Here is a 72,089-nt window from a genome sequence, read left to right on the forward strand (position 1 = left end):
AAATTTAATAATTTTTTAATTCTGAAAAACCTAACATTTACTAGCCAGAAAGCATAGAGTACAAATTTAAAGAAGTGACAAGAATACTCTTTTTGCAAACATTTTATTTTATGTTCTAACAAATGTCCCTATCATTGCATGTAGTAAATATTTAAATTATTAGAACAAAAAGTGTTCTTTAGAATATTTTTATTTATATAATATATAGAGAGTTATTAAATTATTAGGTTTGCCATAACCTTAAAATTTTAAAATTTATAATGTTTGTACTAAATTACAATTGAAAATTGAGCTCAACTCGTGAGCTCAAGTATGGTCTACGCCCATCTAGATCTAGCTTTTTCCATTTCCTTTCTTTTGTTCTTCCCTTTCAGGATTTTGGTTTAAATCTAGCTATTTTGCATTGTCTACATCTCCCATTTCCTTCTCGCTTTTTGTCGTTTCTCTTCTTTTGCTCTTTCTTTGTCCGTCTTCATGGTAGATCAGCAATATCCTCCTTTGACTCTAGAGCAACAGTTAGTACAATTACTTGATGCTATGTGTTTGCAATTGAACAACCAAACTCAGTTGATGGTGGCGTTCATAACACATGGTACAACTCCTCTTGCTCTTGGTGCTAATCCTCGCGTTTGGCCGGAGTTCTTTCGCGAGAATCCTGGGGATGATGTGTACCATTGGTTCGATCACTTCGTGGTGATTGCCACATATCATTCTTGGGATGATGCTTGACATTTGCGTGAGTTTCTCACGTGTCTTCAAGGGATGGCGTTGCAATGGTATAATGGTCTGCGCACAGCCATTCATGAGGATTGGAGTGTTCTCCCGGATGTCTTCAAACGCACCTTCGGACATGCCGACGACTGTGATGATGCCTTCCAAAAATTGCATCGTCTTCGCTAAGGGCCATCTGAGTCGGTGATGCAATTTGGCATTCATTTCCAAAGTCTTTTGCTTCATACGGAGCCAAATATGTCGGAGCGGATCAAGCTAGGAATGTTGTGGCCAGCACTTCGTCAAGATCTTGTCGGACTTGTGCATGCCCTTACTCCTACCACCCTTGACGATGCTCTTCGCTTGGCACAACGTTATGAGACATTGCCTCTTCCACTTCTTGCTGCACGTCTTTCAACTCCACTTCCTTTGGGTGATGGTCCTATTCCAATGGAGGTTGATGCTATTGTTGCTCGAGTCCAAGGACAAGGTCAAGGACGTGGTCGTGGCCGTGATGTTCGCTGTTAGGCATGTGATGAAGTTGGTCACATTTATCGGCGTTGTCGACGGTTTCTGAATTGGCAACCTCCATTTCCTAGGTGGAGACCTTGGTGTTAGCAACATCCCGTTGGTGCTGCTGCAGTGGACAGTTTGGACACTGAGATACATCTAAGAAATGAGGAGTCACGCGAGTAACGGAGGGACCTTGCGCAAATAAGTTAGTGACCCCTCCATCTTTCTTTCGAGAGTATCATCAAGGGGTTCACTCGGCACCGGTTCATCTAGTGTTTACTTTCTAAGCTCGTTTTTATAATAAGAGGTCTCCTATTATTCTCTTCATGGTAGTTGATATAGGTTCGAGTTTATCTTCTATTGCTTGACCTGTTGCCATACGTAGCCATCTACACTTGCGTCATGCGGCAGAACCAATTTTCATTCTTTATGGCAACGGCTGTACAAATGCATGTGCACGGGATGAGATGGACCTAGTTGTGCGTGTGGGCGATCTCAAGCTTGAGTTGTAGTCATTGCGGGTGGTGCCAAGTCAAGCTTTTGACTTCATTCTTGGTATAAATTGGTTGCAGCGCAATCATGCCAAATGTGATTTTGAGGCTTCTCCCCCTTGTCTCATACTTCCTTATGTTTCATCCATTCTTCTCACTTCTATAATTCTTTGTCCTTCTACTTCTACCTTTGCTTCTATTACTTTTGTTCCCCCACTATTTCCTCCTATATTTCCATCTTGTTCTGCTTTTCCTTTTTCCGATCCCTCCGACGATTTTTGTGTTGCAGCGGTGGACCGGCTCATGAAGGAGTATTCTGATCTCTTTGAATTTGACTTATCGTCTAGGGCCAAGATTGCCACTCATCATCCAATTCCAACCAGGGATGCTCGTCCAATTAAGGTTCCTGTTTGTCGTCGAACACCCAAGGAAATCTGGATTTTATGTGCAAATGTCAAGGAGATGTTGGAGAAGGGTGTTATTTGGAAGTCGCGGAGTCCTTGGGTATGTGAACTTCATCTTGTGACGAAGCTTGATGGGAGTATTCGTTTCTGCATCGACTATCGTCCGTTAAACGAAGTGATGACCCCAGATGTGTACCCTCTTCCTCACACTGCTGATCCCTTGGATCGTTTGGGGCGAAATTGTTGGTTCACCAAGCTAGATCTTGCTTCTAGGTACTGGCAAGTACCAATGGCCAAAGAAAATATTTCTAAAATTGCTTTTCGTACACTATTTGGTTTGTACGAGTTCTTGGTGATGCTGTTTGGTTTGAACAATGCTCCAGTAACTTTCCAACGGATGATGGACGAGGTTCTTTGTGATATGCCGGAGGTGACTGTTAACTTCATTGATGATGTCTTGATCCACTCAGAGGGGACGTGGGAGGAGCATGTTTGTGATGTTTGTAAAGTGTTGAATCGGCTACGCAACGTTGGTTTAAAGCTAAAGCAGTTGAAATGCGTGTTTGGGTCCAAGGATACAACTTATCTTGGGTACCATATTTCTCATAAGGGTTTGCAAGTTGATCTTGACAAATTTGTGGCTGTTCTAAAGTTCCCTACTTCGAAGTGTGTGAATGATGTGTGGCACTTCTTGGGCAAGGTGCAGTATCTCGATCGTTTTATAAATCATCTTTTTTATCGCACTGCACCATTGTAAGTGTTGTTGAAGTCATCAACATCATCTTTCATCTGGTCTCCGGATTGTAAGCGGGTGTTCGGGGATCTCAAAGAGCTGTTGACGACTCCTCCGGTTTTGGCATATCCTGATTACACTTGACTTTTTATTTTGCGCGTGGATGCTTATGACATTGGTTTTGGAGGTGTGTTGATGCAAGAGAGCTCAAGTGTGCCTGGTTAGCGCTATCCCATTGTGTATATAAGTCGTACATTACAACTAGCGGAAATGAACTACTCTACGACAGAGGAGTGTTTAGTAGCAATTTGGGGTTTCGAGAAACTTCATGCATATCTATATGGTTTTCGGACGTTACTTGAAAGTGATCATGCTGCTATTACTTCATTATTGAAGCAAAAGAATCTGGTTGGTCGTACTGCTCAATGGGCTTTGAAGCTTTAAATATATTATTTTGATGTTGTTCATCACCCAGGGAGTTCTATGGTTGATGCTGATGCCCTTTCTTGAGCTCCTCTTCCTTCTCCATTCTCTTCTCATGTTTTTGATGAGCCTGTTGTTCCAGCCTCTGTCGATTTTCTAGACGAGGATTCTGTGCCATTGGCGGTTGCTGTACTTGACGTTCAGTGCCTTGTATGCACAGAGCAAGATCTACCTTCTCTTGATGAGGTTTGCAAGGCTCAAAAAATTGAGCCGTGGATTCGAAGGCTTCGAGATGAGTTTGAGAATCCTACATCACTTGCTGATGACTTGCCTTTCCGGCATTTACATTTTTAATATCGCCTTCTTTATTTTGTGGGGACGGATCCTAATGATCATTTACGGCTGGTAGTGCCTTCTATCTTTATTCCATGGTTTCTCCATGCCTACCATGATTCTTCTATTCTAGGTGGGCATATGGGACATCATCGTGTAACCGAGAAGCTACGTAGGTCTTTCTATTGGCCGGAGATGCGATGTGATATTATTCGGTATGTGCATAGCTGCGTTTGGTGCCAAGCTCGTAATACTCCCCCTCGGGTTGCGGAAGGACGGTTGGAGTCAATTGCAATTTCCCGTTTGTTTGAGTTGGTGGTGTTTGATCTTATGGCACCTTTTCCACGGTCAACTGCTGGCAATGAGTATGTTATTATTGTTTTTGACTACTTGATTCATTGGGTGGAAGTTGGTGCTTTTGCTAGTGCCTCTGTAATTGCTATTGGATACTTCCTCCTCAATCGAGTGGTGTTTTAGCATTCTTATCTAAAGCGGATTCTTTCGGATAATGGTCCCGCATTTATGGTTGAGGCATTTCATATTTTGACGTCTCAGTTGGGGATACACCACACTTTCACGAGTGCTTATCATCCACAATCAGACGGTCTAGTGAAATGGCTTGTTCGGACATTCAAGGGGATGATTGTGAAGTATGTGAACTTTCAACATTCGGATTGGGATGGTTATTTGCCATCTCTTCAGTATGCATATATCACAGGGGTGCAGAGTTATGTTGGTGCTTCACCATATAAACTTCTATATGGTCATGATCCAATATTACCAACAGTGCTGAGTTTACCTTCGTGATTGCCACGAACTGTGGATGCTAGGTCATGGGATCAGTATTTGACGAGCATTCTTCCACTTATCTGAGCAGAGTCTGCCAAACACTTAGGCCGCATACAAGTAGGTTAACAATGGTGGTACAACTCACCTGTAGAGTACAAAGTGGATGATTTGGTATTAGTCCGTTTTCCCCATCTTACTGTATGTGGTTTATCTAAGGGGCTCCTTGCACAGTGGAAAGGACCGTATCAGGTGTTGCGGCAAGTTGGACCACAAGTTTATGAGGTTCGGCATGACGTCCAGCAACCCGATCCTCCAGAGATTGTGCATGTGCAGCAGTTGAAACGCTTCATATAAAGGGATCAGGAGCAGTTAATACCACCTACAAATCCGCCGATGCCTCCTCCTGACGTTCCTCCAGATCCCGGCCTACAAGAGAACCCTGATGGTCTTCCATTATTCCGAGAGGAGGGGATGATGTGAGGGCCAAGTGTATGACTACAATGCCGTATACTAATATTAGTGTAGTGGGATTTTTGTAGCCGTCGAATTGGTTTCAATCTGGACCACTCGCTCCTGTATATAAGCTAGGGTTTTTGGGCTAATTGATATAGACATTTCTATATTCCCTTTCCATATTCCGAGTAAATATTTTAAAACCCTAAAATGTAGTGCATGTAGTTTTCACCCTTTATCCTATAGTGATTTAGTATAGGATAACTATAAAGTAGAATTTAAACCCACTATATACCATATGTCACATGCCATATGTTATGTCCCAAGAATAATGGAGTGGAATTTGAGTTTTAGGGCCTTGGGCCACTTAACGAATGAATAGAGCTAAACTCTTAAACTTCTAGCCAAGGAGTGAAAGAACTGGAGCATGGAGTGACTCTTCCACCAGCTAACATGGTATGGAAATTAGGCTTAAACCCAAACTAGATGTAAAACAAGGATAAATATGCAATTGAGAACTAAATTATGCCTTTGGTTGGTCGGCTATGCCCGACATACCCACTATCCCTATTATACATTTGGAAACCCCCCTCCTTGAAGAACAACGCTTTGGGCTTTCACCCTTAGCCACCTTACTATCAAGAGTTAATCTTTAGGACTAATTCGAAACTTACTAAATATGGAATGACACTAAATTATGAATTTAGACATTGGACCAACACTATTGTGTTGAAGACAATCTCTACATTCCATAGATATGCCAAATTAGTAAATCTAAACACTTTCCATAAATAGCAATTAGAACCAAATGGTATTAACAGAAGGTGCATGATAGCGAGAGTGTTTGGCAAACATAATAAACTATCATCTAGCAATATTGAGAGACTAGTTTTAAGATGTGAGAGTTTTTGTCAAGCTAGTGCAAGACAAAGCAAAAGAGAATTAAAAATTAAGCCAAGTATACTCAACAAGAAATATATAGGAGTTCCTACTTTATATTCATTTGGCTAAGTATAGGTGTTAAGTCTAGTTTACTAAACACTTGAATAAGAGGGGCTGAGAAGGGAACCAACAATACTGACCTTCTGCTGTTGTAGCAGTAAGGAAAGAATATCCAAAAGGACTAGCTGACAAGTAACTTTTGATACCCAAATTCACATTCGCAACACTCTCTCCCCTTTAGAGAAGATCAGCATCCTTATTGATGCATACTCTAGTCTAGAACACCACTAAGGAAATAACCCTAAAAAAAGTTTATGGTATTCACACTTTGTGATAAATGTATTAACTTAAATGAGTTATAAGGCAATTTCTTTCTTTAACACGAATACACTACCAACTCAAACACTTTCTAGCCATCACCAACAAGGAAATGATTAACGTAGTTAGCCACCCTTGCTGCTCTAGGTGTCACCCAACTTACAAAAGTGATATCCTCTTATGTGCAAGGATATAGAGAAAGAAGCCAGAAGCCCCAACCCTTATGAGCAAAGAAACCAAACTCATCTATAAAGTTTAGATAGACTATTGTAAACAAGCAATTAGAGTTGTTTACATGGTGACACCCTTTTAATGGAATAAGGAACATTGAGAGAGAGGCGGGTGATATGACTAATCGACAGTAGTTACCCCATGACTAGAGATTTTACCATACACATGAAGTGCTAAAGCCAATTTGCATATACTAACCCAAACTCAAAGATCAATAAATGACAATATCAAAGTTAGAGACAATGATATCTTAAAGACTATATTATCAGTGAATAAATCTTAGATTAGAACACAAAAGTATTCTAAGTAAGTTATCATTTGATAAACTAGAAGTATAGTATAGGAACCACTAAGATCATTAAAGGTTAAACTCATAGGATTAACCACACCAAAATTCAATATGATAAAATTTAACTATCAAACTTTATAGATAGTATGCTAAACAATTTACGAAAGATAGCCCAAAGAACACAAAGTATTATCAATTAGCAAACAAAATGCTTGCAAATATATCACCCGAAGGCAATTGTCGTAAATGTGATTTCAGATATCAAAAGTTACCTATTGGTTAGTCCTTTCGGATATTCTTTCGTTACTGCCACAATGGCAGGAGGTTGATATTGTTGAACTCATTATCAGTTCCCACTTGAGTTAGTTGAGAAACTGATCAATGACCATGCACTTAAATTGGATAAACATAAGGTAGGAACCCTATGTGTTTTTTGCTAAGCATACTCGGCCTAGTTTGAAAAACTTGTGTCATTGGCTTGCACTTGTTAATATCAAGAACCCTTGCGATATTGAGATTGGTCCCTCAATATTCGCTAGATAATAGCTTACCGTGTTTGCCAAACACCTTCGCTATCTTGCCCTTTGTATTAGTCTTATTTTGGTCTTAAATGTTATTTATGGAAAGTGTCTAGATTTGCTCATTTGGCATATTTACAAAATTTAGAAATTGTCTTGAACACAATAGTGCTCATCCCATGTCCAAATTCGCAATTTAGGGACATTCCATAGTTTTGAATTTGTCCTAGAGACTATGGGGTGGGGATGGGGGTGGGGTTGGGGGTGGGGGGGGGGGGATATGGGGGGTTCCAAATGCATAGTAGGGATAGTGGGTGGGTTGGACATGGCTAACCAACCTAAGGCATAATTTAGCTTTTGCTTGCATGTTTGTCCTTATTTTGCGTCTAACTTGGGTCTAAGCCCAAGTTCTATACCAAGCTAGTTGGTAAAGTACCCAAATCCTCGCGTTATGCCGAAATAGCGCTAAACCTTATTTGGCTCTATTTTAGGTGCTGGTCTTAGCATTAGGATGTTGGATGCTCTAGAACTGTTCCAAGTCACTTTGTGCTTCTGTCCCTTTACTCCTTGGGTTATATGCTCAAGAGTTGCTTTGTGGTCCGATTCCATCATTCCTTAGCTCCATGCTTAGGAATTTGGCTCCGTACTTTCGTTCAATGGCCCAAGGCCTTGAAACTCAGGTTTCACACCACTATCTTTTGGACACGTGGCATGTGACATGTGGCACATGGAGGGTTTAGGTTTCGTTTCATGGTTATCCTACGGTAAATCACCATAGGATAAAGGGTAAAAACTACATGCATTACATTTGGTATTAGAGGATGAGTCTCGGCAAGTACTATCCAATAAGATTGGGCAACTAGTCTCATTACATATACAGAGATGAAAACGATGATTTGAGTGAGTATACATTTGGGTGCAAAGGCTTCGCAATCATTCCTTGGGTAAGGATTTTGTTACCTTTTTGTACCATATTGTGTGAGCTTGTGCTTGGGCTTATAAGATGGACTGAGATGTTCTGTTTGCACAAGTTTGCGCTTGGGCTTGTGAGTGAGGCACATTAGCATGAGTTTGCGATTGGGCTTGGGAGTGAGGCATATTAGCAACTCAAGGTTACACTTTGAGTTGGCAAAATTAATATTAGCCTATTGGTGGTTCCATGAGTTGTTCCATGTACCATTAGTGAAAGTAAACCTTCCTTAGGTTTGCTATGAGTGGCAAATAAGCTAATCCATAGCTGTTTCACACAACACTAGTGGATCCTTCCTAGGTATGATTATGAGTGAATCAATCAAGATTATAGGGATTAGCTATTGGTTCAAGTAGTCATTGCCGTGCTCTTTCATAAACTTTTCTTGGATTGGACTGAAGGTAGTGCGAACATAAGCTTAAGGTTAAATCAAAGTTAAGACCAAAAAGAGAGTCGTCAAGGACGAAAGATTAAACACGTAAATCATTTTCTCTTCTTGGAGATATGATTTGCAACGAAGTGTGACTCATTACTCGTATTTACGTTATATAATCAAAAGTTCCTACCTTGATGCATATTAATTATGGTGGTTTTACAAATGGTGAGTTGTGGGATGGATAACGGTGGAGTGCTAAACCATTTTGTTTAGGCTTGTTATTGAAGGCTTGGGGTTGCAATACTCAATTCTTTTCCAGGAAACCCTACTATTGCTCCTTGAGTAGCTTGGTGTTAGATTAATTTTGAGTTTGGTCAAAAAGAGAGTGGCATGAACTTATCTGTGTTATGAACAAAAGTTAGTGGTATTGAGTGTTATAAGTTTCTATCAGTGGGGTGTGGCATTTATGTTATTTTGTCAAATCGATTTAATACTTGATACTTATATAAACCTTTATAGTAATGACATGGGTGTTGCTTGTAGTGCTGCTTAATTAATGATCAAATCTTTGTGATCTTTATATCATATCCATGTGATAATGAACAATGTGTTTACAAAGTTTTTTGGGTAAATGATGATCAACCCTAAAATGGTTGATGGTGAAATTAGTCTACTTATAGGTAGTAGCATTGAAGTAGCTTTGATTTAATTCTTGATGACAATCCATTATGTTAAGCTTAAGTTAGTAGCTTATTTCTTGGGGAGTTTGCCCATTTAGATGTTGGAAGAAGGCATTCATTTGCTATAACTTGTTAATTGATCAATTAGCACTTGGAGTAGATTATTGGAGAAGGTGTGTAGTTAAGGCATTGACAATGTTAACACTTGTGTTAATAGAAGTGGCATTGTTATTTTAAGTGATAAGGAATTTTCCTTAGACCTTGAGGACCTTGAGGACTTTTTTGAGCAAAATTTTTAGTGTTTTGGCTTCACATTAAATTTTGAAGGTGATTAAAAAAGAGTGTTAGTGCAATATGGATATCTAAAGATATGGTCTTCGTGATTAAGCCTTGGATGTTCATTTTAGATTTTGCAAATGTCAGTGTTGGATGTAAAAAATATAGGCATGATGTTCAAGGATTAAATATAGTATGGGTCATGAGAATTAGTGTTGAGGTGAACCTATGGGAAGTTGTTAGTAGGAGGAAGTTGATTGAATCTTGAAAGTTTGTAATCTTAGACTGAGAGTCATTCTTTCTCTAAGATGGAAAAATTTCCACAATTTTTCTTAGACTTCTTCAATGGCTAATCTATTAATCACTTTGCTCAAAAACCATTCTGTTTTCATAAGTTAGTACAAATTAGTGAAGGGGTTAGAGTTGATTTTGGTTAATTTAGCCTTAGTAGGTAGTTTGTATGATGTGCTCGAAAGGGATGTTGACTTTCAGGGGTAAGGCAATTGAATTGAATAGAGTCTGGAGTTGGTGTAGAAAAGTGGATACTACACTTTTCTAAAAAGGTGACCCTTGTCAAGAATCCCCCAATTCTTGCCACATTCCTGACTTTCGTCGGATTCCTGACCCATAGATCATATTCCTAACTCTCGAGACACTTCCCTATTCCTGACTCTTTGATTTCCTATACGATTTGTGATTCTCGAACCACATTCCTATGATGATGTGGCACCTCCTCGACCTCAATTATATTTAGGCCGTCCTCAATCCAAGAGTGGTTGAGCTTCATCAACTTATAGTATATATAGGTTAGCCTTGTTCAATTTCTCCACAATCTGAATCAATGCCAATTTAAGGCTTTTTCTTCATCTCCACTAGTTTTTCTCTTTGTCTTTTGCATTTTCTAGTCCTGATCTTGTTGGGAGTCTTGATAGTTTGGTTCAGATTGTGTTTTTCTCTTTTGCTTTAGCTCATTTGATTGTTTATTTACCTTTGTCTTTTTCCCCCTTTCTTTCTTCTTTGCCAATGGAGTCTCCAAGCCATCCTAATTCCTTTGCCGAAGTCCTTGCAAAAATCCAATATGAGAATACCGAGCTGAAGGTGGCCTTTCTTCACATGCAATAGGAGCTTGCTTCAATTTTGGCTCAAGGATCAAGCAAAGTTCCTGAACCAAAAGTGAGTTTCCCGGCAAAGTTCTCAGGCAAGCGTTCGGAGCTTCATGGATTCTTAAACCAAATGGAGCTAATCTTTGCACTTCAATATCGGCAATACCCCACTCCCAAGTCTTAAATCGGTGCGATCAGGACGTTGCTCGAAGGTGCAGTTTTGTCATGGTTTTCTCCTCTCCTGGAGAAGAGCATGAAAGGGGTCATGGTTCCGGAGCTGATGGATCTTCAATTGTTCAAAGACAAGCTCGAAGCATGTTTTGGAGAGATGGATTGGGTTCGGGCTGCCACTACAAAAATGAGATGTCTCTCTTAGGGGTCTCATCTTGCCTCAATCTATGCTGCAAAGTTCCAACTCCTTGCCTTGGACACTCAGTGGGATGAGCGAGCCTTGATTGATCAATTTCGTTTCGATCTCAACAATGGTGTCAAGGATTTGTTGCTCACCATGGAGGATCCCACGGACCTGTCGGACGCCATCAACAAAACTGTTTGATGTGACAATCATCTCTTTGAACATCGTCAGGAAAGTCGCCGCACCGCCGTTTTCCCATCTCAGACTTAGGAATCCCATCTTGAGTCTTCAAGGCATACTCCTGAACCTACTGCTCTAGTCCCAATGGATATTTCTAATACTCTCTGATTCATTAGAGAGAAGCTGAGTCCTGCTAAGAAGCAATGTCAAGTATCTTAGAATCTTTACCTCTACTGTGTTGATCCTAATCACAAAGCAGTTGTGTGTCCCAAGAAGCCTCCCCGACTGCTCGAGTTCACCTAGCCTCAAGGTCCACCTCTGTTGCAATCAGGAAATGACCCTGTCCAAACAGAGTAGGAGCTGTCTATTTGGACTCCCCGAATAAAAATCACTTTTCTTTTTATCAAGCTCCTCACCACCTTTCATCAAAGCCACCACCAATTCTTGCAACTTCCACATCCTATGTCTCTATCGCGCATGTGACTTCGGGTATCGAAAGTTACCTGTCGACTAGTCCTTACGGACACTCTTACCTTACTGCCACGATGGCAGGAGGTCGGTATTGCTGGTTCCTTTTATTAGCCCCTCTTGTTCAAGTGTTAGTTTACTGGGCTTAGCACCTGTACTTAGCCAGATGGACATAAGGTAAGAACTCCTATGTGTTTCTAGCTGAGCATACTTGGCCTGGCTCTTAGTTCTCTTTTGCTCTGTCTTGCACTGGCTTGACAAGAACCCTCGCGTATTGAGATTGGTCCCTCAATATCACCGGATGATAGCTTACCGTGTCTGCCAAACACCCTCGCTATCATGCCCTTTGTGTTGGTCTCATTTCGGTCCCAAATGCTATTTATGGAAAGTGTTCAGATTTGCTCATTTGGCATATCTACAGAATGTAGAGATTGTCCTGAACACAATGGTGTTCGTCTCGTGTCCAAATTCGCAATCTAGGGACATTCCATATTTAGTAAGTTTCGAGCTTGTCCCAGAGACTAACTCCTGATACTAAGGGAGGCTTGGGGTGAAAGCCCAAAGCGTGTGTTCCTCAAGGGGGGGGGGGGGGGGGGGGGGGGGGGCTGTGGGGGGTTCCAAATGTATAGTAGGGATAGTGGGTAGGTCGGGCATGGCCGACCAACCTCAAACATAGTCTAGCTCCCACTTGCGTGCCTGTCCTTGTTCTGCGTCCGGCTTAGATCTAAGCCCAAGTTCCATTCTATGTTAGTTGGTGGAATACCCATATCCTCACGTTAGGCCACCGGTATGCCGAAATAGCGCCAGACTTCGTTTGGCTCCGTTTTGCGTGCTGGTTTTAGCATTGGGATGCTGGTTGCTCCAAAACTGTTCCAAGTCGCTCCGGGCTCCTGTCCCTTCGCTCCTTGGGCTTTATGCTTGGGAGTTGCTCCGTGGTTCGGTTCCGTCACTCCTCAGCTCCATGCTTGGGAGTTTGGCACCGTTCCTTCGTTCAGTGGCCCAAGGCCTTGAACCTCGGGTTCCTATGGACACGTGGCATGTGACACGTGGCATCTGTCACGTGGCACAAAGAGGGTTTAGGTTCCGCTTCATGGTGTTATCCTATGGTAAATCACCATAGGATAAAGGGTCAAAACCACGTGCGCTACATTAGGTATCAGAGGATGAGTCTCGGCGAGTACTATCTAATGAGATTGGGCAACTAGTCTCGTTGCATACGCAGAGATGAAAACGATGGTCCGAGTGGGTACACGTTTGGTGCAAAGGGTTCACATTCGTTCCTTGGGTATGGTTTTGGTTACCTTTTGTACCTAATAATGTGAGCTTGCTCTTGGTCTCATAGGATGAATTTGAGATGCTCCGTTAGCACGAGTTTACACTTGGACTCGTGAGTGAGGTGCATTAGCAACTCGAGGATATGCTTTGAGTTGGCAGGATTAATGTTAGCCTATCGGTGGTTCCATAAGTTGTTCCATGTACCGTGGGTGAAAGTAAACCTTCCTTGAGTTTGCTATGGGTGGCAAATAGGCTGGTCCATAGCTATTTAGCATGGCACTAGTGGATCCTTCCTAGGCATGATTACAAGTGAGTAAACCAAGACTGTAGAGATTAGTCTATTGGTTCAAGTAGTCATTGTTGTGCTCTCTCATAAACTTTTCTTGGATTGGACTGAAAGCAATGCAAATGCAAACTTGAGATTTAGTCAAAGATGAGACCGAAAAGAGAGTTGTCAGGAACGAAGGATCAAACACGTAAATCATTTTCTCTTGGAGAGATGATTTGTAACGAGGTGTTAATTCATTGCTTGTGTTCACATTATGCAATCAAGAGTCCTTACCTTGATGCATGTTGGAAATGATCATCTTACAAGTGGTGAGTCATGGGATGGATAGCGGTGAAACGTTATACCATTTTGTCTAGGCTTGCTATAAAAGATTGGGGTTACAATGCTCAATGCTTTTCTGGGAACCTTGCTATTGCTCTTTGAATAGCTTGGTGTTGGATTAGTTTTGAGTTTGGTCGGAAAGAGAGTGGCATGTGCTTATCCATGTTGTGAACAAAAGTTAGTGGTGTTAGGTGTTGTAAATCTCTATCGGTGGAGTGTGGCATTTATGTTGCATTTTGTCGAGTTGAGTTGGCACTTGATATTCATGTAAACCTTTGAAGTAATGACATTGGCATTGCTCGTGGTATTGCTCAATTGATGATCAAGTCATTGTAATACTTATATCATATCCATGTGATAGTGAGCAATGTGTTTACGAAGTTGCTAGGTTAAATGATGATCAACCCCAAAGTGGTTGATGGAGAAGCTAGTCTACTTACATGTAGTAACATTGAAGTAGCTTTGACTAGATTCTTGATGGTGGTCCATTATGTTAAGCTTAAGTTGGTTCCTTGTTTCCTTAAGGGTTTGCCCATAACGTGTTAGAAAGGGTTATAGCATTCACTTGCTATAATTTGTTAGTTTATCCATTAATACTTGGAGTAGATTGTTGGATAGAGAAGGTGTGAGGTTGAGGTATTGATATTGTTAGCACTTGTGTTAGTGGAAGTGGCATTGTTGTTCGAGTGATGAGGAATTTTCCTAAAAGCTTGATTTTCCATGTCATTTTTCTTGTTAGTGTTTTGGCTTCACATTGGATCTTGAAGGTGATTGAAGAAGAGTGTTAGTGCAATGTGGATATCCGAAGATGTGGTCTTCATGATCAAGCCTTGGATGTTCATTTTGCATTTGCGGATGTCAGTGTTAAATGTCGAAAGTATAGGCAAATAAAGATGTTCAAGGCTTAAGCATACTATGGGTCATGAGAATTTGTGTTGAGGTGAACCTATGTGAAGTTGTTAGTAGGAGGAAGTTGGTTTAGTCTTGAAAGTTTGTATTCCTAGACGGAGAGTCATTCTTTTTCTAAGATGGAAAGTTTTCCACAAATTTTTCTTAGACTTTTCCAATAGCTGATCTATTAGTCATTTTGTTCGAAAACCATTCCGTTTTCGAAACCCAATACAAACTAGTGAAGGGGTTGGAGTTGACTTCGGTTAGCTTAAACCTTAGTATGTAGTTTGTATGATGCAGCCCGAAAGGGATGCTAACTTTTGAGGCTAAGGCAATTGAGTTAGATAGAGTCTGGAATTAGTGTAAAAAAGTGGCTATTGCATTTTTCTAGAAAGGTGACCCTTGTGCCTTTCTTTTGTAACGTTATGCTTGGTGGCAAGTTGCATTTTGCATTTCGTTAGACTCTATGAGAGTAGTGAGCTCTCACTGATCTTGACTTAGTCTTGGTGGCCCTGCGCCTTGGCTGAGGATGGTGATGTTCAATTTAATTGTTTGAGTTTTAGATGTTGGTACCCATACTATAGCTTTGTCTATGAGGAGGTTGTGTACCGATATGAGTCCATCTCATGATCTTCACTTTAGCTTCGACTAAGTGTTGGTCATGTATAGCTAGCCTCTTCAAAGGCATGCTCAAAGCTATTGACTAGATGTATTGATGAGTTTATCACGGTTGAGTTGGATTTGAGTGGTCATTTAGTTCGTGCTTGTCTATGAACCTTTATCTCGTACTTGAGGTATCACGTTCATGTTGGACAAGTGTATGACTAAATGACGTGAGTTTAGTGTTTTGATCTCGTGAAAGTAAGTTGAAAAAGTGATAGTTAGTTGCTTTGCGACTAATGATTGCTTATAGACTTCATCGAGGACTGTTTAACACTTGCTTCACTCAATGAAGATTTAGCAGTGATGGGTTTACTTTACTAGATGGTGTTGCGGAGGATCGTGTTGTTAAACTTACATGGGTTTTCCATGTTGGCATGTCAACTCTACCTCTGTCGATGTCATTTGGTTGCATTTAGCCCATGGTGTTGGATTTCATTGAGTCTTGGATGTGGTGATTCACTCCTTGAGGAAGTGTTATCTGTATCTAAGTAATGTTGAAGGATTGGTCTCGGATACTAACTAAAGTATCTTCGACTTTGGTTAGCTTGGTTGCTAGAGAGCTTTGAGTGGTGATACACTTGTGCTTTCTTCTAACTTTGTTCTAGTGTTGATGGCATTGAGGTGATACCTTGTCGTTGACATTGTTGATGTTGAGATTTTAGTGAAATGAAATGTCTCTCCACAAGATTGATGTCGAGTTTCATTAGTTTTGATAAAGATAGTGTTGATGATTTGGCTATAACTTTGTGTTATTAGCATTCATGCATTTGCTAGTTAGCAACTGTGTTGACGTTCAAATGAACTAAGTGGCAAGTTTGAGTTAGTTGTGTTCTAAACGAGATTATTTAGTAGGGGTTGAGCTTTGAGCTTTTCCTTGAAAAGTGGTTTAGTCATGGACTATGCTAACTTTACAAGTGGAAGAGTTAGTGATTGATATTGGAATATTTGAATTCTTATGGGATTTTAGTTGAAATATATCGATCATTGATGATTCTTCTTGTGCTTGTTATGAAGTGAGTTACGTCTTGCTATAGATGGATTCATGAGGGATTATTTGGTGATCATTTGTTGAGCATAGCTTCATTATGCTTAGCTTTTGGATTGATGCAGATATGCTCTTCATTAGCTTTGGCATTATAAAGTTTAGCTTATGGAAGTGTTGAAGAGGATATTGAAGGTTGTACCATAAATTTTTTTTAGCATTGACATTAGTTCATGCAAGACTTGTGATCATTATTAGGCAAGACTTGGCTATAAGCTTCTTCAAGCTTTTGGTTCCTTGAGTTTTCATGCTTGTGGACAATTGGTTAGAAGTTGTTGGGGAAGGCATTTTAGCTCATTAGCTTCGCTATTGAAGTTAGTATTTGCATCTGGCAATCATTGGTAATGATTAACTGTCATCTAGGATAGTTGATTATCCTTGTCAAAGATGTTACTTGATTATTGTTGATATAGACTGAGTTGCTGTTCTTCGGGATGGTAGATTCTTTCTTTAACGATGATTTTGCATCTCTTTCTTGATGGGATGATTGATGTTCTTTCATGATGGTTAGTTGTTCTCTTTGATGGCTTTTGGCTTTTCGCAATACCACATGTTCTTTGTGGTTTGCTCTGGATTGGTCTCTTGGGTTTGAGACATCACTAGGATGTTGCTGACACTTGCTTGAGCAACTCTCGTTCCTTGGTATTATTGACCGGGGTCTATAAAAGTTAGCTAGTGCAATAGTTGACATGAACGAGTGTTTGTTGGCCATGTAACATTCATTCTATTCTGTTGATTGTTGCTCGAGTTAGCTCTGATAGATTGGAATATTATTTCCTTTAGGTGATGCATTCACGGGCATCTTGCTTGCCAGTCAATGATACTTTGTGTTCTTTGAGTTATTTTTTGTAAGTTGTTTAGCATACTATCTGCCATCTTCAGTAGTTAAGTTTTGTCGTTGAGTTTTCTCAATGATACGCTTGCTATTGAGTTTTGTTGGATGGTGAATCTTATGTTTACCAATTATGATGATCTTGGTGGTTCCTATATACTATAATCTTGGTTTATCGGATGATAACTTGTTTAGAATACTTTTGTGTTCTACTCTAAGATATAATCACTGATAATTAAGCTTCTAAGATATCATTGTCTCTGACTTTGATATTGTCCATCTATTGATCTTTGAGTTTGGGCCAGTATAGGCAGACTGGTTTCGGCACTTCATGTGCATGTTGAAATCTCTAGTCATGGGGTAGCTACTGTCGACTAGTCACATAACCCGCCTCTCTGTTGATGTTCCTTATTTCGTTGAAAGGGCGTGACCGTGTAAACAACTCTAACTGCCTGTTTACAGTAGTCTATCTAAACCTTACCGACGGGTTTGGTTTCTTTGCTTAGGAGGGTTGGGGCCTCTGGCTTCTCTCTCTATATCCCTGCGGGCAGGGGTGTATCACACTTTTGTAAGCTGGGTGACTCCCAGAGTAGCAAGGGTGGCTAACTCTGTTGGTCATTTCCTTGTCGGCGACGGCCGGAAGGTGTCTGAGCTGGTAGCGCATCTGCATTAGACAAAGAGGTTGCCTCCTAACTCATTTAAGTTGGTGCATTTCTCACATAGTGTGAGTACTGTGAACTTTTTCTGGAGTTGTTTCCTTGGCGGTATTCTAGACTCGAGTATATATCGACGAGGACGTCGATCTTCCCTAGGGGGGGAGAGTGTCGCGCATGTGACTTCGGGTATCGAAAGTTACCTGTCGACTAGTCCTTACAGACACTCTTACCTTACTGCCACGATGGCAGGAGGTCGGTATTACTGGTTCCTTTTATTAGCCCCTCTTGTTCAAGTGTTAGTTTACTAGGCTTAGCACCTGTACTTAGCCAGATGGACATAAGGTAAGAACTCCTATGTGTTTCTAGCTGAGCATACTTGGCCTGGCTCTTAGTTCTCTTTTGCTCTATCTTGCATTGGCTTGACAAGAACCCTCGCGTATTGAGATTGGTCCTTCAATATCGCCGGATGATAGCTTACCGTGTCTGCCAAACACCTTCGCTATCATGCCCTTTGTGTTGGTCTCATTTCGGTCCCAAATGCTATTTATGGAAAGTGTCCAGATTTGCTCATTTGGCATATCTACGGAATGTAGAGATTGTCCTGAACACAATGGTGTTCGTCTCGTGTCCAAATTCACAATCTAGTGACATTCCATATTTAATAAGTTTTGAACTTGTCCCAGAGACTAACTCCTGATACTAAGGGAAGCTTGGGGTGAAAGCCCAAAGCGTGTGTTCCTCAAGGGGGGGGGGGGGGGGGGCTGTGGGGGGTTCCAAATGGATAGTAGGGATAGTGGGTACGTTGGGCATGGCCGACCAACCTCAGTCATAATCTAGCTCCCGCTTGCGTGCCTGTCCTTGTTCTGCGTCCGGCTTGGGTCTAAGCCCAAGTTCCATTCCATGCTAGTTGGTGGAGTACCCATATCCTCACGTTAGGCCACCGGTATGCTGAAATAGTGCCAGACTTCGTTTGGCTCCGTTTTGCGTGCTGGTTCTAGCATTGGGATGCTGGTTGCTCCAAGACTGTTCCAAGTCGCTCCAGGCTTCTGTCCCTTCGCTCCTTGGGCTTCATGCTCGGGAGTTGCTCCGTGGTTCTGTTCCATCACTCCTCGGCTCCATGCTTGGGAGTTTGGCACCGTTCCTTCGTTTAGTGGCCCAAGGCCTTGAACCTCGGGTTCCTATGGACACGTGGCATGTGACACGTGGCATCTGTCACATGGCACAAAGAGGGTTTAGGTTCCGCTTCATGGTGTTATCCTATGGTAAATCACCATAGGATAAAGGGTCAAAACCACGTGCGCTACAGTCTCATTTCTTTCACCGGACAATCAGGACTTAAGGCTATTGGACTTGGGTGCAACTTCTTGCTTCATGAACATAGACTTTGCTGCCCGACATCACGTTCCTCTTTCTCCTACCATACGGGATCTAAGGGTTGAAGCCATCGGTGGGCATTTTGTGTCTCCATCTTCTAGACTTAGGGAAACATTGCCCTTTCAAGTACACATCAGGTCCACCATCACCGATATCACCTTCAACATCATCAATAGCAAATCCTCCTCTGTGGTGCTCGGCCTTCCCTAGTTCCAACTACACTAGCCTTAAATCTGTTGGAAGGAATTACAGCTTGTTTCTCCCACATCACCATCTCCCATGTCTTCCTCTGCTGTTCATCGAGTCCGAATCAGGAAAAGTTCCCTAAACTCAAATCAGGCTTCTAGTCCTGACTCTACAAAGTTTTCACCCTCTTTGTTCATTATCCTTTAATCTTATTTTCCCTCTCTTCCATTTTACACTAGACAATATCCTTGTCCCATCATTCCATTCAGTCATACGCCTCCTCTTATATCCACAATCACTATAAAAGAACTCCATGAAGAACTTGTTTTCCTTTTTGCTTTGCATGTTTCTCTTGTTAGTCTTTCTAAGAAGTATTATGATTTTGGGGATGTGTTTGACAAGAAAAAAGCTAGTGTACTACTTGTTCATCAACCTTACGACTGTCCCATTGATTTACAGGACGGAGCGTCACCTCTATGAAGGCCTATCTATGGGTTATCCCCATCCGAACTTAAAGCTGTCAAAGAGTACATGGACGAGAACCTTGCATTGGGGTACATTCAACATTTGCAGTCCCCAACTGGAGTGCCTATCTTCTTTGTCAAGAAGAAGGATGGGAGTTTGCAGCTAGTTATCAACTATCAAGGTATGAACAAGGTGACTGTTTAGAACCATTATCCGCTGCCCCTGATCTCAGACCTGTTGGAATGCCTTGGCAGTGCCCGCTTCTTCACCAAAATTGACCTCCGTGGAGCATACAACCTAATCTAAATCCAGCCTGGTGATGAATGGAAGATTGCATTCTAAACCCACTATGGCCACTTTGAGTACACTGTCATGGCATTTGGCTTAACAAATGCTCCAGTAGTATTCCAACACATGGCAAATGACGTCTTTCGGGAGTTTCTTGATCAAATGGTGATCATTTACCTCAATGACATCCTCATCTACTCAAAAACTCAGGAGGAACACGATGAGCATGTGCGCACGGTGCTGGTGAAGCTGCGGGAACACGGCCTATACGCAAAGCTTGAGAAATGTTCCTTCGATTAGGAGTCTGTGGAGTTCCTTGGGTACATTGTCACTCCTGAGGGCATTATGATGGATCCTGCCAAAGTCAAGACTATTCTTGAATGGGAGCCTCCACAATCAATGTCGGATGTTCAGGTTTTCCTTGGCTTCGCCAACTTTTACCACAAATTCATTGATCACTACTTTGACATTGTCCTTCCTCTCATGCATCTCACTCACAAGGATGTTTCCTTCTCTTGGTCTACTGCTACCCAACAGGACTTTGACACACTCAAGGCAACCTTCAATTTTGCTCCCGTCTTGATCCATGCTGATCCCTCATAACCTTTCTTCATTGAGGTGGATGCCTCTGATTTTGCCATTGGTGTTGTGCTGTCTCAACTTGGAGCAGATCAGGAATTTCATCCGGTCGCTTTCCATTCTCGGAAATTCTAACCTATGGAGATCAATTACAAAATCCACAACAAGGAGCTCCTTGCCATTGTGGATTCCTTTGGAGAGTGGCGTCATTTCTTGGAGGGGGTGAGCCATCAAACAACGGTCTAGATGGATCACAAAAATCTCAAGTACTTTGCCACTTCCTGAGTTTTGAGCCATCGTCAGGCAAGGTGGGCACAATTCCTAAGTTTGACTTTGTTATCAAGTACAAACCTGGAAAGCTTCAGGGCCTTCTTGATGCTCTTTCAAGGTGCTCCTATCTCAGTCTTAGGCTTAGTAATCCTGCCTTCAATCAACAGCATCAGATTATCCTCGGTCCTGATTGGCTTCAAGTTATGGCAATTTCCCTAGCCCCTCGGGACTCCTCCTTGATGGACACGATCAGAAATGATCTTCAATCTGACGACCTCGCTAGTAACATTTTCTCCCATCTTCAGGTTGGACACTCAGTGACTCTCGACTGCCGGCGATTTGATGAGTTTGAGTTCTTAGATGGCTTGTTGTACCATGGGGAGCAGCTTTACATTCCTGAAGGTGATGCTCGAAGGTTGGTCCTGATGGCGTGCCACGATAGCCCGACTGCTGGTCACTTCGGCATTGCGAAAACCTATGAGCTGGTTGCACAGGAATTTTGGTGGCCTCACATGGACAACTATATCAAAGCTTTTGTTACCTCTTGTGACACTTGTGCCCAAAATAAGGTACCTCGCCACCTTCCTTCAGGTTTTCTTTGTTCCCTTTCGGTCTCTTCAGGTCCTTGGGAATCCATTTCCATGGATTTCTTGAGTGATCTTCCAAGTTCTAGAGGCTTTAACAACATTTTAGTCATGGTGAATCGCTTCACAAAGATGGCACACTTCCTGCCATGTACCAAGGAGTTTTCGGGTGAGGACATGGCAAAACTAGTATTCAGGGAAATTTTCCGACTTCATGGGATTCTTGTAGATGTGGTTTTGGATTGAGGACCTCAGTTCATCTCTCATTTCTGGCAATGGTTCTTGCAGCTGCTTGGAGTGAAGGCTAACCTCTCTTCAACATATCATCCTCAAATTGATGGACAATCCAAGCGAATGATTCAGATGTTGGAACAATTCTTGAGGTGCTTCATCAACTATCATTAAGATGATTAGTTCAATATCCTTCCCCTTGCTGAGTTCTCCTATAACAACTCCGTTCACTCCTCCTTTCGATTTTCCCCCTTTGCAAACTTTAGCTGAAATCCCCAATTCAATCTCTCACTTCCTTCTCCATCCAAATCCTCTTGTTCAAATCCTCGCTCTAAGGCATTTGTCTCCAACCTCCAGGAAATCCACAACTCCATCTCCTTCCACCTCCATCGTGCTCAGGAATCTCACAAAACATTCGCCAATATCCATTGTCAAGATTGTCCCCCGTACAATATCGGGGATAAAGTCTAGCTCCTCAGGCGAAATATCTCCATTACCAAGCCATGTCCCAAACTTGATTTCAAATGCCTTAGTCCTTTCCCTATCATTGCCATCATTAATCCTGTCACTTATTGCCTTGCACTTCCCTCCTGTTTTTCACTCCTCTCTCCTTGAGCTTTATATTCCCAGTCCTATTCCAAATTGGGTCATTCTTCTGCCTCCACCAGTGCAGCTCGAGGATGGGTCTAAGTACAAGGTTTAGGACATCCTTGATTCCAAGATCTCATGGTTTAAACTCTACTATCTGGTAGACTGGAAGGGTTACGGACTTGAGGAACACACTTGGGAACCTGTGAACAACCTGATTCATTCTCTTGACTTTGTTCAGTACTTCCACCGCCACTATCCTTCTCATCCCAGTCCTCATTCTTTTCATTCTCCATCTCCCGTCCCTCGACGCCCATCTCATCCTCTTCTTCATTCTCATTCACATCCTTGTTCCACTTGTTCTTGAGGAGGGGGTACTATCAGGAATCCCCCAATTCTTGCCACATTCCTAACTCTCGCCAGATTCTTGACCCATAAACCACATTCCTAACTCTCGAGACACTTCCCTATTCCTGACTCTTTGATTTCCCGTATGATTCCTAATTCTCAAACCACATTCTTGATGATGATGTAGTGCCTCCTTGACCTCAGCTATATTTAGGCCATCCTCAATCCAAGAGTGGTGGAGCTTCATCAACCTATAGTATATATAGGTTAGTTTTGTTCCATTTCTCCACAATCTGAATCAATGCCAGTCTAAGGCTTCTTCTTCTTCTCCATTAGTTTTTCTCTTTGTCTTTTGCATTTTCTAGTCCTGATCTTGTTAGGGGTCTTGACAACCCTTGTGCTTTTCTTTTGTAACATTGTATTTGGTGGTAAGTTGCACTTTGTATATCGTTATACTCTATGAGAGTAGTGAACTTTCACTGATCTTGATTTGGTCTTGGTGGCTTTGTGCTTTAGCTGAGGATAGTGATGTTCAACTTAGTTATTTGAGGTTGGGATGTTGGTACCTATACTATAGCTTTGTCTATGAGGAGGTTGTGTACCGATATGAGTCCATCTCATGGTCTTCACTTTAGCTTCAATTGAGTATTGATTATGCATAGCCAGCCTATTCAAGCATACTCAGAGTTATTGGCTAAATGCATTAGTAAGATTATTATGGTTGAATTGGATTTGAGTAGTCATTTAGTTCATGTTTGTCCATGAACCTATATCTCGTACTTGGGGTATCACGTTTGTATTGGACAAGTATATAACTTGATGATATGAATTTAGTATTTGGGTCTTGTGAAGGCAAGTTAAAAAGTGATTGTTGGTTGTTTTGTGACTAATGATTGTTTATAGACTTTATCAAGGATTGTTTTACACTTGCTTCACTCGATAATGATTTTAACAGTGATTGGCTTACTTTACCAGATGGTGTTGTGAAGAATCGTGTCGTTAAACTTATATGGGTTTTCCATGTTATATTAACTATACCTCTATTGATATCATTTGGTTGCGTTTAGTTTATAGTGTTGGATTTCATTGAGTCTTGGATGTGGTGAATCACTCTTTGATGATGTGTTATCTATATTTGACTATTGTTGAAGGATTAGTCTCAAATATTGACTAAAGTATCTTCGACTTTGGTTAGCTTAGTTGCTAGAGAGCTTCAAGTGATGATTCACTCTTGCTTTTTTCTAGCTTTGTTCTAGTGTTGATGGCATTGAAGTGATGCCTTGTTGTTGATATTGTTAATATTGAGATTTAAGTAAGATGAGATATCTCTCTTTAGGATTGATATTGAGTTTCATTAGTCTTGATGAGGATAGTGTTGATGATTTGGTTGTAGCTTTGTATTATTCACATTCATGCATTTGCTAATTAACATCTATATTAGCGTTCAAACGAGCTGAGTGGCAAGTTGAGTTAATTGTATTTTCGACGAGATTATGTAGTAAAGGTTGAGTTTTAGCTTTTCCTTGAAAAGTGATTTAATTGTGGACTATGCTAGCTTTACGAGAGGAATAGTTAATGATCAATATTGGATTGTTTGAATCCTTGTTAAATTTGAATTGGGATATATCGATCATTGATGATTTTTCTTATGCTTGTTACGAAGTTAATTACGTCTTGCTATAAATGGATTCATGAAGGATCATTTGGTGATCACTTGTTGAGCATAACTTTGTTATGCTTAGCTTTTGGATTGATACAAAAATGCTCTTCATTAACTTTGGCATTATGAAATTTAACTTCTAGATGTGTTGAGAAACATATTATTAGTTGTACCATGAATTTTTCTTTAGCAATTGAAATTAGCTTATACGAAACTTGTAATCATTGTTAAGCAAAACTGACTATAGGCTTTTTTAAACTTTTGGTTCCTTGAGTTTTTTTGTCCATTGTTCCATTTGTTAGAAGTTGTTGGGGAGGGCATTTTGGCTTATAATTTCGATGTTAAAATTAGTATTTGCATCTAACAATCACTGATAATATAACTATTATCTAGGATAATTAATTATCTTTGTGAAAGGTTTAAGTACTACTCCACCCTTGGAGTGATACTATTGCTACCAAGCCAATGGATTTTACCGTTTCAAGTATTAGACCTCTTCCGTTTAAACTTTTGCCATTCTCAAATTCCTGAATCATTGACTGTTGACCGTTTACTTTTATTTTGTCATCTCTTCTGTTCCTTGTAGATGTCTGATATCAACATAAAGGCCGAAGAACTGGTCTCTACATTTTTCATGGCTTGGAAGGCAATGGTTCCAGTCAACGCATTCTTCCACTTCCACGACGAGCTAAGAACGCTCGTCCACAGTAGATCACTTGCCTCGCAAGGAATGCTCTTCGCCATAGCCACCGCCTCGTCCAGTCGATCAGCTCTTCCCAGCAAATCCACCAAACAAGTGAAATGCTTCACGTCTAGAGCAACCCCGTGCTCCAAAACCATGGCCTGGAAGTAATCCTTGGCTCGATCGAGCAGGCTGGCGTGGCTACACAGCATTAGCATCACCAGGAACGTCACTCCATTCGGCCGGATTGGAGTTTCGCCGCTGCAAAGCCTCTCAAACGCTTCAAACGCCTGCTTGCTATCACCCTGCCGGGTATACCCATCGATGAGCTCGTTCCAGGAAACGATGTCTCTTCTATTGCCTCCGATCCACTCGAAAACTCTGCGAGCGTCCGCCATGCTTCCACACTTCCCGTAGAAATCCACCAAGCTGTTGCAGACCATCGTATCCTTCTCGCGGATGCCGGCGCTGGAAATCTCTGCCTCCACTTTCCTGCCGGCCTCTAGAGCTCCCAAGCTTCCGCAAGCCTTGAGCACCGCGACGTAAGTTATAGCATCCGGAGTGAAGCCTTCCCGTTTCATTCGAGAGTAGAGCTCGAGAGCTGCGTCGGCCTGGCCACTCTCCGTGGTTCCCAGAATGAGAGAGTTCCACGACACTGTGTTTCGCTGCTCCATCTTCTCAAAGACACCGCGAGCCTCGGCCAAGCGTCCACACCTTGCGTACATGTCGACTAAAGCGCTCGCTACGAAGATCTGCTGTTCGTTTCTGGTTGTGGCAGCATCGAAGTGAATGCCCCGGCCTTTCTCCAAGCACTGTGCCCTGTTGTTCTCGTCCCCCTCTGCCAAGCTCACGCAGGCCTTGAGTGCTGCGAGTATAGTGACGTGATTCACCGGACAGCCTTCTTCTTTCATTCTTGTGTAGAGATCCAAAGCCAGCTTTCCTTCACCGGTCTCAGCATAGCCCAGAATCATCTCACTCCACGAGAGCTGGTCCTTGTGATGGATGGCTGAGAAAACTCTGCTAGCGTCTTCCATGCTCCCACACTGAGCATAAGCATGCACGAGACAATTTGCGACGAAAGCGTGTAGATCATGGCTCGTTGATTGAGTAGCTAGAGTGTGTATGGCTTTGCTTCTTGACAAGCTCGCCACCTTCACCACTTTCCCGTTGACAAGAGTGCCTGCTTCGCTCTGCGCCAAGCACACACAAGGCTTGAGTGCTGCGAGAAAGGTTACGTGGTTTGGAGCACAGGTACCTTCTTCTCGCATCCTAGCAAACAGCTCCAGAGCTTTCTCGCCTTCGCCACCCTCTGCATAGCCGAGAATAATAGAGTTCCAGGTGACCAGATCGAGACTGCTCATACCTTCAAACACCCCGCGAGCGAGAAGCAAGCAGCCGCATTTGCAGTACAAATCCACGAGCGCGTTTGCAACGAAGACGTGCATCTCTTGAGCGTGTCTAGCCGCTTGAGCGTGAAGGATTCTTCCTCTTCGCAGCGCCTCCGTCTTCACAGACCTGTCCGAGGCGATTTCCTTCTCTGCCAGACCAACACAAGCTTTGAGCGCAGTGACAAAGGTGATCGAGTCTGGAGCAATACCTTCGTGTTGCATTCGCGAGTGGAACTCGAGAGCTAGCTCCTCATCCCCGGCGTCCGCAAATCCCAGTATCATCTCGGTCCACGAGACGACACTAAGTTCCTCCATGCTCTCGCGTCCCCCATGCTCCTGCACGTCGCATACATATCAATCAAAGCGTTCGCAACGTAAATGTGTACCTCTCTATCGAGCCTGGCAACCCAAGCGTGGATCTCCCTTCCTCTCCTCAAGAACTCGCATGGAACTGGGAAGGTTGTCTCAAGAGCTAGCTTGCCTCGATGATTCTTCTTCGCGAGGCTCGTGCACGCCTTGAGCGCTGCCAGGAACGTTACGTGATTTGGGACAGCGGCGCCATGGCCTTGTTCGCCAGAGAAGAGGCGTCCATAGACTTCTAGAGCCAATTCATCCTCGCCCCTGTCCACGCATCCCAGAATGATACAATTCCACGCCACAACGTTCTTGCTGCGATCCATCCCCTCGAAAACCTGGAATGCCTCGCCCAGGCTGCCGCATCGAGCATACATGTGAACCAGCGTCGTGGCCACGAAGAGATTGGACGCCGCGTCGCCCTGGATCGCATCCCTGTGAATCATCCTGCCATTGTGGAGATCTTTGGCGCTGGCGCAGCATTTGAGCACCGCGACAATGGCGGCCGGGCTCCCGATCGCTGGGTGTCAAGGTAAATCCTCAGCGCTACCCTGTCCTCGCTACGATTCCGTGGCGGGGCAGGGAGCGGGCGCACTGATTCTCCAGCCCCGCGCATCGAGCGCTTGTTACCTGGATTTTTCCTAGGGTTTGTGGCGCGCGATCTAAGATCTTATCAAACTTCCATTTCACAAGCTTTATTTTCATGAGAGTCTTGCAAGCTTTGATCGCAGAAGCAAAGTTTCTTCTCCATCTTTGCTCTCGTGAGCATAGCCTGTGATGATCCCTGTCCAGGAAACGATGTCGTGCTGCTCCAGCGAATCCAGAACCGCATCGAAAACTCGTCGAGAATCTCTCGCAGCATCCAAACGAGAGTACCGCGTTGTCCAAGGCCTTTGCAGCTCGAGTGGATCGCCATGGTTCTCTCGAGTAGCTTCATGTCACTCTCTCCTTACGAAGAGCTTCCCATTCTCTGAGAGAAAGCTCAAGAACTAGGATTCTTTCCCTCGTCCAGAGCCTTGATCGAGAAGATCCAGGAAAGTTTGGCCGTTTGGATGGCAGCCACGTCTTTGCGTCGGTGAGAACATCCATCCTCGGTCTCCTCCAAGCAGCCGTTCGTGTAGATGTTGGCCGATGGATCTCCCTGCGCGCATACCTTGGCCGCTAGCAGTGATCGCGCATTTAAATTTGAAGATTCGAAATGAAGCACGCTAAAGTTTAACAATTCTAAGTACGATAGTAAAAGTTAAGAAACACTCATTTCCTGTTAACTTAATCGTACTTTGGTTTCACACCTTCTAGCATTGTTGGCTCTTTCATCCACTTGTAGAGATCACGAAGAGGGGTCTACTTTGCATACATTGTTTATTTTCTTCCAGTGCCTCACAATTCTGTTGAAGAATTGTGCCATAATTTCTAAACATCGGTAAAGAATAGTGATACGAATGTTGTGGCAGTATACTCTTCTCATGAGAGCAAGAAAAATCCATCAAAACTACTGGCTATCAAGGACGATGTGTCTTTTATGATTGCTGATGATTTACATTGTACATATATAGTTTTGTAGTTTTTAATTGGCGGCCAAGCCATTTTTAATTTCAGCAACTGCTTTCATAGACTTCAGAGAAATGTGTATTGCAACTTATCCATCCGGGACATACACTATAAAAGCTACGTGGTAATTTATCCTGTTGTTTTCTTTCATGGCTTAATAAAATATGTTGTTGATCATATATTTTGATCGACAACAACCCGTTATCTAAAGTAACAAATATTAAAAGCCTCAAACTCCTTGGGTAATATGATTTAACTAACATTCACATGTATATTCCGCCTAAAATTAAATGTTCTGCTAATATTTTGCATGATAAATTCTAAAATTTCATGTTTAAACTCACAAACCTCTTGTTTTAAAAAATAGGGACTCAGAGAGCTATTATATTGATTATTAAGAAAATGGTTAAGAAAGAAATTATTAACATTTTTAAGAAATGAAAATAAACTAAATCCCTGCAATATATATATACCTTTCAGGCCTTCTCGACAAAGTAGTTCCATCTCAGTTTCAAACAAATAGTAAATGTTGATTTATTATTTCTAACAATACTATTTATATAGTATTTTATATTGTTAGTGCCTTCCTAATAATATTTAATGGTTTATAAATATCCGGAATAAATGTGAACATTTATAATAAGGGGTTGATTTTAAATATTAGATTTAAGATTTGGCATTAGAGCCATAACATAGATGTGGCTTTTGCTCCTAAATCATATTACCCAAAGATATAGTTGAGGCTTATAACTTTATATGGAATGAATGCAATATTTATTTTCAAGAAAGATTTGTTTATTTGGATAATGGATTGTTAACTATAGGAATATAGTATAAACTGATTTATTCTTAAGCTCAGAAATAGAAATATAACTTTTAAAGTAGATGTTCTGGTTGGACAAGTTGAATATACATTTTTCATTTGTGAATAAAGTACTTCTTGAAATTAAAAACTACTAATTCTTAGCAACTCATCTGTGGCAACTGGTTAGATAAGGACAGAATATGCCATCCTAGTGAAAGTGACATCAATTATATTAATGGACTAGGCAGAGTGAAATATGGGGTGAACCTCACAAATTATGACTTTGCTACCCATTTCATATCAGCTCCAAACCCACTTTATCACTGTATGGGCCCTTTACGTGCTAGGGGGGAGGTTGGGATTGGTCCCTGCCAAATCTCTTACCACAAATATCTACATATAAAGATGAATTATTTTAATAAACTAAAAACATATTTATTTGAACTAAATATCTGGTATATAGTGTCTGTATAATACCTCTAGTGTAATTATGATTGAATTGAATTAGTGTAACTTAGGTATATAATAAACTGCATAACACTTTAACATGAAGAATTTTAAAAACTCTATTACAATTGAAAATTATAGTAAGAATAAGAAGAGAGAGATTAAATATAGTTTATTAAAATAATTTTGCCATATTTTTCTGTTAAATTTAAAATTATTTTCTGTGTTATATTTTGGCTGCTGATTATAATACAAGACACATTATCTATATTAAAAAAAATTGTGTTTAATTTTATGGTAATGCTTAAGAGAATCATATGTCAACTATATTAAAGAAACTATTATGTGTTAATTTTATATAAGATCTAATAAGCTGCAGCCTTTATCTTTCCAGTTTCATAAAGAATTAGACATCATCCATATTAAAAAATATTATGTTCCAGTTTATCTACATTAAAACCTAATATTCCATTTTTCTACTACATATAATGCATCATATTATTTATATTAAAAACTATATTGTGTTCCCAATTTCAGAATAATTCTTGGGAAATCATATGTTATCTACATTTCAAAACCACATTAAGCTTTAGTTTCAGAATATCTATATTAAGAACAAATTTTGTTTTAGTTGCATAATAGGCTTGATAGAATCAAATGTTATATATATTAAAAACTACATGAAAATTAGACTATATGAATAAATTGCTACATGTTGCATGTAGGAACGTTTGGTTTGCTTAATTGTAGTGTTATTCTTACTTATTAATCACATTGATCAAATAAAATTTATAATTATAAACATAGTTGTAATTTATAAACACAAGATTATGCATATCAACCATTAAATGATAGAATAAAAAATAATATACTAGAAAAGGTTTAAAAAAGCTTATAAATTATAAAATATTTATAAATCATAAATACAAAATTCATCTAAATGAACAACAACCGTTAAATGGTGGAATATCTTAGAATATCTAAGTATATTCTAGATATATTCACTATTGAGCAAACCAAAAACCATATATAGAATGAAAATTATATTTTTGGGCACTCACAACATTGAAAGTTAATGTTAGTTTGGTAGAGAACGAAATCACCTCGGACAAGGCTGTGAAGTTGGAGGCAGCAAAGAGGAAGAATACTTCATGCTCAAACAACTAAAAACACTCAAGAAATGCAACTCTTCATTGCAAATGCACTCAACTCCAAATGGGGCTGTTTGCTTCTGGCTTGCCATCTGGTTATAATTCCCAGCCATGTAGAGGGTGGAGGTGAGAAAGCCCTAGATCTTTTTGCTGCAAGAAGAAGGTATTTGTGCTCCAAACAACATAACCTTTCTCACTGTACTCAAGGCTTGTATATGCTTAGCATAGAGTGAAGCAAACATTTTTATCAATAGCAAAGTGTTGAAGGTGGCAAGTTTGTCAATCAATGACCCATGATCTATTACATGCTTAAGTCGCTAACAGTCTTGTGCATGCTCTAGTAGAGTTTTCCTGGCCATCCAACGCAATGACTAGCTCTCATGGAGGGATATAATTCTAGGCTATTCCAAGACTAGTGAAGGAAAGTTGGCTTTGAATCTCTACAAGAATTAAGGAAGAAGGCTCCACATCACAATTGTTGAGTGATAATTGATGGGTTAAGGATAATCTTTCGTGACTCATGACCCTCTAGTGACGACACCCGCTATCCTAGATCAAACCTTGATCCAATCTTGAGCCATAATAGCTCTCCAAGCTAGTGAATACACATAGTGCCACTTGATGCCTTTGCTCCAGCATCTCTGGCTAGTGACTCCAGCCTTCTAGTGCACAGCCTTTGCTCCACACTTGTGCCTCTACTCCACAGTGAGATCCTAAAATTGGAAGTCTCCCTCTCATCCTTTAATTGCTCCACTGCTCCCTCTCAAGGTGCTCTACCTCGTATTGAAGCCTTGGATTATGCCACTATGACTCACACCAATTGAAGCAAGAGCAAGGATCTTGAGAAGAAACCTTTGTCTTATGTTTGCCCTAAAATGAGCCTACACCAAATGACAGTACTCTTATCTGTAGCTCTCAATAGCTCTTTGCACCATCTCTCCATCATTTCACTATGCTCACAAGGCTCTCTCCTTTGGCCAACACTTTTAGATCCTACCCAAGAATCATAATGCCCTTGGTCACCTAGCATTGCCTCAGTGCCTACCCTTCTCCTAGTGCCCGACACCTTCACTCACTCACCCTTCACCTGTCTCCGTTAGTAGTGTCAACCCTCAACAGAGCCTTACACTCCACAGGCCTTGTTACTCTCCGGCATTGCCTCTAGCCAATACGAACACCCAATGTCATACATGTGTTATCTCAGCTTGTCAACAACATCTAGCAATCTTTGGTGCCTTTGTTGGTATCTAGTGCCCTGCTTAGTGCCTCTAATACTGTCTAGTGCCTCTATTGGCAGCATCCAAAACACAAGGCCTCTACCCTCGCACTCTACACCACACACAACATTGTTCCTTGCCTTCTTTGGCAATGCCTCTCTATCTCAGCACTCAATGCCTTTGCCTCAAACTAGGCTCTAGTGCAACCACAATCTTATCATCAACCTCCTTGCCCACTTCTAATTAACGTCCTCCTCACTAGCCTTATGAGAGCCATTGTCCCAGCCTTAATGCTTAAATACTATGAAAAGAATGGGAGTGACAATGGATGGGCAAAGGGTAATCTTTATTATATTACATTGAATATACAAAATAAACCAAGGGTTGTGACCTTTAGTCTATGGAATCTAGAAATTGGTGAAACATGCCAAAAAAAAGCATATCACCTCAAGAATGTGTGAGCTTAGTAGAGGAGGACAAAACCACTTGAAGAAAGGCTAGAGGACACATATTTTTTTACACCATCAATTTGTAATTAACAAGTAATGAACAGCATTGAAAAAGCTCTCCCACGAGGTGCACGCAAGGATATAAGATGATAAGGTCCCACGAGGTGCACGCATGGTTTTCGAATTTGCTATAAAAAGCAGTGAAAAACGTTCCTGTGAACCCTGCAATTGAGAAGAGCTAACAGGATAGTCAAGAAGCGCCATGAAGATACTCAAAATGTCACTCATCATGGTTGTGATCGCGTATGCATTGATACAAGCCAATGCGAGCCAACTAAACTTGTACAAGGGAAAGTGGTGTACAGGATCTTTTACTGTTGTATGGGATCGCCAATGCGCTGAGATACCCGGAGATGCTGTTTCGTACAGGTTTTACTATAATCCGGAATGGAAGGCCACATTTTTCTCAGATGCAGGTTGTGCAGGCGAAAGTAAAGAGGTTCTTGCCTCAAGCGAAATGTGTGTTCAGGGTCTCGAAGGTATTGGCAGCGTCTTGATATCGGATGAGTCATCCGAGATATCAAGACGCTGAAAATGAGCTCTTGCCAGTTTCACTGACTCCTGGCATAAATATATAGCTTGCAATGTCATGAATAATATCATTTGGTGATGAGTAGTAACAGCAAGGATAAGGATAAGATGATTTTGCCTCTGTTGCCGAGGAATTCCATAATGCGTCTTCATCATCAGGAATCTGCTCAATGAGACAAGTGCTTAGTAAGTTTCAGTTAAAAAGAAGCACGCACCTGTGAGAAATCTACAGCGGGAAAGTTTTGTTTGCATTTTGTGATGGAGCGAGCTCCTTTTGTCACAACGATAGTTCGTCTATAGGACAACATAATACTCTTGAAAAGTTCGACAAATCTTCCGCCTCAAACTCATGCTATAGTCTAATTCTGGCATCTGCATTTCAATCAATGGAAAAAGTGGAGCTGAGCCAGGAACTTAGACGACTATGTAAATAAGATGAATGAATGTGTACATGTAACGGTACCTTAGAACCAAAGAATATGACGTATTAACGTACTGTGCGTAACAGCGGCCCCTTTGGAGGGACGAGCTTCCACTTCCCAGACCCCAAGAAGCGAGCCAAAAACAAGCTCCCAAAACGAGAAATGTTCGCGTCAAAAACGCCCTGTAAGAAACAAAACCGGCGGTCAGCATCTGGAGATGGAGAAACGGCAGACGTACCACAAACGCTTGAATGGAACAGGGTCGAGCGCAGTTTGCCGAGCGTACGGATTTCTGTCAAAGCAGAATATTATAATCCGTACAGAATATTCTTTTATAAAGAGAATATTCTGGTGTGTCCAGTTTCACATATCAACAGTCCATTTGTTTTTCTTTATGTTTTTTTTAATAAACTCTTATTTTAAAATGGTTTGAGATATATCCACTTGCTTTTCAAAATCAACAGCCTGGATGTATCCACTTGTTTTTCATAAAACAAGGGCAGAAGATTCACTTATTTTTTCACAAATCAAGAGGCTAAGATCTATTCACTTTATTTTTCAAAAATGAACAGCTTGGATGAATATTCAATTTTTTTTCACAAATCAACAGCTTAAAATAAATCCACTTATTTTTCCCAACTCAACTGTCAAGATGTATCCACTTGTTTTTTGAAAATAAACCATATAAACATCTATGCACTTGTTTGTTTTCATATGAAGAGCCTAGATGTAATTTTTTTTTCCACAAATTAATAGTGTAAAATTTATCCACTTAGTTTTTGCAAATCAACAGTCTAAGATCACTGAATGATGTTCTTTCATAATAGTTAGTTGTTATCTTTGATAATTTTTGATTTTTCACTATACCATATGTTCCTTGTGGTTTGTTTTGGATTGGTCTCTTGGGTTTGAGACATCAGTAGAATGTTGCTAACACTTATTTAAACAACTTGAGTTCCTTTGTATTGTTGAACGGAATCTATTTAGATTAACTAATGTAATAGTTAGTATGAATGAGTGTTTGTTGATCTTACCGCATTCATTTTGTTCTGTTGATTATTGTTTGAGTTAGTTCTGATAGATTAGAATGTTATTTCCTTTGGGTGATACATTCACGAGTATTTTACTTGTTAGTCAATGATACTTTGTGTTCTTTGACTTATTTTTCATACAATTTTTAATAATTAATTTTGTTATTGAGTGTTCTTGATAATACTCTAGCTTTTGAATTTTGTTAGATAGTGAATCCTATATTTTTAAACATGATGATGTTGGTGGTTCCTATACTATAATACTAGTTTATCGGATGATAACTACTTTTGTGTTCTAAAATAAAATTTATTCATTGATAATTAAGTCTCTAAGATATCATTGTCTCTAACTTTGATATTATCCATCTATTAATCTTTGAGTTTGGGCCAGTATAGGCAAATTGGCTTCGGCATTTCATATGCATGGTGAAATATTTAATCATAGGGTAGCTATTGTCGACTGGTCATATCACCTACCTCTCTATCAATGTTCCTTATTCTATTCAAAGGGCGTAACCGTATAAACAACTCTAACTGCCTATTTATAATAGTCTATCTAAACCTTTGGTTTCTTTGCTCATGAGGGTTGGGGCCTCTAACTTTTCCTTTTATGTCTCTACGGATAAGGGTATATGACACTTTTGTAAGCTGGGTGACAACCAAAGTAGCAAGGGTGGCTAACTCTATTAGTCATTTCTTTGTCGGCAACAGCCGGAAGGTGTCTGAGTTGGTAGCACATCCACGTTAGACAAAGAGGTTACCCTAACTCATTTAAGTTGGTGCATTTCTCACATAGTGTGATCACTGTGAACTTTTAATAGAATTGTTTCCTTCACAGTGGTCTAGATTGGAGTATGCATCGATGAGGACGTCGATCTTCCCTAAGGGGGGGAGAGTGTCGCGAATGTGACTTTAAGTATCAAAAGTTACTTATCGGCTAGTCCTTCAAATATTCTTTCCTTACTGCCACAAAGGTAGGAGGTTGGTATTGTTGGATCGTTATCAGTTCCCACTTGAGATAGTTGAGAAACTGGTCAATGACCATGCATTTAAATTGGATAAATATAAGGTAGGAACCCTATGTGTTTTTTGCTGAGCATATTTAGCATGGTTTGAGAAACTTGTGTTATTGGTTTGCACTTGCTAGTATTAAGAACTCCTGCAATATTGAGAATGGTTCTTCAATATTTGCTAAATGAGAGTTTACCATGTCTGCTAAACACCCTCGCTATTATACCCTTTGTGTTAGTCTCATTTTGGTCCCAAATGCTATTTATGGAAAGTGTTTAGATTCGCTTATTTAGTATATTTACAAAATGTAAAGATTGTCCTGAACATAATAGTGTTCATCCTGTGTCCAAATTCACAATTTAGAGATATTCTATATTTAGTAAATTTCAAGCTTGTCCTAGAGATTAACTCCTAGTACTAAGGGAAGCTTGGGGTGAAAGCCCAAAGGGGGGGGGGGGGGGGGTTATAGAGGGTTTTAAATGTATAGAATGTATATGAGGGATAGTGGGTAGGTCGAGTATGGCTAACCAACTTAAGGTATAATCTAGTTCCCACTTACATGCCTATCCTTGTTTTGCGTTTGGCTTGGGTCTAAGCCTAATTTCCATACCATGCTAGTTGGTAGAGTACCCAAAATAGCGCCAGACCCTGTTTGGCTCTGTTTTACGTGCTGGTCCTAGCATTGGGATGCTGGATGCTCTAGAACTATTCTAAGTCACTTCGTGCTGCTGTCCCTTTGCTCCTTGGGGTATATGCTCAAGAGTTGCTTCATGGTTTGGTTCTGTCATTCCTTGGCTCCATGATTAGGAGTTTGGCTAATGGCCCAAGGCCTTGAAACTTAGGTTTTGCACCACTATCCTTTAGACACGTGGCATGTAACATGTGGTATATGACATGTGGCATATGGAGGGTTTAGGTTTCGCTTTATAATTATCTTATGGTAAATCACTATAAGATAAAGGGTAAAAAGCAAGTGCTCTATAGAAATAACATTTAATCTATTAAGACCAACTATAGCAACAATCAATAGAATAAAATGAATACTACAAGACTAACAAACACTTGTTTATACCAACTATCGCACTAGCTAATGTTAATAGATCCTAGTTAATAATACTAAGGAACTAGAGTTGCTCAAACAAGTGTCAACAACATTCTACCGATATTTCAAACTTAAAAGACCAATCTAAAGCAAACCATAAAGAACATATTGGAATGCGAAAAGCTATAAGTTATCAAAGAGAATAATTAACTATAATGAAAGATCATTAATTATCCTATCAATAGAGAGATGCATAATCATTATTGAAGAAAGAATCCACCATCCAAAGAATGATAAATCAATCTATATCAACAATAATTAAGTAAAATCTTTTGACAAGGATAATCAATTATTCTAGATGATAGTCAATTATCACCAATGATTGCTAGTGTAAGCAACTAACTTTTTCATTCTACTTTAATCACTTAATCACACATTTGATCATTTGGAAGAGTCTCACTCACAACCTTCATAAGTCCTATTTAGGATTTGGGGATATATTAGCCACATGAATGGCATCTATGCCACTTAGCCTTTGCACTTCGTCCAAGTGCTTCACGTGTTTAATCCTATACTTGACACCCAAAGAGCCTACCAATATAACAGCCTGTTACATTAAAGTTATGCTCATTCACCTTTGTCACATCGATAGTCCAAAACCACCTACATCTCAAACTTGGACTCCTCATACTCCATTTCAAACTCCGTTTTAGGTCCTTCTTGGACTCCATCTCAACACTTCTATATATCATATGTTGGTCTTTTTGTATCCCTTTTTTAAAAACTCATTTATTGCTTCGTGCTTGTTTTTTTAAGCACTTTGTTGGGAGTTCCACTCACACTCTCGATTGTCCAAGTTGAAACTTTTAATTCAAACGTCTTATGCTTGTTTGGCTTCTACTTTAGCCACTACCACATGACACTTTTTTGGCTCTACTTTGGGGCTTATAGTTTTGTGTCTCACAACTCCACCACCCATAAATTAAGTTTGATGTCTTTATCGAACAATAAACCATTTTACAAAGTAACCCCATCATAGATTACTATGGAGCCATTCGCACTTGCGCTTTATATAAAAATATTTTAAAATGTGTATTTTAATTTTTGTGACTATTGCATTCGCACTTCAATAGTTTTTAGGTTGTTTTAAGCTTTAAGTGTGCATTTTAAAACATTTTCATTCCCACCTGCATAAGTTTTTATGGTAAAAATTTAACGTAAAACACTAGTGACTTCGTATTTGACTTACTTTAAAATGTCTTCAAAATAGCATTCTAACATGTTTTAAAATATTTTAAAATTTCAAATTCAAATCAAATTTGAAATGCTAATCCCAAATTTCAATTTCAAATTTCAAATTTCAAATATTAAACTTGAACATAGCAATCACACAATTCTACGATGCTGCAAACATAGGAAGTCGGTTAGGTTCTCTCGGACCTTCTGTGCATCCTTCGGCCCATGCAAGTCTTCCTGTGGTTCTCCCTCAGCCACAATAGAATCCCCATAATCTTCGAAAATCTCTGCTTCCTTCAAGGCTTTAATGTGTTTCTCCCATGCTTTGATCTCGGCATTGATGTTTGTCTCACCAACATCAATCAAGAAGTTGTGCAAGATGCAACAACTTTTGATGATGTTCGGCAGATACTTCGGTTTGATCCTTTGTTTTTTATCCAAGCATTTGAATTTCATTTTCAGGAGTCCAAATGCTTGGTCAATAACAATCTGGGCTAGATGGTGTTGCTGGTTGTACTCCGCCTCAATCCCCGTCAACCGGGAACCTGTTTTAAATGAATAATTGAAAAAAAATTAAAAAATCAGCTTACCCAAGTGAGGGATCATCAAGTGCTGCTGCAGCTGGTAGCCTTTGTCTCCCACCAGGTATGGCTCAATCCACTCGTCAAAAGCAAACTCCCGAGGAACTATGAGTAATTCCTTCGCTTGGATCTTGTGGCATAGCCTGGAGTTCCGAAAAACCCTCATGTCATGAACACTCCCTGGGGAAAAAAAAAAAAAAAACCAATTAGATGTATAGAAAAAAAAAATTTAAAGTAATTACCTGGCCAACCTGCATAGATACTCAAGAACCTTTTCTGAGCGTCAAAAACCCCCTGCAAGATCACCGAGTACCGTTGCTTTCGATCAAAGTAGCCCTGACCATCCGGGCCAATTGGTCAAATAATCTCGAAATGTGTACAGTCGATCACCCCAGCCACATTAGGGAGATGGGTCTTGGTGATTTGCTGAAAATCTGTCGCACATCTCTAACCTCTGCTGCTGTCTCCGGGAATCGAATCTTGTACCTAAGGCACTTGATGATTGCAGCAATTGTCTGCACCATAATGTCATGTGCAGTGGCTTCCCCGATCCCAAACTTGTCAAACAAGTCAGAGTAGTTGGTGTTCTTGAACAACTTGTACAAGGTGACCCCCAAATGAATATCCATTGGTACTGCTCTCCTAAACTTTGTATCCTGCTTGCAGATTTTAGCCTCCAGAATGCCACAAAGCCCGAAGAACGTCTTCTTCTCCATCCTCAGCTTCCGCTTCCATCAACCAGGGTCATACAACTCCATGAAGAACTTGCTCCATGTTGTCATACACTGCGGCTTCACCCACTAGAGACCGGTGTCAAGTTGCTTGGATAAGACTGCTTGACAAAGCTTGTCTTCGTCCTCCTCCTCGTCCGGAAGAGTTTGTGCCACCGGGATCTTATCATCGATAATGGATTGAAAAGCCTCCACAGCGAGAAACAAAACTTGCAAAATAAGCAAGATTACCTTGTTCCTCAATAAGGCATCGATGACTACTGCTTGATTGTTGAAAGAACCACGTTCCTTCTGAGCATCTCTTTAGTTTTCCCCAGAAGCATCTTCTGTTTCCTCGGGTTGAACTATTGCAAGATCCTGAAAACAAAAAATGGTTAGAAAAAATCTAAAATATCATAGCCTAAACATAGTTTAGTTTAATATTAATAATTAACATCCCCCTAAAATCCTGAAAACAAGACGGCTAACTCTTGGATGCAGCCCTGTTCAAGAAGTTGGAGATGGAGCCTGCAAGGTTGGAGATGGCTCCAGCTAAAATTGTTGTAGCTGCAGCCTTTTCCTTCTCAGCCAGGCTATTCTCCTTCATGCAAACAATGCTCTCCTTTTGCCACGCTAGATTCTGCTCATTTCGAGCAGCAATGAGAAGATTCCCCTCAGCGAGCAAAGTTGTCATATTTTTCTCGGCCTTCTTCGGGTTCTTTTGCTTCCCTGAACTCCCTAGCACCTGTGTAGCATCTCTAGGAGGATCAACACCATCCGCGGGATCCTCCTTGTAAGCTTCCTCTTTTGGAGCATCTAAATCAGCAAGAAATGTTGGAGATGTCGATGCCTGCTTCGCTAGGAGTTCATCCATGATGTTGAAGTACTTGACTGGGAACACCTTCAAGTTCAGCTTCACCGGCATAAGTCGCTTCACATCCTCGTGGCTCAAGCTAAAGTAGTTGGGGTTTTCAGTTTTCCTTTGAAAATCGCAAATGCACTTGTAGTTATTGCAAAGGTTGTTCCAGCGAGTCTGGCAAGCCTTCCAGTCCTGCTGCATGCCAACAGCCTACATCTTCTTCGCAATCCTCTTCCAGCAATCGGTTGCTGTCAACGTCATCTCCTTGCTGCCCCGCATTGCCCCGATCTTTCCAAGGTGATCTTCCTGTTTAAAGTCAATGAGGGAAGCTGTCTCATCATCCCCCCAGTTTTTCCCGCGTTTCTTCCTCACTTTCTTTGTGACAAACACCTACCTCCCCTTCCTCGTCATCATCGCCCTCCTCTTCATCACCCCAATCATCTTCTTCCACCTCCTGTTTAATGGGAATGTCGTCCTGCTCCTCCAAGTTATGAAACCAGAACTGCATGTACTGCTGTCTTGGTGACTGCTCCTGCTCCAGGTCACTTACTTTGCCACCCTAAACCCGAAACCACTCTCCTAGAATCTGAGCTAAACTCGATTTGAAGCTTACCTCGTTGGTTGTCGTAGAAGAGAATTCAGAGAACAATCGAGTTTTAGAAGCCGTGGGGGGGGAAGCTCTAGCTCCCTATGCTATAGCTCCCCGTGCTCCAGCTCCCCGTGCTACAGCTCCCCATGCTCCAGCTCCAAGTCTGCCCTAATTGAGGCCAAGATTTGAGAGATCGGCATCTCCACGGCCTCGGCCCCGAGGCGGCCTGCCTCCTCGAGCAACAGTTGGGCTTGGTGCTCGTCCTCTAGCCCCGGATGCTCCTCCACCACAGTTGCTCCTCACTTCACAAGCAGCACCTCCTTGCTGGATGCCACTGCCCCGAACCACACCATCTCCTCGTCAAACCCTACAGCTCCTCCTTCCCCAAAATCGGCTGCTCCTCCTTCCTCCACCGAATCCCCAACAGGATCTAACCCTAGGGTGATGACTGCTGTTAGCTCCCCCGCCATAAAATGCCTGAGCTCACGGCAAAAAACTGAAACACCCTAATCAAGGCACTGGAATCTTTAGGGAATCTTGGAGATTCCTTTTAAAAATATTTTAAGTTTAAAAGAACCCCCCCCCCATCTTTTAAAATCGGTTTGAATGTTTTAAAAAGTGAAAACATTGTGTTAAAGTTAACACTATGTGCGAATCAAATGTTTTTAAAAAATATCCTAAATTTTAATGTAAAGTAATTTCCTTTATTTTAAAACATAGTGCGAATGTATTCATCACTTAAATTTAACACATTTCAAGAATAAAGAGCAAATGCAAATGGCTCCTATGTTCATCCTTAGCACTAATCCAATATTCATCAATGATTCAATACTGAAGGTCACCATGTTTTGCCTATCCTCTAAGGAGTATAGTCTCTTTAACTTAGAGACTCATTAGACCACTTTTGGTGGTTCTCTCCCTTTATTTGGTTTCGTTCTTGCTAAACTTGTTAGAGACATCTTCTCTATCTCAATTCAACCATTCATTCCCAAGTAATCTCAACTTCTATCAACATAATTATCACACTTTGGAATTTTTAATTTTGATTTTTTGAAGTCAATTTCCTGAGTGTCTCCAACACTTTACATTGCACACATTGTGTAAATTCCACTTTCCCATCATAGGAAGTTCTTTATTTAAGAGCACTATTATCCTCTTTTCTATTTCGTGCCACTTTAGGCACTAAGTTCCAATTATCCATAATGTGTGCTATAGTTGTCCACGGCTCTATTATTTTGCTATTTTGCTACAGAACTTTCACCTTTGCCAAATTGGAACATTTGAGAATCCATCCTTGGAAACATATTTCCTTTCCTAAAATCTATTAATATCCAACACATAAATATTTCTTGCTTAACTTTGTTATTTGGATTCCTTTTAATGATTTTCATAGTCTATTCTTGGCCATTAATCTTTTGATTCTATCTTTTGATTGTTGCACAAAGTAACATAGGATCATTACTTCCATCATCGAAGTATTTTTTCAGTTTCGTAACAAAGGTTTTACTTTGCTAAGTCTAGAGGGTGTTCACCTTTAGTAAGTTTCTTTAGCATTTTCTATTGTAGTCTTTGTTCATAGCCCAATTTTGTGACTTTCCCATGGGTTTTTCTTAGAGACTACTTTCTTGGATTCATTATGTTATTGCATTGATATTGTTCATTTTTCTTAGGTGTCCTTTCCACTTGGTCACTTTGCCCAAATCACACAATCACCAATAGTTTAAATCAACACTTTGAATTAGGAATTTTATTCCTTAATTAAACAAAGATTTTGTCCTTGAATACCCATAAAATCACCTAGTGATCTCATCTTGATACTTTAATAAGTCTGCCAATAGATATTAAGTCTTCAAAACCTTTAAGTTGTTAAACATGACCCTGGAGGCATCCCCCACACTTGGTGGTATGCCTAAGCCAGCCCTTCTAGGCAAGGGTCCATAGTAATTGAAATTGGGTGTCCCCATTTAATTCACCACGTCCTTGGTGCCATTTGCACCAAAGTGTTCAAGTTAGATATGTCAAGCTTTCACATTAAACAATCTAATCGTGCATCATAATTTCAGGGCATCCCCCATTTGATAGTGTGCCCAAGCCAGTCTCCTCATTGAAAGTCCATAACCACTGAAAAATGAGTGTTCTCATATTTCAAACTATCACTACACCCTAGTGAGTTGGGATTCGAACCCAACTTCCATATATGCATTTATGGACGGCATCACCCAGGATCCCTGGCGTGACTCCCCACACTGGTGCACCAACTTATACCCAAAGCATGCTATAAATCACAGCTTAGGAACTTAGTTCCTTTGAATTGTCAAGTCCACTCACTTGACAAGTTTGTGATCATGTATGAACTCTTCCATGCTTGGCTCTATAGGCCACCCTTTTTGAAGTCAACACTTTCAATTACGGTCTTTGTTCCCCTGACTTGCCAATCTCATTTAGTAAGTCATCTGACTAGTATAACATGGTTTATTCTTAGAGATGAACTTACTTAATGACTTAAGGAGTGGTTCTTCAAATTGGATATGCTCACCATGTAATCCTACACATTAAGATTAACATTGCTACATATGAGCCTCTTTATGCCCATTACTAGCCCGGCTAAAATCCTTTTTGGCTTTGTCCAATTTTGGATAGACAGACTTTTCCTGTCTTTAAGTTTTCGCCATTTTAGACATTGGATAATACATTATATTCATTATTCTTTAGGGAGTTAGTCCCTAGGGCTTTATTTAATGCCTTTATAATACCAAACACCACTTCTTGGGTGTTTAAGAGTGCTTAAGTGTCAAAGGATGGACTTTTTTTACAATGAGCATTTCTTTTTAAAACCTTAACTTGCTATATCATAGCATAAGAAATTTATCCCCTAAAGGTTATATCTATCTTCCTTCTTATCCTAATACAAAGTCTTGGGAAGTTGGCTTCCACTAATTCAATTAGTTATGCTATACATTTTGCTTAGTTGCCTTATAGTCGTTAAGTTTTATAACTCATTGTTAGTGCTTCCACACCTTCATAATTATTTGAGTCTACACACTCGAATCGCATATCTTCCAACTTAGGCTATGCCAATCCCGTTTCTATTGGGATTCTTTAGCAAAAGGTTCTCATAAACTAACCAATTTGACATCAAAGCCTCATCCTTTAAGACACTTAGGGTCTCCACCTTATCAGCTCCACGAGTCTACTTTCATGATACTTTTCATTTGTGTTTAGGTTTTTGCCAAGACCAAAACAATCATTTCTCATGCCAACTATCAGTTAACACTACACCATAGTGTTCACACATAACTTTATGTCAAAGTTGCTTTCCTCTAGGAACACTTTTCCCATAACTTTAGTATGGCACATTCTACCATCAATAAAATGTTCACTATTCTCATACTTAGATTTTATAATTCTCCCCATCCTTCATAGGGTATAACACACCTTCGTCTAAATGCTTTCACCAATTCTTTAGGACCATTCCTTGATTCTACTTAAGTCATCTAGCATTTTGAACTTTGTTAATTTAACAACTCATAAAGTCTTAACCTCATGGCTACTTTTGAGGTGTTAACTCATTGGAATATAACTTCTTGTATTTATATCCTACTCACAAGGACCATTTTGACAAGTGTTACTCTAACACTTGATTATTTTTTATTTCATGTGGGCTACTTTTGCCCCTTAGGAGTATCCGTCCCTATGACAAGAATACTGACTCATCCTTTAAGTACACCCCAACTCCTTGGGTTTGTTCCAACATTTATAAAAGGTAGCCCCAGCTACCATTTCAAGGACTTGTATTCTCATCTGTATTTGACCTCTCACGGTCCTTAATTTTGGTCTCAAATTCTTGAGCACCATCCTCAACTATATGAGGATAACCTTATGACTCCTTTATCATCTAGGAGTTTCTATCATTCCCATGATTCTAACTATAGTTTTTTTACCACAACCATATTAACTAGTTTGCTAAGTCAAATGCTTATATAGATCATATTTTCAACTCTTTGAGGAAAACTTTTTACTGTTCTCAAGATCGCAAAGTTGTTCCCTTATTAACTCCTTTCTATTCACCATATTGCCTAATAGTTCACATATGAACTATAATGGAGAGCTATATCCTCATGACTTGCTATTCCTTAACTATAGCCTTATTTTTGGGACCTTCTAATATTACTATCAAAGGGTGATATACTTGACCACCAATAACAGTCAGACTAAGGAAAAACTCTGATGCCAAGTTGTAAACAATTAATTTTTCCATTCTACTTTAGTCACTTAACCACACCTTTGATCATTTATAAGAGTCTCACTTATAACTTTCATAAGTCCTTTTCAAGACTTAGGGACATACTAGCCCTGCGAATAGCATCTATGTCACTTAGCCTTTGCATTTGGTCCAAGTGCTCCACATACCCAATCCCATGGCTGACACCTAAAGGGCCCACTGACATAGTAGCCCGTTATGCTAAAGCCATGCTCATTCACCCTTGTCACATCGGTAATCCAAAACCATCTGCATCACAGTCCTGTCTCTCAAAGACTAAACCATCCGTCCATGAGTGGTTATGTCTTAACCATATCTTAGCACCTTTAGAATGCCCAGAGATATAGGGAACACCCTTCCCTAATGTCCCTTCTTCCATCCCTACCAAGTCCCTCTTCATCCACGGTTGTGCTCGCTAACACTATCACTGGTCAAGGTTCTAAAGGCTCGACTATTAAGTTCCATTGACCTTTAGGACTTCCTCACCATATAACTGTATCCTTGGTCTCTACACCAAAAGATTGTTCCTCTTCCTTTTCACAATCCAGAACTTTAGGACAACATTTCAAAACACCATAGCCTTATACGAGCCTCATGGGTACTCTTTCCACCTTTTGCCCTTAGGTGCCCTAGTCATAAGGTTTCGATGAGTCATGCTAAGTATCCAAGTAAGTAGTGCCACCCACACTAGGATTGGGAGCATTGACCATTCGATCTTTCGGGAGAGCTAGAGCTAGCTCTTGAATACTTTACTAAGCTACCCCATTTGTTTATCTATATTCATTTTAGCCTCGGACTCCTCAATAGTTATATCATTACCTAACACGTGGGTATAGTTTTCCTTCGTCACACTGGCCTTTTTTGGCCAAATTGGCTTTATTGGAGTACTATACTTTTGGAGCTCACCAAATCTCCTAAAGTCTAGGAGACGAACGCTTTGGGCTTTCACCCCCAAACTCGGACTCAGACTTAGTCTTGGTCTCAGACTTGGACTCAGTCTCAGTCTTGGCCTTAGTCTCGATTTTAGTCTTGGTCTTAGTCTCAGTCTTCGTCTCAGTCTTGGTCTTGACCTTGAACTCCATCTCAGGTCCATCTTGGACTCAACCTCAAACTTCATCTCGGGTCCTTCTCAAACTCCATCTAGAACTCCATCTCAAGTCCATCTAGGACTCCATCTCGGACTCCATCTTAGACTCCTTGGATTCCATCTCAAACTCCTCATAGACTCCATCTCGAACTCCATCTTGGGTCCATCTTAGACTTTTTGAACTCCATCTTAAATTTATCTCAAGTCCTTCTTAGACACCATTTTGACACTTCCATATGTCATATGTTGGTCCTTTTGTGTCCCTTTTCTAGAGACTCACTTACTTCTTTGTGCTCGTTCTTCAAGCACTGTGTTGGGAGTTCCACTCCCACTCTTGATTGTCTAAGTTGAAGCTTTTAGTTCAAACGTCTTACACTCGTTTAGTTTCCGCTTCAGCCACTACCATGTTGCACCCTTTCGGCTCCACTTTAGGGCTTAGGGATTTGTATCTCATAGTTAGATGCAAAAGGTAACTTCAACAATGAAGCTAATGAGCTAAAATCCCTTCCCCAAAAATCATAACAAATGGAGCAATGGGCATAAAACTCAAAAAACCAAAAACTCAAAAAAGTCTATAGCCAAGTCTCACCTAATAATGATTATAAATCTTACATGAACTAACTTCACTGCCAAAGAAGAAATTATGGTACAACCCACAATATCCTTCTTAATACATCTATAATCCAAACTTTATAATGCTAAAGTTAATGAAGAACATATCTGCATCAATTCAAAAGCCAAACATAACGAAGCTATGCTCAACAAGTGACCACCAAATCAATTCTCCATAAATCCATTTATAGCAAGATGTAACTCACTTCATAACAAGAACAAGAAAAATCATCAATGATCAATATAATCTTAACTCGAATCCAACAAAGAATTAACAACTTTAATATCAATCACTAACTCCTCCTTTCATAAAGTTAACATAGTCCACGACTAAATTATGTTTCAAGGAAAAAACCAAAGCTTAACCCCTACTAAACAATCTAGTCTAGAACACAACTAATTTAAATTGTCATTTAGCTTGTTTAAACGCTGATATAGTTGTTAACTACCAAAATGCATGAATGCCAATAACACAAAGCTACAGCCCAATTATCAACATTATCTGCATCGAGACTAATGAAACTCAATATCAATCATACAGAGAAACATTTCACTTCACTTGAATTTTAACATTATATCTATGACAAGGCATCACTTTAATGCCATCAACACTAGAATAAAGCTAAAAAGAAGCAAAAATGAATCACCACTCAAAACTTTCTAACAACCAAAGTTAACCAAAGTTGAAGATACCTTAGTCAGTATCTAAGACCAAACCTTCAACATTACTCAGTTACAAATAACACTTCATCAAGGAGTGAATTACCACATCTAAGACTCAATGAAATCCAACACCACTGATTAAACACAACCAAATGATATTGACAAAGGTAGAATCGACATGCTAACATGGAAAACCATGTAAGTTAACAATACGATCCTCTGCAACACAATCTAATAAAGCAAGCCCATTAGTGCTAAATCATCATTGAGTAAAACAAGTGTTAATAGTTCTCGATAGTCTACCAACAATCACTAATTGCAAAGCAACTACCAATCACTCTTCAACTTTGCCTTTATAAGAACTGAACACTAAACTTATTTTATCGAGTTATATACTTGTCCAATGGAAAGGTACACTCTAGGTACTAGATAGAAATATAGACAAGCACAGATTAAATTACCACTCAAATCCAATCAAACCGTAATAAACTTATCAACACGTTTAGCCAATAGCTCTAAACATGCTTTAAAGAGACTAACTATACATGATCATTACTCAGATGAAACTAAAGTGAAGACTATGAGATAGACTCATATTGGTACACAACCTCTTAATAGATAAAACTATAGTATAGGTACTAACACCTCAACTTCAAACAACTAAGTTGGATATCATTATCCTCAGCCAAGATGTAAGGCTACTAAAATTAAGTTAAGATTAATGAGAGCTCACTAATCTTATAAAGTTTATGAAATGTAAGATGCAACCTGCCACCAAGCATAACACTAACAAGGAAAGGCATAAAGGTCACCTTTCTAAAAAAGCGCAATAATGACTTTAGTAGCATTATAGTAGCTTTAACTAGATTCTTGGTGGTACCTTGTTCCAAGTACCTATACCTTGTGGTACCTTGTAGCTAATCTACTTATAGCATTATAGTACTATAGTACTTGTAGCATTATAATGTACTATAATGCTACAAGTAGATTAGCTATAAGGTACCTTGCTACAAGTACCTATAGTACTATAATGCTACAAGTAGATTAGCTTCACTATCAACCACTTTAGGGTTGATTATCGTTTAACCAAGCAACTTAGTAAACACATTGTTCATTATCATATGGATATGATATAAATATTATAATGACTTGATCATCAATTGAGCAACACCATGAGCAAACCCACATTATTACTTCAAAAGTTTACTTGAGGGTGTGGTATTTATGTTACATTTTCTCAAATCGAGTAGATATTTACAACACTTATTCACAATACAGACAAACTTATACCACTTTCTTTTTTACTAAAACTTAACACACTAAACTATTCAAGGAATAATAACAAGGTTCTTTAGAAAAGAATTGAGCATTACAACCCAAGTCTTCAATAGCAAGTTTAGACAAAATGGTTTAGCGCTTCACCACTATCCATCCTATGACTTACCACTTGTAAGACCACCATAACTAATATGTATCAAGATAAAGACTCTTGATTGCATAACTTTTATGACACTTTTTACTTGTGTTTAAGTCTTTGCCAAGACCAATACTGTAGTTTCTCATGCCAATTATCCGTTAGCACTGCACCATAAAGTTTATACACAATTTTATGTTAAAGTTGTTTTCTTCTGGGAACACCTTTCCCATGACTTTAATATAGCACATTCTACCATCAATAAGATATCTACTATTTTTATATTTGGATCTTATGATCTTCCCCATCCTTTATGGGGCACAACACACCTCAATTCAAATGCTTCTATTAATCCTTTACAACCATTCTTTGACTCTACTGGAGTTATTTAGCCTTTTGAACTTTGTTAATCCGATGACTTATAAAGTTTTACTTTTGAGGTGTTAGTTTGCTATAATACAACTTCTTGTATTCATATCCTACTCATAAAGATCATATTTGCAAGTGTTATTCCAACACTTGATTATTTTCCATTCCTTGTAGGTTATTTTTGCCCCATAGGACTATCCATCCATATGATGAGAATATTGACTCATCCTTTAAACACACCCCCAACTCTTTGGGTTTGTTTTAACATTTATGCTCTATTTCGTTAAAGTGGGATTTATTTAGTAAAATGGGACCAGGTACAAATTTTCAAGTATTTGAAAATGACGTGAAATTATATGTTTTTTGTCCAGGGGCTAGACATATCTGGGGCATGGTGACTAGCGCGGTGACTTTGTGTCCAGACTGAGTCCATCTGGTTATATAATAAATCTCATTGTCAAGGTGAACAAGCCGAATCTGAAGCTAAAGAAGAGCGATGGCATGCACGCACACACTATTTGTTTGTTCATTGAGCGTGTGGTGAGCTTTCCAAGATGAACATCATTCCTATTAGCCAGACATATAACTTAATGGTGAGAACATTTAGATATTATTCAATGTTATCTTTTTCTAACGAATCTAATTGTGAAGGTGTAGCAAGAGGCATTGCTAGTCTGGAGAAGTCATTTAACTCATTTGACCCTTAGTGTATTTTCATGAAACTAAATAACATTCATATTATTAAGGAATTTCTCTAGTACCTTTTTTTTACGACATAGAGGCTTGCATTTCTTTCAAAGGTGATTTAGTAAAAGGCCTAAGGGCACATGCCATTCTATTTCTCAGACCGGTATTAAGATATACTAGTGCAAAGGGAAAAAGGTATTTGGTGATCAAGTAAATGGCATGAGGGCACACGCCATTATAAGCCTAAGCGCTAGTGGACACCTCCTTTTTGGTACTCTCAGCAGTACTATCATCCTTCTCCGGGTCAGTTGTTTTGCTTTGGATTGTTGTCTCTGACGTTACTGGGGCGTTCTCGATAGTTGTTAATGTTGCCGTTTGTTCAGAATAATGATCACCTGGAGTATAGTACAGGGAGTTTGGAAGACTTATATATTCTACATCTTCACCTATCTCCTTCTCCGTCTCCTTTTCTGCCTCACTTACAGATTTTGTGCTTGCCATGAGAACGCTCTTCACCCTAAAATATGGAGTTCGTTGTGTTATAAAAGGAAACCAACACACACGCTGCAAGGGAATGATGGTACATAAAGCACGTAAGCCCACAATATGGGTTTATGTGCCATTAATATGGGCCACACGCCATATTATTAGATTTATGCACGTGTGATTGGTAAATGCATATGTCACATCATCTTTGTTTTACCTCACACACTATATCAGGCCTAATGAACCATATCACATGTGCGCACATGCTATATATATGGAGAAGTATTATGCAAGGATAGAAAAATTCAATGCATGATTGTGGAGAGCAATGGCATGAAGCCACATGCTAAATAACATTTTAGAGAAAGAATTAAAATAAAAACATGCAAACAATACTGAGTGGACCAAGACTTAGAAGTGCACAATTGAATGAGGTATTTCTAATAAATATTTCACTCACCTCATATAGGAATGGCTACCACTCTCAAATGGCGTATCGCCTCATGCCATCACCTCGCAATTTGTTATAACAATCCGATGAATTCATATTCGGCTTGTTCACCTTGAACTTTAAGTAAGATTTGCTAGAACAACTAAGAATTTATACTTGTTATTTGTATCATCTCACCTAGGAATGGCGTAAGGCCACATGCCATCACGCCTCCTCTGATTCAGATTCGGATTGTTCACCTTGAAATAAAATACATTAGAAACTTAGTAAAGGAATATTCATGAATCTCACCTTGAACCCGGGTTACGAATGCTTTTGCTGCATCTCTTGCATGGTCTGGCAAGGTGATGGTGGCACTCTGCTTCCGCATCCAACCATGCACAACATTATCCACCGATATGCTCATGCTGGGATCCCTTGGATTCAACACCCATCTCTTTTCTAGGCAATCCTTCGTATATCCGGAACTTGGCTTGAACCACTCCACAGTTACATTGAAGGAGTTAGTTTCCGCGTCCTCCTCTGCATCAGTGATGCAGCACCCCACCCATATCATTTATTTTTTATTACTGGGTCTGACAAGCATGACCATTCCTTTGCAGACCTGTACTGGATTGAATGCTGAATCCGGCTTCTTGTTCCTCGGCCCACAATAGTGATCCTCAACATCGTTATCTGTCACTGCATTTCCAGAGGACATTGTTCCGCTACTATCTGGTGCTCTGGGTTCTGGCCAAAAGGACTCTTCCAATTCTTCATATACAACCGGCCCATTTTGGATAGCAGATATAATCTTCTCCCAGTATTCGAGCAAAGGCTTGCACCTCTGAAAATAGGATTCTCCACCAAACACCAACCCCCTCTTCCAGAAGGCAATATGTTGTCTAATCCCGGCCACTATACTTTCCTGGTCTTTGAGTCCATCTGGGTGCATCGGCCGTGGGGAACCCTGAGGAATCATAGGTTCCCCAGTTATGGGATCTCTCTTGAAGAGTTCAATGCCGTCCACTGGCAGCCACACTGTGTCCCATTCTCTCATCTTGTACCTCATCACTGGAGCACCGTTACGCATGCTGAAATGAAACTGAAGAGGCTTGGAGTGGCCAATCAGCGTTTTGGATCCGTCCCTGATGTAGCCTCTTACAAACCCCTTAAAGTCTGGAACCTCTGTCACAAGTGCAGCTTCAACAGTGCCTTTGATGCAATTTTGGAATTCATCGTAGAGTTGTGGGAGGGTGAGGACATTGGATCGCCGGAGGGACTCTGCCAGGTGACTGAACATGGCATCGACGTCTTCATGAGTGTGCCCAACCATGAGAAAGCCAAGTGTAACCGTTTCAAATATACCTTTGGCAACAAGCATCGCCAAGTACGGGAAGACGTACATGTTTTTGTTCTCACTACCAGCATTGTCTGTTTGGAGCAGAAGATGGGGTGGAAGGCCACATCGGCCGCAAGAACTTCCTTGAGATTCTGCTTCGTTTGGATGAGGCTGTGCATTCACCGGGCGACCAGCCTCGTCGGAATGGCATGAGGCCTCACGTGATAACCCTACAATCTGACGGCCAACATATTCACTGGGATGGCATGGGGCCCCACGCGATATTGCAAGCCTTTGCTCCTCCTCCAGCTGAACCCTGTATGGGGTTCGATCGACAAGGGCCTTATGCAAGGGTTGGCCGTTCAGCTCAGTCTGCGCACTTTGCAAAGACCTTAAGTGTTTTGCTAGGGACGCAATCATCATGTTTGCACCCCCGCCACCCCATAGAGGTACAAAGAAGTTCCCATAGTTCTGGGCATCATGCCCATGAGCGATTATGCCAAACAGAGACACAGGCAGCTGCATGGATGAAGAGATTGCCTTGGGGGCAGGATTGAGTCGAGGTAAGCACGTCTTTTTCTGGTCCATTTTGTTGTGGATGATGCAGAGGTAAGAGTCAGGTCTCTCCATGGAGAGAATCCTGTTATGATAATATGCAGTCCTGCAGCTTCTCTGCTCGATGTTGTGGTCGAGCCGCCTTCTAACCAACGTCTCTCGCTCTTGAGCGATGCAAGAATTCTTCGACAAAGCCATTTTGATAGCAGTGCACTCGTCACACTTTGAAAAGCTGGAGTACTTTCCTATACTCACATCCCTGAACCTGTTGCTCCACAATCTACTAAATCTAGATTGGCTCAGCTTCCTGTAGCCATTACTCTGGAGTTCCCGATTCACATCTTCCAATATGGCCCCCTTGGTATATATGGAAGGGAGAACTCGTTGGGTGTCTCGAGTTCCATCTTCCAAGAGGCGGGTTTTATGTGGTTGCTTCTCGCTACATGTCTCGACAAACCTCTTGAATATTGCCTCTCCATATACAACATGACCCCTGGTTTTGTGAGTACCGTTGTTCCCATGGACTGCCTGTTGAACCCTTTGTTCCTCGAACTCAGTTTTGATTCTGTAGAATGTGGTTCGAGGGACTCCATAAATGATTCTCCATGCCTTCATGCAGACCAAACCCCTCTGGAAGACCATGCCCCCCACCTGATGTTCTGAAGCATCAACAGATGACTGTAATGCCTCATACACAAAATTGCGAGCTGCCTTCCAGGACAATGTCTTGTATCTTGCTCTCTCCTCTTCAATAGCATCCCAATCAGCATGTTGATAGCACCTCCTCTTGCAACAAGCAACTATCGAGACCATTCGAACCTCCATCGCCATTTTCTGCCTTTTCGGTTCGTTGCTCAGATCCCTTTGGCTGCGCTTTAGGAAGGTGTACTTTCTTTTCCCATGAAGAGATGTTCTGTCATCAGTTGTAGTGGTGTTTGATTGTGAATCCTTCACATTCTCAAACACTAAGTGCTTCAATTTCCACCGCACAATGCTTCCAATAGTCAGACTGTTTTCTTCTGTGTTAACAACCTCTAAAATCGCAACTCCAATATCATCCCAGCCCAATTCTTGATTAGCAACCGCATCTCTTGGATCGACAACTGTGGCTAAGCCCTCAGCTACCACCTCCCCCTCGGGGTTGTTTAGAAACACCTTTGCCTGAATCCATGTAGCACGGTTCTTAAGATTCACGGAGGGAACATGCGTCGCACTTGCGGAGGCCATTCTGAAAGTGCAGAAAAGAAGTTAAGACCATACAAAAAATGATTGGAGAATGGCCTAAATCATAACATACCAAACAACCTCAATAGCATGAGGCCACATGCCATTATTCAAACATGCTATTGACACCCACGTGAAATTTCGCATTCACAAAATTGGCATGAGGCCTCATGCCATCTTGATATACACACAGCTGTAGGCAAGTAAAAACATACATGACAATACACTAGCCATGAAATTGCAAGGGCCCAAGATGGCATGTGGCCTCATGCCATTTCTAAATGTGGTCCTAAGCCATTCCATGGTGAACATACCAGGAAGCACAAGTGCCGAATATCAAGAGGAAGCGGTAGCCACACCAAAGACAGTGCCGCTCGCAACACCGCAACTACTCGTAGCGCCGCTCGCAACACCGCAACTGCTCGTAGCGCTGCTCGCACAAACTGCCACTCGCATAAACTGCCGCTCGCAATGGCGCTCGCAATGCCGCAACCACTCGTAGGCGCATAAACCACAGCTCACAACGCCGCTTACACAAGCAGCGCTCACTGCGCTCAGCGGAACCAAGAACACGGTGCACAAAAATGATAGACCTAGGAATGAGTTCGAGAATTCAAAAATAACACACGGTTGAACGTCACATCAAATCCTCTGACAAACAAGATCTTATAATTCCTCTGACAAATTTCAAACTGAGTAGCTTCTAGACTTTGCTGTCGGAGGTTGAACTTTGTCACATCATGTCCTTGCCTCGATCCAGCTGTGCCATGTCAGTGATTCGAACTTTGCCATGCCATGTCAGCGATCCGCGCCAAGATTATTCGCCGTGTAAAGGAATAATTATGCTGTGTGTGTACGTCCATTTATGGCAATATAAGGCCACACGCCATTCAAAGAATAATGCTAGTTGAAAATTTTTTGGTGCATTTTTGGGTTCAAAATTGCATGAGCCCACACGCTATAAAGTTTACCTGTACCAAAAATAGAAACATCTTTATTTACTTGGGAATTTAAGTGGTTAAGGCATTTTTAAACTTACAAACACATGCCCTATTTACATTCCTTTAGTTGCTTAAAATTCAAAAATATTATAAACCTTTCTTTTTGCATTTTCAATGTTTTCAATTATGGTTTTTGATTTTCGCAGGACCAGCCTAGTAATCTATTTGCATCCCGTCATGTTTATAGCTAGCTTTCGTTTGTCCCCTTCGCTAGCCTGAGATACATCTACTCGGCATCTGCCTCTTACAGCATTTGCCCAGAAAGGGCATCTTTCTTCACGCAGCATTTGCCACATGTTTAGGGTTTAGGGTTTAGGGTTTAGCAATTCAATAGCTTGATAAACATGCAAATATAGAACTTGATGCAAAATCCTTTGATATGTCACAATGCCCCTAGGACCATAAACACATTTTAATAGAGAGGGTCCTTTCATTTCATAACTCCTTACGTAGATCTTGGTGAAACCAGAGTTAGTGAAGTTAGTTTCTTGTGATCCCGCATCTGATTGTGATGTCCCTTTGCAGTGTCGATGGAAAGGTCAATGCACACCAAACTGTAAAATCTTGGAGCAAAATAATGGTCGGATCTATGGCAAATGCCCCTGAAACATTGTAAGGCTCGTGTGGTCTCATGTGGTGTCTGATCGAGATGCTTCTTTGCAGGGTCATCAAGAAAGACATTGTATACCATTATGTAAAATCTAGTTGCGATCTAACGGTTGGATCTCTAGAAAACTCAAAAAAATCTCGCGTGTGTCAAAATATTCTAGGAATATACTCCTATGTGCCCCTGAAAATGGCATGCGACCCCACGCCATTCAAGAGATAACGCCAGATGACGCCGAGCATTTTTTGGTGCATTTTTTGGGATCAAAATTGCATAAACCCACACGCTTGAACGTCACATCAAATCCTCTGACAAACCAGATCTTATAATTCCTTTGACAAATTTCAAATTGAGTAGCTTCTAGACTTTGCTGTCGGACGTTGAACTTTGTCACATCATGTCCTTGCCTCGATCCAGCTGTGCCATGTCAGTGATTCGAACTTTGCCATGCCATGTCAGCGATCCGCGCCAAGATTATTCGCCATGTAACTACTCAGCATCTGCCTCTTACAGCATTTGCCCAGAAAGGGCATCTTTCTTCACGCAGCATTTGCCACATGTTTAGGGTTTAGGGTTTAGTAATTCAGTAGCTTGATAAACATGCAAATACAGAACTTGATGCAAAATCCTTTGATATGTCAAGACCATAAACACATTTCAATAGAGAGGGTCCTTTCATTTCATAACTCCTTACGTAGATCTTGGTGAAACCAGAGTTAGTGAAGTTGGTTTCTTGTGATCCCGCATCTGATTGTGATGTCCCTTTGCAGTGTCAATGGAAAGGTCAATGCACACCAAACTGTAGAATCTTGGAGCAAAATAACGGTCGGATCTATGGCAAATGCCCTTGAAACATTGTAAGGCTCGTGTGGTCTCATGTGGTGTCCGATCGAGATGCTTCTTTGCAGGGTCATCAAGAAGGACATTGTATACCATTCTTTATTTAGCTGAACATCTGGCATTTTTGGAAATACAAGATGCTTTGGAATATCCAATCATGCATGGTATAAATATAGCGAGGGTATTAAATGATATCCCAATCATGATCTTTCTTTTGGATTTCGCGTGCATGCAGTCCGAGGAATGATGACGTTGCGGATTTCTTTTGGATTTCACGTGCATGCATGCGCGTGGCGATCCAGAAATTAATGGTGGCGCCCAAGTCCGAGGAATGATGACGTTGCGGGATTACCAACCGTCGTGACATTTCGCGCGTGTGAGGTTAGGTTTTGCATTTTGCTTTGTACTCGCGCTCCCACTCGCGATCACGCTCACATTCGCGCTCATCTACCTTCTCTACAGGTTTCTCGTGTGCATCGGCGTCCACTCGCGCTTGCATCACACTCGCGCTCGTGTGCATCAGCATCCACTTCAAGACACACCCGGTTTGTAACTTCGCCACCAACTCCGCCGCCCACTCCGCCACCCACACGCAGCCCACTTGGCGTCCCGGGAGATTTCAGCACCACTCTCCAACTATAAGTGGCAGAGTAGCCTTGCTGCTACGATCCGCTGCACACACAGTGCACATTCGCCAGCAAGTCCGGCCTCGATTGTCACGCCTCCATTCGGCTTCAAATGGTAAGTCTTTTAGGCCAAGTAGAAAATGGCATGAGGCCACATGCCATTCAGTAGCAACATTGGCATGCACCGATTGGGCTCTCGAGTGCAGTCTGGTTACAGATGGCGTGTAGCCTCACGCCATCTTAGGATGTAGCCTCAAGACATCTGATGCAGTGGTGAATGGCGTGTGGCCTCACGTTATTTCCAGCTGCTAGCTTTTCATCTGTCAGCTCTAATTGTTGTGCATTTCTGAACAGGCGAGGAATTGCGTTCTTCTTCCAGCCACTGTCAATGTGGATGCAGAGAAGGGGGAGGAGCTCACCAGTTGGACTTTCGGGATGGAAGGCAAGGATCTGAGGCTGTACAACACAGATGGTGGGAGAAAAGAATGCATGGGGATCCTCATCCAAGTGACAGACACTCCATGCAGTTCCATGCAAGAATATGGACTGGCACTTGTGGTAGAGACAGCGTCCGCCTTCAAGTTCCACCTTGCACATCCTAGCGGCTTCCCGGAGGGGGGTAGCGGCTATGAGGAATTCCTAGAGGGAGCTAGGGAGTGGTTGTCCAGGAGGCCCACAATTTCAAAGACGCTGCGGGTCTATGAAGATCACATGGAATCCACGGACCTCACCTATGGCGATGTTCAAAAACTATATTCCAACATTGAGCCGTTGAGAGTGCCTCTAGTTCGCGAAGCGAAGGGGAAGGGGGCCGATCTGGAAACTACCCCGAAGCAGAAAAGGGTGGTCAAGCTCAAGCTGACGTCCGACTCTCCTGCTCCAAAAAAGAAGCTACTCGGTGATGCCATTGCCTCGGGTTCGAACACTACACCCACCAAAAAGAAGAGCTGCAAAGAGCAAAAAGAGCAAGAAGAGGCAGCAAAAATCGTCGCAGATAATAGTACTTGTTACTATTCCAACAAAGTATATACAATCGACGTGAGCCGTATCGACATCCAAAGCAAATACAACCACAGGCTAGTATCTGATGAGTGGGTGGAGAAACTGAAGCAGAAGATGCTGGCAAGTCTAGTAACACCCGACATTGCAGACGTGATCCCCTACTACCGAACAATGAAGGGCGAGACGAGGTTTCCAGACTTGATCAATAGGAAGGTGTTGGACGATTAGAACATCTGGTTCTATGCCGTCTCCGGGCAGCATTCTAGCTTGGCGATGCAAGAGATAGTTGTGGATATTATGGTGGGCGAGGAGGTGAAGAAAGTCTTCAAGACAAGAGTTGTCCGCCTAATAAAAGGCAACTCGCCCCTCCGATCTATCATATACATCTCCCACGCGCAGAATGTCAAGGAAGAAACGTGGTACAAATCGGGTCTGCATGAGACATTGGCACGAACACGGAAGCTCTGGGTTCAACTGAAGAAGCCACAAAAACCAGGACAAGGACGTGCACTAGCAACTAGCGCCTGACAGGTAAGCCTCGTTGCATGTGGCATAGCATGTGGCCTCACGCCATTTCCATTGCAGGAATTCTCGAGTCTTCTCTCGAAAACACTGGGGGTCAATGACACACTCAGCATCCATAACATTCTACTCGCGACAAAAGTTGTTTTTGACAAATGGGTAGATGTGCTGAGGAGGTACCATGACGGGGAGTTGCTAAACTCAATGGGTGTGGAGGACGGCTGGAAGCCCAATGATTTGAAGCTCAACGCCTTGCGTTTCTCGCGGTCTCTAGACAACGACGACCTTCTGACAGTGGCTAATGCTCTTCTACGTGGTGAGGTAGTCTTCAACAAGACCAAAATGACTCCCGGCCATATTGTGACATACGAGGACTTGTGCACGACTCTGAGAGCTCGTGCGCTATTGAAGGATTGGATCTTCGAGCAAGTGGCCGTGGAGAGGGTGAGCATCGACACCACGCAAGAGATGATGGAAGAGCTGGAGTTGTCAAATGAAGACATCGACGAGTACGTGAAGGGGGCCCCCAAGTTCATCGATCTGCTGCGGGATGCCACGAAAAGTAAAGCTGAGAAGTTGGATCAGTATCCAAATTTCATTAAGAGGGATGTTGACTGCCGGCTTTAGAAACAGCTCGACCCCGCAGCAGAGGCCTATCGAGAACCTTACCGGGTATATGTGAATTCGGATGAGGATCAAAGGTGGAGGAGCATCGTTTCCCGCGGAGATGAGCAGGTCAAGAACATCTTTTGTGTGATGGACTTCACAAACGAGGAGATCACTCATGCAGACGAAGTCAGCTCCATCATTGACTTAATGGTGGGACTTGCGGAGGTGAAATCTTCAGTCCACTATATGATCTACGACTCCGAATCCTATCACAAGTTCTGGAAGGCCTTGAACGAGGTGAAGGCTCGGTTGAAAGGCAAGGAGATGCGGGAGATCCATAGGATAATGGCTAAGAAGAAGATACCGACGAATGTCCGCATCTTCACACTCGCCCTTGTTATTGGTCCTGCAGTAAAGTGGGACTGGAGTGACTTCCCAGCTTCGTTCGACAAGGCCGATCGAATTGATCTGAGGGAGGTCAATTTACCCGTGCCTGAGGAACTGAAGACGGCTATGGAGCTTTCGAATCCAGAGAAAGCTCCAGGTGCAACATGGGAAATGCTCAGCTGGGTCTTCAACGCAATAGCGGGTGGGTCACCTGCTTCCGACTCCAAGGGCAAATGCGTTGTCGAGTACAACTGCGGCGGACTATTCTTTCGAGCCGCACTACTCAAGGGTGTCCCATGTGTTGCGGTGACAAACTCCATTGAAGAGGTGACTTCAATGGAGCATATAATTACAGTTGCCAAAGAAAAACAGTATCTTCTCTGCGAACCTAGTGAGTACGCACTTTAAGTTTAAATGTTATCTCACAAGCTCTATATGCAGGAGCGTGGCCACCCCCAGATGCTGAAATGGCGTTAACAGCTACTGTTGAAGATACCCATGTTGGGCCAAGCTCACAACCTACACAAGGTAAGGTCACGTGAGGCCTCACGCCATTTTGATTATAGATCGTTGTGAATATTCAGACACGAGGACTGAAAAGCACACTGGTGGCGCGTCAAAGAAGGACAAACAGACAAGTAATAGGAAAAAAGGAGGTACAAATTATATTTGCAATGGCGTGTGGTCTCATGCCATTCCTTGCAGGAGACACTTCTTCAAAGGCAAAACAGGCAAGCACCAGCCAAGCTCAAACTAACAGTGGTCATAAAAAGCGAAAGCACGTTGGACAGTCGTTGGGATCAGAGGCGTTTGATTCGAAAAGGAAGGGCAACGAAAAGATGATAGGTAATGCCTCGCGGTTATGGCGTGTGTGCTCATGCCATTCATTGCAGATCAAGGGCTGAGTGAAAGCAGCCAGTCACCACCTCCTGACTCAGATTCCTATGGCGGACTCCCCTTCCCCAATCTCAATGGAGAGGTACAATGGATGAGGGATGCTTTTCAAGTCAGGGCCACGTTTTTCTCATCTCGTCGTCTTCGAAGGGTGCAAGAACGTGCAGAAACCATGTTAAGACAGTCGGGTGAGGATACGGTTCTAGGTCACGCACTAAAACAGGCTATGGATGTCTTGTATTTTGAGATGGAGACTCGGCCAGATGATTTTCCCAAGATGGTCCTGGAAGAACAAGCCATCCAGCCTGAGCAGCCTATGGAAGAAATGCAGGAGGGGGATGAGGAGCCAGAGAAAGATAATGAGCAGGAAGAGCAGAAGGATGAAGAGGAGGACGAAGAAGAGGAGGACGAAGAGGACTTGGATGGTCCTCACAATGGTGATGATCACAATAACGACGACGACGATGATGACGACGATGGCCAGCCTAAGGTGGCCAAAGAGCAGCGGAGGAAGGTCATACAAGACAAACCATCAGGTAAATAATAGTACATCCATTCCTAACCTTTTACCATTTCTAACATAGTCCATGTAGGTCGCAGAGCAAATGGTAAGTAGAGATTATTCAGTTGAATTAAGATACAAACTCTAGCCTTTAGTGTCGAGGAAGGATAGTGCCAAGCAAGGGTCGAAACGTATGTCCAATCCTTCAGAATCAGCAGTGCGCCCAAGTGATATCGGTCCTAGTTCCTCAATAGCAGTTGATGGTAAATACAGTATAGTCGATTCAATGTGCTAATGAGTTTGTTTTTAGTATCACGGGAGGATACCATCTCAATCGAAGGGAGATATTTGGACATGCATATGGATCCGCCAGTGGACTCTACTTGCCTGCAAGAGTCATCAGAGCTGGTGGAGGCTACTATCCATATCAACGCCAAGCAAGCTGACCACGCTCCACTTGATGCTGCCCATACCACTGAGTCAATCTTGTCCACGTATCCAACTGACGGTGACCAGGTGCCATTGGACCCGCATGAGGCCGCCCCAGCCGCCGAGCCGGTCGTATCCTCATTTCCAACGGACTCAACGTGTGCCCAATCGTCTGACTACGCGCTGTTGGAACCTCCCTACACCGCCCCTGCTGCCTGTTCGGTCATGTCCACTTTGCCAACGGAGGCACCAGCTGAAATGGCGTGTGATCACACGCCATCGGAACCACCCCATGCCACTGTTGAGCCAGTTGTACCAGAGTCTACAGCTGAAATGGCATGTGCCCACACACCATCGGATGCGATTGACCCCACATTGCAGAGGAGAGTATTTCCGCCCTTCACGTTTCCTCGACCAAAACCCTCTCAACGACCATCGGGAGCACCATTCGCTAATATTGTAGATGGTAAAATTGACTTGTACCATTTTTTATGCTGACGCATTTCATTTCAAAGTCACGGCGAAGGTACTGTATCGTTTTTGATCTGAACGGTGTCCTTTTCTCCCATGAGCGTGGCTCGTCCTCGAATGTCACTGCACCCTCCAAAGCCTGCGGTCGCAAGTTGGTCAAAAGAGACAGATTCACATTAATCACACGGGAGAAACTGCGGGATCTAATAATGACCATGCGACACTTAAAACAGAGGGCCAGGTTCAATTTGCAATTGGGAGTTTGGACATCCATGATGCGCCACAATGCATTAACGTTGCTACAGATGATGCACGATCAGACGCGAGTAATATTACCATTTGACTTTCTCCTAACACAGGAGGATTGCTTGACTATGGTCCATGTGAGGGGTAGCAAGCCCATCTTTGTCAAGCCAGAGGCTGTAGTGATGAACCGGACTGTTAGGTCAAGTGAAATCCTCATCATCGATGACTCGCCGATTAAAACTGCAGCGAACACGCACACATATGCAGTGCACCCCATCTCTTGCAGTATGGAAACTAGGGAGAAGAAACCGTATGTTCTGGGGGACCTTGCAAAATGGCTTGGAGCGATGGTGATAGAGAACCGGCCAGTCCAGGAGGTGGCTGCAGAAATCAACCAAATGGCAGATGGAACGGTATATCAGAAGCCATTTGATCGAACAGACACCAGTCATCATTTATGGCATGTATATTGTCTAGCCAAGCACTATCCACATCTCCATAATCTGCTCAACCGGATGGGTTCTTCGACCACTGAACATGAGCGTGGACGTATTAGAGAAGAGATGGCATTACTATTGGGTTTAAATCCTGATAGTGTGGAGAGTGATGAAATTCCAAGATTATTGTATAGGCGTTGGAGGCAAAAAATAACAGTCTGAGATGGCATGTATTTATTTAAAAATGTCACTTATTATGGCATGGGGTTCCATGCCATTGTATTAATATTAAAAGACAATTCTTTGAGAGGATTTGCATTATACTAGAAGTGTTACAGCATGTTATTGGAAGTCTACGAAGTTGTTTTATTAATAAGGGGAAAGTAAAGATTGAATGGGGACTTGGGCTCCACCTAGACTCGGAGCAACTGAGCCAATATTAAAAGGATGGAAAGAAATTGGATGACGATGACAAGGAGAAGAGAGAGGTGAAGCAGTGGCAGGGGGAGGAGAAGTGATTGAGTAGACATTTCCTTGTTTAAAATAAAATGGCATGTGCCTAAATGCAGTTGAATTTTGTTATATTTATATACTATATAAAGGTTTGGAAACCTTATTTTACAAGTGGGATAATGACAATTCCCACTTTAACGAAATAGAGCTTATTTATAAAAAGTAGTCCCAGCTACTATTTCAAGAACTTGTGTCCTCATCTGTATTTGACCTCTTTCCGGTTTCAAATTCATGAGCACTAACCTCAACTATATGAGGATAGTCTTATGATTCCTTTATTGTTTTGGAGTCTTTATCTTTCCCATAATCCCAATTATAGTTGTTTACCACAACTACATTAGTTAATTTCCTAAGTCAAACACTCATATTGATCACATCATCAACTCTTTGAAGAAAACTTTATACTATTTCTAAGATCCTAAAGTCGTTCCCTTATTAACCCATTTTCTATCCACCACATTGCCAACAAGTTCACTTATGAACTAAGGTGAAGAGTTATGCCCTTTCAACATGCTACTCCTTGAGGATATGCCCACTCTTGGGAGCTTCTGATGCCAAGACAAGTGATGATATACTTGACCACCAATAAAAGTCGGCCTAAGAAATAGTTTCAATACCAAATTGTAAGTGATTAAATTTTCCATTATACTTTAGTCACTTAACCACACATCTGACCACTTGGAAGAGTCTCACTCACAACCTCCATAAGTTTTATTTCGGACCTTGGGCTAGCTAATCCTAAGAATGGCATCTCTGCCACTTAACCTTTGCACCTAGTCCAAGTGCTCCATGTGTCTGATCCTATGACCGACACCCTAAAGTACCACCGATATATCAGCCCATTATGCTAAGGCCATGGTGTAAGCCACAAATTTTTCCTTTCCAATTTGTCAGTTTACCTCGTCTATCCAACTAACATCACCTTGGCCTTAACTAAGTTCCCTTGCCAAAGTTCCCACCTATTGTACTAGCTCCTACTTGGTCCTACTTGGTTTCAACTACTCATTACACGAGCAACGGAGCATTAGCCATCCATCCACAAATTCCCAATCTCTCCCGATCCCCCTCCCCAGATTAAATTAGACTTAAGGTTCGGTTACACTCCCCGCATGCACAAGCAGCCAAACACACTAAACCTCCAGGTTCCTAACATCCCTTGGTACAACAAGATTTAATCATATGGGACCCTTTAAATCCTAAGCCTTGAGGGCAACTCTTGCTTCAGGACGCTGGGGGGAAACACTGTGGCCTAACGGCCCGATATGGGTACCCCTACTCCTCCACTTCCATCCCAAAGGGAAGGCCCAAGCCCTTAGGAAGGGCAAGAACTAATGAGTCGCAAGGAGATTAGTTCTTGGACCTCACTATCCCTACTATACTTTTGGAACCCCCTGCAGCTCTCCCCCCCCGGGAGACACACTTTGGGCTTTCACCCCACGACCTGTATTAGTACTCGGACTCGGTCTCGGACTCGATCTCAGACTTGATCTCAGACCTGGCCTTGGACTTAGTCTTGGACTTGATCTTGGGCTTGACCTCGGACTTGATTTCGGACTCGACCTTGGACTTGACCTCAGACTTGGTCTTAGACCTGATCTCGGATCTTGGATCCTATCTCAAACTCAGTCTCAAACTCGGTCTCCAACTCGGTCTCAGAGTCGGCCTTGAACTTGATCTCGGACTCTATCTCGAACTTGGTCTTCGAGTCGGTCTTGGACTCGATCTTAGACTTGGTCTCATCCGATGAACTCTTTATCATTTTGGTCGTGCTTTCGAAAATTCTTTAGCTTACGACACCTCAGGGAGTTAAATCCTTACAACTCCACCACCCATAGAAGAAGTTCAATGCCCACATCGAACGTCCCTTTTTCATTCTACAACTTGTTGACCATGTCTCTGGAGGCATCCCCCCACTTAACAGTGTGCCTAAGTTAGCCTCCCCGGCCAAAAGCCCATGACAACGAAATATAAGTGTCCCTATACCCCTCACCTCACCACGCCCTAGTATGGGGTTGGGACTTGAACCTAGCTTTGCTTTACTAGGGGGTTGGGATTCAAACCTAACCTCCATAGAATATGTCTACGGATTCGACATCCCCGCGAGGAGTCATGCGTAGTTCCCTACACTTGGTCAACTTAACTAACCCATGCTAATTAGCTTACCTTCGGTGTGCCTTCAAGTCCCAATATATGCCATTGCTCAACTTCACAAATTGATACTTTAATTGAACTTTGCATAAGTACATAGAGTTCTGCCTTGTAGAAATTCCTCCACTAGATCTCGTGCATTTGCTAAGTTCTCCTTCAGTTCCTATGTTGCTTCGAAGTGTGGAAATCCTTTCCACTTCATATGGAACTCCCTCACCTTATATCCTTGTCGCTTACTCTTGCATGCATTGAAGATGGCCTCAACTTCGTATTCTTCTTCCCTTTGGATAACCTTAAGTAAAGGTTTTACTTAGTCCTTGCGAAGCGGATCCTCAAAGTACGGCTTGAGTAAGTTCATATGGAACACTAAGTGCATCTTTCCCATCTCTTGAGGGAGTCAGAGGCGGTAAGCCACTTTACTGATTCGTGCCTCAATCTCGTAAGGCCCCACGAACCTGTTTCAGGAACTCAAGATCAGTTTATTTCCAGGAATACATGGATTTTTACTTTTAGGTCAACTTCCGGCTAATCCCACTTGGTAGCCTTAAGTTCTTGGTGTTTAGCCACACCTTTTCCCCAGGTTGGAACTCTACATCCCAACACTTTTGATTCGCGTACTTGGTTTGCCTTTATTGAGCCCGTTCCAAGGAATCCCTCACTAGATTTCAAATGTTAAGTCCTTCCATCGTGAATGCCTCCACCACAGGTAACTCTCCATGGTACTTGGCCATGCTGAGTTCCACAGGACTTTCAATAGCTCGCCCATTGATGACTTCCCATAGACTCACTTTGATATTCGAATGTGGTGAGTTGTTATAGCACATTTCCACAAGTCCCAAATGACTTACCCAATCGGTCTGGTCTCCCGAGATATAGCATTGCAAATAATCCTCCAACTGCCTATTCACCCTTTCTGTTTGTCCATCTATCAAGAAGTGTTATTGCCATCAAACTTGATTTAATAACCAATACCTGTCTGTGGGTGATAGGCTGTGCTGAATTTTAACTTGGTGTGATACTGTTCTAGGAGAGTTCTCCAGAACCTACTGGTAAAGATTTTATCTCAATCTGAGATAATCTCTTCTGGCCTTCCCTACATTCGAACCACTTATTTGAAAAACAACTTCGCCACGCTTTCCGCATCCACTTCTATTGTGGTGGGTATGAAATGTGCCATCTTCGAAAATCGGTCCACCACCACGAATATTGCATCAAACCCCTCACTTCGAGGGAGTCCCGTGATGAAGTCCATTATAAGACATTTCCACAGTTGATCTGGAATTGGAATGCCTTGTAAAAAGCCTCCACTAGCCTTAGTCACGGCTTTGACTTACTGACATATTGGACATGTCTTTACATAGTCTTGGACGTCCTTAGCCATGTCTGGCCAGTGATACTTCTTCTTGAGTAAACCCATTGTCTTAGGCACTCCACCATATCTTGCAAGAGGTCCATCATGACACTCTGCTAAAGCTACCTTCCTAAATTCCACTTTTGGAATATACACCTTCATCTGTTTATAATATATGAGTCCATTGCGTTCTGCATAATCTGTTTTCTCTTCTGTTGAAAGCTCATCTCTCTGGTGAGCATCTTGCGCCTCTTGATTCTTTAGCAACACTTCTTATACTAAACCATCATGCTCATATGCTATTTGTAATATCCCAAATTGTTGTTGTTGCTCTAAATATCACTAACTTCAAACTTGCCTTTCGACTTAGAGTATCCGCCACAATGTTGCTCTTCCTAGGTTTATACAGAATTTCGTAATCAAACTTGGCCAAAGCATTGGCCAACTAACTTTGTTTCCTTCTTAGGTCAAGCTGCGACAAGAAAGGTTTCATTACCATATTATCCGTGTATACTTTGAAGTGCCTCCCAAAGTAGTGTCACCACTCTTTGAGCACCTTGACCACCGCAAATAATTTAGTCTCATAGGCAGGCCACTTTCACTGAGCCTTATTCAACTTCTTCGAAAAAAATGCTATCGGATGGATGTCTTGTTTCAAAACTGTGCCTAACACAAAGTCCAAAGCATTTGTTTCTACCTCAAAGTCCTTACCAAAATTTGGTAACACTAACACGGGAGTCTTTCTCAACTTCTCTTTGAGGTGGACAAATGCCGCCTCGCATTCTGCTGTCCATACCATCTTCCCTTTACCCGTTTTGTCCGTTAAGGGCACTCTTTGAATAGTGTTTGATAATCTTTCGATAGTAGTTGCATAGCCCCAAGAACACCCTCAACTCATGTACATTCAATGGTCACTCCCATTCCTGGATTGCTTGGACCTTCTCAGGGTCCACCTTGAGCCCATCCTTGCCCACCACATGCCCGAGAAACTTTACCTCTTGCTAAGCAAAGTCACATTTGCTTTTTTTAGCATACAATTTGTGTTCCCTTAGTTTTTCAAACACTTTCGTCAACTGTTCGGCATGCTCCTCTAGCGTCTCGCTATAGATCAAGATATCGTCAATATAGACGACTACAAAGTGATCTAAACAGGGTACAAAGATGTGGTTCATCAGCGCTGAAAACGTTCCCAATACATTGCACTGCCCAAAAGGCATCACTAGAAACTCAAAGCTTCTATACCTTGTCCGATAGGGTGTCTTTTTAAACATCTCCTCTGCTACTCTGATCTGGTAGTATCTTGACTTTAGGTCAATCCTCAAGAAGTATTTTGCATTTCCCAACCTATCAAACAGGTCCTTAATCCTTGGCAAAGGGTACTTGTTTTTCTTTGTATACTTGTTGAGCAACTGGTAGTCTATGCATATGTGCATAGATTCATCTTTCTTTTTAACAAATAACACTGGCACCCCATACAGTGACTTGCTCAACCTAACATACCCTTTATCCACTAACTCTTCTAGTTGGCACTTGAGTTCTTCGATTTCCTTTTCGTTCAACCGATAAGGTGAACAAACCACTGCCTTAGCACCCTCAACTAGTTCAATCTTATATTTTATTGGTTGTGTGGGGGGCAACCCCGCCAATAGCTCCTCCAACATGGTATCATGGAATTGGTCTAACACCCGTTGAATCAATAAAGGTACTTCTTCCGTTCTCGTCTTTTTGTCACTCTTCACCGAGAGTAAGCACAAAAATGTTGCCTTCATTCCTTTAGAGAGTTGTCCTCTCGTGGACACTAAGTTTAAATAGTAGTTTTTTGCCTTACATTGCCCTACCTTTAGATTCTAGGCCTCCACCCTGGATCATTCTCCCTAAGCATTCGCCAGTACCACAAGGTTCCTATTTTATCCATGCAAGGCTACTACGAACTGATTGAACCAATCTATCCCGAAGATTATGTTAAATCCTGCCATGTCCAACACGATGAAATCCATGTCTACTTTCCAAGTCCCCACTTCGACTCTCGCTTGTTGAAATACCTCATCGGTGCTTTAGCTATCTTGAACAAATTTTATAGTCCTTGGTTCACTCAATCATTGCACCGTTAGTCTAGCTTACCGGACTATATCTGCAACCACAAAATTATTTGAAGCACCTGTGTCAATAAAGATTTTAACAAAGCTACCTCCGAGCTTCCCTCGGAGGGCTAGTAGATATCGCGAACGACTCTTTACCAAAGTTGCTCATGTAATGAGTAACTTTGAGCTAGGGACTGGATCACGTACCTCAGTTTAAATTTCACCTGACTTAATGGCCATATTAGCTCTGGCCTTTTTCAAGTAAGGACATTCCCTCGAAAAGTGTTTTGCTTCACTGCAGTTGAAGCATATGTTATTTCCCACCCTACTAGCCGACTTGACCTTCTTATCAGTGGGTTTATCTCTTTTCACTTGACTCCCTTACGTACTTGCTCACCACTGAATCTGCCTTTTCAGAAACCCCAATGACTCATTCTTAGAGAAACTCTTTTTGAATTTCCTTTTGCCATTTGTTCCCCTTGGTTTGACCCCTTTGCTAAACGTGGACCTTGACCCCCTTGTGTTCCCCTTTCGCAAGTTATCATTGAAATGCACCTTGATAGCCACATCTAACACTTCCTTGTAGTTGGTCAAGTTCCAATGCATCACCTCGCCGCGAGCCCAAGTTTGCAAGCCTGATATAAAGGTATAAAACGCATCCATATCACCCATATTTGTGACAAATATCCTCTTTGCCATAAACCCATTCACATACTCTTGAATGGTTCCGGTCTGCTTCAGCCTACTTAGCTCATCCCTTAAGTACAGAGTAGCATTCGGAGGAATGTAAGTCCTACGGATCCTTGCCTTCATCATTTTCCAAGTGGCCACTAGTCCTTTGTTGGCCTCTGTCATTCTCCACCAAGACTTGCATTATCTGCCAAGTATGGTTTTGCACATAGGACCTTCTTCGAGCTCGATAACCACAACACTTGGAAGTAGTTCTTCATATCATAAAATCAATCTTCCACCACCTTATAGTCATTCACTCCCTTGAAGACTGGTGGGGGCTTTGGTTTGTACATAGGAACTGTTTAAGGGATTGATTCCACTTCAGTCTGTTCGACCTTGTTTGGTTTTGCTTTAGTCCCTGCTGAAGGGTCCACACCTTCTGTGCTATCAGCATCCGCAGTCTTTCGCTTTTTCTTCCGCTTCTCGTCACGCTTTAGCTTGCGTACGAAAGTCTCCAACAGGGCATTGGTCAGTGCCAATTGTCCTTCTAGAACATCCAATCGAGCCTTGGATGACTGAACCTCTCCACTGGACTTTTGTTTGGAAGTTTCCTCACTAGAGTCCTCCTCATGCAAAGACTCCTCATCCATAGCCTCTTGTTCGACTGGAGGCTCCAGTTGCTCCAAAGGAGGTTCCATCTTTGCTTTTGTTTGTTTATGCCCTACCTTTGCCATCTCCCAGCAATCTACCTCTATCCTTCGCTAAAACTGAGGAAAAGACTTCGATACCAAATTGTAAGCCACAAATTTTTCCTTTCCAATTTGCCAGCTTACCTCATCTATCCAACCAACATTGCCTTGGCTTTAGCTAAGTTCCCTCGCCAAGATTCTCACCTCTTGTACCAGCTTCTACTTGGTCCTACTTGGATTCAACTGCTCACTACACAAGCAACAGAGCGTTAGCCATCCATTTATGGATTCCCAATCTCTCTCAATCCCCCTCCCCGGGTTAGATTGAACTTAAGGTTCGGCTACACTCCCTGTAAGCACAAGCAACCAAGCACACTAAGCTTCCAAATTCCTAACATCCCTTGGTACAACAAGACTTGATCATATAGGACCCTCTAAATCCCAAGCCTTGGGTGCAACTCTTGCTTCGGGATGCTGAGGGGAAACACCATGGCCTGATCTCAGACTCAGTCCCATTCGATGAACTCTTTATCATTTTAGTCATGCTTTTAGGGATCCTTTAGCCTATGACACCTCAAGGAATTGGTTCCTTACACATGGTCATTCACCTTGGTCACATCGGTGGTTCAACACCACCTGCATCACAGTCTTGTCTCTCAAAGACTGGGCCATGCATCCATGAGTGATCATCCTAGATCCACTCCTTAGCATCCTTAGGATGCCCGCAAACATAGAGAACAATCTTCCCTAATATCCCTTTTTACAGTCCTCACCAAGTCCCTTTTCTATCTATAGCCGTGTGTAAGTGACTAAATTTTTCCATTCTACTTTAGTCATTTAACCACACCTCCGACCACTTAGAGGAGTCTCATTCACAACCTCCATAAATCCCACTCAGGACTTGGGGCTTACTAGTCCCGAGAATGGCATCCATGCCACTCAACCTTTACACTTGGTCCCAGTGCTCCACGTGTCCAGTCCCATGACCGACACCCCAAGGTACCACTGACATACCAGCCCATTACGCTAGGCCATGCCCATTCACCTTGGTCACATCAGTGGTCTAACACCACCTACATTACAATTCCGTCTCTCAAAGACTAGGCCATCCATCCATGAGTGGCTATCCCAGATCCACTCCATAGCATCCTCAAGATGCCTGCAGACATAAAGAATAGCCTTCCCCAATGTCTCCTTTTCGGTCCCCACCAAGTCCCTTCCTATCCATGGCCGTGTTCACCAACACTGCCACTGGATCAAGGCCCACTGGCCCGACTACTAAGTCCAACTGTCCTCCAGGACTTCCTCACTATGTGACTGTGTCCCTTGTCACCACACTAAAGGGCTACTCCTCTTCCTTTCCACAGTCTGGGACTTTGGGGCAACATTTCAGAACACCGTGGCCCTATGCGGGCCTTGTGGGTACTCCCCTCGCCTTTTGCCTTTGGGTGCTTCTCGGACTCCATCTCGGATTCCATCTCGGGTCCATCTCGAACTCCATCTTGGACTCCGTCTCGGACTCTATCTCGGACTCCATCTCAGGTCCTTCTCGGACTCCATCTCAGGTCCATCTCAGACTCCATCTCAGTCCATCTTGGACTCCATCTAGGACTCCACCTCGAACTCCAATTCGGGTCCATCTCGGACTCCATCTCAGACTCCACCTCAGACTCCAACTCGGGTCCATCTCGGACTCCATCTCGGACACTTCCACATGTCATGTGTTGGTCCTTTTGGGTCCTTTTTTTGGAGCCTCACTTATTGCTCGTTTCATGTTCGTTCCTTGAGCACTCCATTGGGAGTTCCACTCCCGCTCTCAACCTTTCAAGTCGGAGCCTTTTAGTCCAAATGTGTTACGCTCGTTTGGCTTTTGCTTCGGCCACTACTACGTGGCACCCTTTCGGCTCCACTTTGGGGCTTAGGGATTTGTGTCTCACACCATGTTTGCCAACATTGCTACTAAGATAAGGCCCGCAGGCCTGACCACTAAGTCTCACTGTCCTTTGGGACTTCCTTGCCACATGACTGTATCCTTAGCCACTACATCAGAGGATTGCTCATGTTCCTTTCCACAGTCTAGGACTTTGGGATAACATTTTGAAACATCATAGCCCTACAAAAGCCTCATGGGTATTCTCTCCACCTTCTACCTTTGGGTGCTCTAGCCATGGGATTAGAGTGAGGTTCCATTGAGCCACACTAGGTATCCAAATAGGTAGTACCACTCACGCTTGGACTAAGAGCATCGACCATTCGATCTTCTGGAGGAACTAGAGTCAGCTCTTGAACACTTCACCAAGTTACCCCGCTTATTAGTTTGTATTCACTTTAGCCTTAGACTTCCCAATGGTTATCTCATCACCCAACACTTGGGTACATCCTTCCTGGGCCAAACTAACCTTTCCTGGCCAAACTGGCTCTATTGGGGTCCAACCCCCACACTCTCCCTACTATACTTTTGGAACCCCCTATACCCCCACCCCCCCCCCCCTCCCCCCGGGGGACGATTGCTTTGGGCTTTCACCCAACAACTTGTATTAGTATTTGGACTTGGACTTGGACTCGGTTTCAGTCTCGGTCTCGGTTTCAAACTCGGACTCGAACTCAGTCTTGGTCTCAATTTTGGTCATAGTCTCGATTCCATCTCAGGTCCATCTTAGACTCCATCTCAGACTCCATCTCAAATCCATCTCAGACTCCATCTCAAACTCCATCTCG

The 72,089-nt window shown here is 41.9% G+C and overlaps 1 protein-coding gene across 3 annotated transcripts; it reads right to left on the reverse strand.

The window, feature by feature from the left end:
* Nucleotides 1-24,594: 24,594 nt before the first annotated feature.
* On the reverse strand, nt 24,595-27,201 carry LOC112345346 (pentatricopeptide repeat-containing protein At2g13600-like). Of its 3 annotated transcripts, XM_024671829.1 has the most exons (5): nt 26,555-27,199; nt 26,378-26,504; nt 26,144-26,317; nt 26,036-26,089; nt 25,866-25,970 (listed from the first exon to the last, which is right to left on the reverse strand). In XM_024671829.1, the coding sequence occupies exons 1-5, from the start codon at nt 26,966-26,968 to the stop codon at nt 25,870-25,872; spliced, it is 870 nt and encodes a 289-aa protein (XP_024527597.1). In that variant the 5' UTR covers nt 26,969-27,199; the 3' UTR covers nt 25,866-25,869. The 3 variants fall into 3 exon arrangements, with proteins under 3 accessions (XP_024527595.1, XP_024527597.1, XP_024527596.1); XM_024671828.1 differs by having other exon boundaries at nt 26,036-26,317; nt 26,555-27,201; XM_024671827.1 differs by lacking the exons at nt 26,378-26,504; nt 26,555-27,199 and having other exon boundaries at nt 24,595-25,970; nt 26,036-26,182.
* Nucleotides 27,202-72,089: the final 44,888 nt, after the last annotated feature.

This window comes from Selaginella moellendorffii, unplaced genomic scaffold, assembly GCF_000143415.4.
Source record: "Selaginella moellendorffii unplaced genomic scaffold, v1.0 SELMOscaffold_8, whole genome shotgun sequence".
Lineage (NCBI taxonomy): Eukaryota > Viridiplantae > Streptophyta > Lycopodiopsida > Selaginellales > Selaginellaceae > Selaginella > Selaginella moellendorffii.

Excerpts from the sequence above, each read along its gene's own strand:
- LOC112345346 (XM_024671827.1), bottom strand. The coding sequence starts at position 26,095 with ATGCAGAGGGTGGCGAAGGCGAGAAAGCTCTGGAGCTGTTTGCTAGGA. Across the intron at positions 25,971-26,035 it reads TGCTAGGATGCGAGAAGAAG|AGCGAAGCAGGCACTCTTGT; the intron begins GTACCTGTGCTC and ends TGCTTGGCGCAG.